Here is a 72,089-nt window from a genome sequence, read left to right as displayed (position 1 = left end):
TATTGATTTCGGATCGAGCCCAAAACCTGTACAACATCATAATATGGTGGGAGGAGTCATTTTGTGAGTTTTGAGTGAAATCCAATCGCCAGAAGTATGGAATACACCAACCACTCCAATTAGGAATGAACTGCCGTTGAACTTGAATTGTCCACTTTCTCACACCTATTGATTTCGGATCGAGCCCCAAACTTGGGCAACATCATAGTATGGTAGGAGGAGTCATTTAGTTAGTTTTGAGTGAAATCCAATCGCTAGAAGTATGGAATACACCAACCACTCCAATTAGGAACGAACTGCCGTTGAACTCTAATTGTCAAATTTGGAAGACCTATTGATTTCGGATCGAGCCCAAAACTTGGGCAACATCATCATATGGTGGGAGGAGTCATTTGGTGAGTTTTGAGTGAAATCCAATCGCTTGAAGTCTGGAATACCCCAACCACTCCAATTAGGAATGAACTTCCGTTGAACTTGAATTGTCCAATTTCTCACACCTATTGATTTCGGATCGAGCCCAAAACTTGGGCAACATCATAATATGGTGCGAGGAGTCAATTGGTGAGTTTTGAGTGAAATCCAATCGCTGGACGTATGGAATACACCAACCACTCCAATTAGGAACGAACTGCCGTTGAACTCTAATTGTCCAATTTGGAACACCTATTGATTTCGGATCGAGCCCAAAACTTGGGCAACAACATAATATGGTGGGAGGAGTCATTTCATGGGTTTTGAGTGAAATCCAATCGCTAGAAGTATGGAATACACCAACCACTCCAATTAGGAACGAACTGCCGTTGAACTTGAATTGTCCTATTTGGAACACCTATTGATTTCGGATCGAGCCCAAAACTTGGGCAACATCATAATATGGTGGGAGGAGTCATTTGGTGAGTTTTGAGTGAAATCCATTCGGAAGAAGTATGGAATACAACAACCACTCCAGTTAGGAACGAACTGCCGTTGAACTTGAATTGTCCAATTTGGAACACCTATTGATTTCGGATCGAGCCCGAAACGTGGGCAACATCATAATATGGTGGGAGGAGTCATTCGGAGGGTTTTGAGTGAAATCTAATCGCTAGAAGTATGTAAAACACCAACCACTCCGATTAGGAACGAACTGCCGTTGAACTTGAATTGTCCAATTTGGAACACCTATTGATTTCGGATCGAGCCCAAAACTTGGGCAACATCATAATATGGTGGGAGGAGTCATTTGGTGAGTTTTGGGTGAAATCCAATCGCTAGACGTATGGAATACACCAACCACCTATTGATTTTGGATCGAGCCCAAAACTTGGGCAACATCATAATAGGGTGGGAGTAGTCATTTGGTTAGTTTTGAGTGAAATCCAATCGCTAGAAGTATGGAATACACCAACCACTCCAATTAGGAATGAACTGCCGTTGAACTTGAATTGTCCAATTTCTCACACCTATTGATTTCGGATCAAGCCCCAAACTTGGGCAACATCATAATATGGTGGGAGGAGTCATTTGGTGAGTTTTGAGTGAAATCCATTCGGAAGAAGTATGGAATACAACAACCACTCCAGTTAGGAACGAACTGCCGTTGAACTTGAATTGTCCAATTTGGAACACCTATTGATTTCGGATCGAGCCCAAAACTTGGGCAACATCATAATATGGTGGGAGGAGTCATTTGGTGAGTTTTGGGTGAAATCCAATCGCTAGACGTATGGAATACACCAACCACCTATTGATTTTGGATCGAGCCCAAAACTTGGGCAACATCATAATAGGGTGGGAGTAGTCATTTGGTTAGTTTTGAGTGAAATCCAATCGCTAGAAGTATGGAATACACCAACCACTCCAATTAGGAATGAACTGCCGTTGAACTTGAATTGTCCACTTTCTCACACCTATTGATTTCGGATCGAGCCCCAAACTTGGACAACATCATAATATGGTAGGAGGAGTCATTTAGTTAGTTTTGAGTGAAATCCAATCGCTAGAAGTATGGAATACACCAACCACTCCAATTAGGAACGAACTGCCGTTGAACTCTAATTGTCAAATTTGGAAGACCTATTGATTTCGGATCGAGCCCAAAACTTGGGCAACATCATAATATGGTGGGAGGAGTCATTTGGTGAGTTTTGAGTGAAATCCAATCGCTTGAAGTCTGGAATACCCCAACCACTCCAATTAGGAACGAACTGCCGTTGAACTTGAATTGTCCAATTTCTCACACCTATTGATTTCGGATCGAGCCCAAAACTTGGGCAACATCATAATATGGTGGGAGGAGTCATTTTGTGAGTTCTGAGTGAAATCCAATCGCTAGAAGTATGGAATACACCAACCACTCCAATTAGGAACGAACTGCCGTTGAACTTGAATTGTCCAATTTCTCACACCTATTGATTTCGGATCGATCCCCAAACTTGGGCAACATCATGATATGGTGGGAGGAGTCATTTGGTGAGTTTTGAGTGAAATCCAATCGCTAGAAGTATGGAACCACTCCAGTTAGGAACGAATTGCCCTTGAACTTGAATTGTCCAATTTCTCACACCTATTGATTTCGGATCGAGCCCCAAACTTGGGCAACATCATAATATGGTGGGAGGAGTCATTTGGTGAGTTTTGAGTGAAATCCAATCGCAAGAAGTATGGAATAAACCAACCACTCCAATTAGGAACGAACTTCCGTTGAACTTGAATTGTCCAATTTCTCACACCTATTGATTTCGGATCGAGCCCAAAACTTGGGCAACATCATAATATGGTGGGAGGAGTCAATTGGTGAGTTTTGAGTGAAATCCAATCGCTGGACGTATGGAATACACCAACCACTCCAATTAGGAACGAACTGTAGTTCTAATTGAATTGACCAATTTCTCAGACCTATTGATTTCGGATCGAGCCCAACACTTGGGCAATAGCATAATGTGGTGGAAGGAGTCATTTGGTGAGTTTTGAGTGAAATCCAATCGCTAGAAGTATGGAATACACCAACCACTCCAATTAGGAACGAACTGCCGTTGAACTTGAATTGTCCAATTTGGAACACCTATTGATTTCGGATCGAGCCCAAGACTTGGGCAACATCATAATATGGTGGGAGGAGTCATTTGGTGAGTTTTGAGAGAAATCCAATCGCTAGAAGTATGGAATACACCAACCACTCCAATTAGGAACGAACTGCCGTTGAACTTGAATTGTCCTATTTGGAACACCAATTGATTTCGGATCGAGCCCAAAACTTGGGCAACATCACAATATGGTGGGAGGAGTCATTTGGTGAGTTTTGAGTGAAATCCATTCGGAAGAAGTATGGAATACAACAACCACTCCAGTTAGGAACGAACTGCCGTTGAACTTGAATTGTCCAATTTGGAACACCTATTGATTTCGGATCGAGCCCGAAACTTGGGCAACATCATAATATGGTGGGAGGAGTCATTCGGTGGGTTTTGAGTGAAATCTAATCGCTAGAAGTATGTAATACACCAACCACTCCGATTAGGAACGAACTGCCGTTGAACTTGAGTTGTCCAATTTGGAACACCTATTGATTTCGGATCGAGCCCAAAACTTGGGCAACATCATAATATGGTGGGAGGAGTCATTTGGTGAGTTTTGGGTGAAATCCAATCGCTAGACGTATGGAATACACCAACCACCTATTGATTTTGGATCGAGCCCAAAACTTGGGAAACATCATAATAGGGTGGGAGTAGTCATTTGGTTAGTTTGGAGTGAAATCCAATCGCTAGAAGTACGGAATACACCAACCACTCCAATTAGGAACGAATTGTCGTTGAACTTGAATTGTCCAGTTTGGAACACCTATTGATTTCGGATCGAGCCCAAAACTTGGGCAACCACATAATATGGTCGGTGGAGTCATTTCGTGGGTTTTGAGTGAAATCCAATCCCTAGAAGTATGGAATACACCAACCACTCCAGTTAGGAACGAACTGCCGTTGAACTTGAATTGTCCAATTTGGAACACCTATTGATTTCGGATCGAGGCCAAAACTTGGGTAACAACATAATATGGTGGGAGGAGTCAGTTGGTGAGTTTTGAGTGAAATCCAATCGCTAGAAGTATGGAATACACCAACCACTCCAATTAGGAACGAACTGCCGTGGAATTTGAATTGTCCAATTTGGAACACCCATTGATTTCGGATCGAGCCCAAAACTTGGGCAACATTATAATATGGTGGGAGGAGTCATTTGGTTAGTTTTGAGTGAAATCCAATCGCTAGAAGTATAGAATACACGAACCACTCCAATTAGGAACGAACTGCCGTTGAACTTGAATTCTCCAATTTCTCACACCTATTGATTTCGGATCGAGCCCAAAACCTGGGCAACATAATAAAATGGTGGGAGGGGTCATTTGGTGAGTTTTGGGTGAAATCCAATCGCTAGAAGTATGGAATACACCAACCACTCCAATTAGGAACGAACTGCCGATGAACTTGAATTGTCCAATTTGGAACACCTATTGATTTTGGACCGAGCCCAAAACTTGGGCAACCTCATAATATGGTGGGAAGAGTCATTTGGTGAGTTTTGAGTGAAATCCAATCGCTGGACGTATGGAATACACCAACCACTCCAATTACGAACGAATTGCCGTTGAACTTGAATTGTCCAATTTGGAACACCTATTGATTTTGGATCGAGCCCAAAACTTGGGCAACATCGTAATATGGTGGGATGAGTCATTTGGCGAGTTTTGAGTGAAACCAAATCGCTAGAAGTACGGAATACACCAACCACTCCAGTTAGGAACGAACTGCCGTTGAACTTGAATTGTCCAATTCGGAACACCTGTTGATTTCGGATCGAGCCCAAAACTTGGGCAACATCATAATATGGTGGGAGGAGTCATTTGGTGAGTAATGAGTGAAATCCAATCGCTAGAAGTATGGAATTTACCAACCACTCCAGTTAGGAACGAACTGCCGTTGAAGTTGAATTGTCCAATTCGGAACACCTATTGATTTCGGATCGAGCCCATAACTTGGCCAACATCATAATATGGTGGGAGGAGTCATTTGGTGAGTATTGAGTGAAATCCAATCGCTAGAAGTATGGAATACACCAACCACTCCAGTTAGGAACGAACTGCCGTTGAACTTGAATTGTCCAATTTGGAACACCTATTGATTTCGGATCGAGCCCAAAACTTGGGCAACATCATAATATGGTGGGAGGAGTCATTTGGTGAGTTTTGAGTGAAATCTAATCGCTAGAAGTATGGAATACACCAACCACTCCAATTAGGAACGACCTGCCGTTGAATTTGAATTGTCCAATTTCTCACGCCTATTGATTTCGGATCGAGCCCCAAACTTGGGCAACATCATAATATGGTGGGAGGAGTCGTTTGGTGAGTTTTGAGTGAAATCCAATCGCTAGAAGTATGGAATACACCAACCACTCCAATGAGGAACGAACTGCCGTTGAACTTGAATTGTCCAATTTCTCACACCTATTGATTTCGGATCGAGCCCAAAACTTGGGCAACATCATAATATGGTGGGAGGAGTCATTTGGTGAGTTTTGAGTGAAATCCATTCGCTAGAAGTATGGAATACACCAACCACTCCAATTTGGAACGAACTGCCGTTGAACTTGAGTTGTCCAATTTCTCACACCTATTGATTTCGGATCGAGCGCCAAACTTGGGCAACATCATAGTATGGTGGGAGGAGTCATTTGGTGAGTTTTGAGTGAAATCCAATCGCTAGAAGTATGGAATATACCAACCACTCCAATTAGGAACGAACTGCCGTTGAACTTGAATTGTCCAATTTGGAACACCTATTGATTTCGGATCGAGCCCAAAACTTGGGCAAGATCATAATGTGGTGGGAGGAGTCATTTGGTGAGTTTTGAGTGAAATCCAATCGCTAGAAGTATGGAATACACCAACCACTCCAATTAGGAACGAACTGTCGTTGAACTTGAATTGTCCAATTTGGAACACCTATTGATTTCGGATCGAGCCCAAAACTTGGGCAACAACATAATATGGTGGGAGGAGTCCTTTGGTGAGTTTTGAGTGAAATCCAATCGCTAGAAGTATGGAATACACCAACCACTCCAATTAGGAACGAACTGTCGTTGAACTTGAATTGTCCAATTTCTCACACCTATTGATTTCGGATCGAGCCCAAAACTTGGGCAACAACATAATATGGTGGGAGGAGTCCTTTGGTGAGTTTTGAGTGAAATCCAATCGCTTGAAGTATGGAATACACCAACCACTCCAATTAGGAACGAACTGCCGTTGAACTTGAATTGTCCAATTTGGAACACCTATTGATTTCGGATCGAGCCCAAAACTTGGGCAACATCATAATATGGTGGGAGGAGTCATTTGGTGAGTTTTGAGTGAAATCCATTCGCTAGAAGTATGGAATACACCAACCACTCCAATTAGGAACGATCTGCGGTTGAACTTGAATTGTCCAATTTCTCACACCTATTGATTTCGGATCGATCCCCAAACTTGGGCAACATCATAATATGGTGGGAGGAGTCATTTGGTGAGTTTTGAGTGAAATCCAATCCCTAGAAGTATGGAATACAACAAGCACTCCAATTAGGAACGAACTGCCTTTGAACTTGAATTGTCCAATTTCTCACACCTATTGATTTCGGATCGAGCCCCAAACTTGGGCAACATCATAATATGGTGGGAGGAGTCATTTGGTGAGTTTTGAGTGAAATCCAATCCCTAGAAGTATGGAATACACCAACCACTCCAGTTAGGAATGAACTGCCGTTGAACTTGAATTGTCCAATTTGGAAAACCTATTGATTTCGGATCTAGCCAAAAACTTGGGCAACATCATAATATGGTGGGAGGAGTCATTTTGTGAGTTTTGAGTGAAATCCAATCGCTAGAAGTATGGAATATACCAACCACTCCAATTAGGAACGAACTGCCGTTGAACTTGAATTGTACAATTTCTCACACCTATTGATTTCGGATCGAGCCCAAAATTTGGGGAACATCATAATATGGTGGGAGGAGTCATTTGGTGAGTTTTGAGTGAAATCCAATCGCTAGAAGTGTGGAATACACCAACCACTCCAATTAGGAACGAACTGCCGTTGAACTTGAATTGTCGAATTTGGAACACCTATTGATTTCGGATCGAGCCCAAAACTTGGGCAACATCATAATGTGGTGGGAGGAGTCATTTGGTTTGTTTTGAGTGAAATCCAATCGCTAGAAGTGTGGAATACACCAACCACCCCAATTAGGAACGAAATGCCGTTGAACTTGAATTGTCAAATTTGGAACACCTACTGATTTCGTATCGAGCCCAAAACTTGGGCAACACCATAATATGGTGGGAGGAGTCATTTGGTGAGTTTTGAGTGAAATCCAATCGCTAGAAGTATGGAATACACCAACCACTCCAATTAGGAACGAACTGTCGTTGAACTTGAATTGTCCAATTTGGAACACCTATTGATTTCGGATCGAGCCCAAAAGTTGGGCAACATCATAATATGGTGGGAGGACTCAATTGGTGAGTTTTGAGTGAAATCCAATCGCTAGAAATTTGGAATACACCGACCACTCCAATTAGGAACGAACTGCCGTTGAACTTGAATTGTCCAATTTCTCACACCTATTGATTTCGGATCGAGCCCAAAACTTGGGCAACATCATAATGTGGTGGGAGGAGTCATTTGGTTTGTTTTGAGAGAAATCCAATCGCTAGAAGTATGGAATACACCAACCACTCCAATTAGGAACGAACTGCCGTTCAACTTGAATTGTCCAATTTGGAACACCTATTGATTTCGGATCGAGCCCAAAACTTGGGCAACATCATAATGTGGTGGGAGGAGTCATTTGGTTTGTTTTGAGAGAAATCCAATCGCTAGAAGTATGGAATACACCAACCACTCCAATTAGGAACGAACTGCCGTTGAACTCTAATTGTCCAATTTGGGAGACCTATTGCTTTCAGATCGAGCCCAAAACTTGGGCAACATAATAATATGGTGGGAGGAGTCATTTGGTGAGTTTTGAGGGAAATCCAATCGCTTGAAGTATGGAATACACCAACCACTCCAATTAGGAACGATCTGCGGCTGAACTTGAATTGTCCAATTTCTCACACCTATTGATTTCGGATCGATCCCCAAACTTGGGCAACATCATAATATGGTGGGAGGAGTCATTTGGTGAGTTTTGAGTGAAATCCAATCCCTAGAAGTATGGAATACACCAACCACTCCAGTTAGGAATGAACTGCCGTTGAACTTGAATTGTCCAATTTGGAACACCTATTGATTTCGGATCGAGCCAAAAACTTGGGCAACATCATAATATGGTGGGAGGAGTGAATTGGTGAGTTTTGAGTGAAATCCAATCGCTAGAAGTAGGGAATATACCAACCACTCCAATTAGGAACGAACTGCCGTTGAACTTGAATTGTCCAATTTCTCACACCTATTGATTTCGGATCGAGCCCAAAATTTGGGAAACATCATAATATGGTGGGAGGAGTCATTTGGTGAGTTTTGAGTGAAATCCAATCGCTAGAAGTGTGGAATACACCAACCACACCAATTAGGAACGAACTGCCGTTCAACTTGAATTGTCAAATTTGGAACACCTATTGATTTCGGATCGAGCCCAAAACTTGGGCAACATCATAATATGGTGGGAGGAGTCAATTGGTGAGTTTTGAGTGAAATCCAATCGCTAGAAGTATGGAATACACCGACCACTCCAATTAGGAACGAACTGCCGTTGAAATTTAATTGTCCAATTTCTCACACCTATTGAATTCGGATCAAGCCCAAAACTTGGGCAACATCATAATATGGTGGGAGGAGTCATTTGGTGTGTTTTGAGTGAAATCCAATCCCTAGAAGTATGGAATACACCAACCACTCCAATTAGGAACGAACTGCCGTTGTACTTGAATTGTCCAATTTCTCACACCTATTGAATCCGGATCGAGCCCAAAACTTGGGCTACATCATAATATGGTGGTAGGATTCATTTGGTTAGTTTTGAGTGAAATCCAATCGCTAGAAGTATGGAATACACCAACCACTCCCATTAGGAACGAACTGCCGTTGAACTTGAATTGTCCAATTTCTAACACCTATTGATTTCGGATCGAGCCCAAAACTTGGGCAACATCATAATATGGTGGGAGGAGTCTTTTGGTGAGTTTTGAGTGAAATCCAATCGCTAGAAGTATGGAATACACCAACCACTCCAATTTAGAACGAACTGCCGTTGAACTTGAATTGTCCAATTTCTCACACCTATTGATTTCGGATCGAGCCCAAAACTTGGGCAACATCATAATATGGTGGGAGGAGTCATTTGGTTAGTTTTGAGTGTAATCCAATCGCTAGAAGTATGGAATACACCAACCACTCCAATTTGGAACGAACTGCCGTTGAACTTGAATTGTCAAATTTTTCACACCTATTGATTTCGGATCGAGCCCAAAACTTGGGCAACATCATAATATGGTGGGAGGAGTCATTTGGTTAGTTTTGAGTGAAATCCAATCGCTAGAAGTATGGAATATGCCAACCACTCCAATTAGGAACGAACTGCCGTTGAACTTGAATTGTCCAATTTCTAACACCTATTGATTTCGGATCGAGCCCAAAACTTGGGCAACATCATAATATGGTGGGAGGAGTCTTTTGGTGAGTTTTGAGTGAAATCCAATCGCTAGAAGTATGGAATACACCAACCACTCCAATTTAGAACGAACTGCCGTTGAACTTGAATTGTCCAATTTCTCACACCTATTGATTTCGGATCGAGCCCAAAACTTGGGCAACATCATAATATGGTGGGAGGAGTCATTTGGTTAGTTTTGAGTGTAATCCAATCGCTAGAAGTATGGAATACACCAACCACTCCAATTTGGAACGAACTGCCGTTGAACTTGAATTGTCAAATTTTTCACACCTATTGATTTCGGATCGAGCCCAAAACTTGGGCAACATCATAATATGGTGGGAGGAGTCATTTGGTTAGTTTTGAGTGAAATCCAATCGCTAGAAGTATGGAATATGCCAACCACTCCAATTAGGAACAAACTGCCGTTGAACTCTAATTGTCAAATTTGGAAAACCTATAGATTTCGGATCGAGCCCAAAACTTGGGCAACATCCTAATATGGTGGGAGGAGTCAATTGGTGAGTTTTGAGTGAAATCCAATCGCTAGAAGTATGGAATACACCAACCACTCCAATTAGGAACGAACTTCCGTTGAATTTGAATTGTCCAATTTCTCAAACCTATTGATTTCGGATCGAGCCCAAAACTTGGGCAACATCATAATATGGTGGGTGGAGTCAATTGGTGAGGTTTGAGTGAAATCCAATCGCTAGAAGTATGGAACCACAACAATTAGGAACGAACTGCCGTTGAACTTGAATTGTCCAATTTGGAACACCTATTGATTTCGGATCGAGCCCAAAACTTGGGCAACATCCTAATATGGTGGGAGGAGTCAATTGGTGAGTTTTGAGTGAAATCCAATCGCTAGAAGTATGGAATACACCAACCACTCCAATTAGGAACGAACTGCCGTTGAACTTTAATTGTCCAATTTCTCACACCTTTTGAATTCGGATCGAGCCCAAAACTTGGGCAACAACATAATATGGTGGGAGGAGTCATCTGGTGTGTTTTGAGTGAAATCGAATCCCTAGAAGTATGGAATACACCAACCACTCCAATTAGGAATGAACTGCCGTTGAACTTGAATTGTCCAATTTCTCACACCTATTGATTTTGGATCGAGCCCAAAACTTGGGCAACATCATAATATGGTGGGAGGAGTCATTTTGTGAATTTTGAGTGAAATCCAATCTTTAGAAGTATGGAATACACCAACCGCTCCAATTAGGAACGAAGTGCCGTTGAACTTGAATTGTCCAATTTGGAACACCTATTGATTTCGGATCGAGCCCAAAACTTGGGCAACATCCTAATATGGTGGGAGGAGTCAATTGGTGAGTTTTGAGTGAAATCCAATCGCTAGAAGTATGGAATACACCAACCTCTCCAATTAGGAACGAACTTCCGTTGAATTTGAATTGTCCAATTTCTCAAACCTATTGATTTCGGATCGAGCCCAAAACTTGGGCAACATCATAATATGGTGGGTGGAGTCAATTGGTGAGGTTTGAGTGAAATCCAATCGCTAGAAGTATGGAACCACTCCAATTAGGAACGAACTACCGTTGAACTTGAATTGTCCAATTTGGAACACCTATTGATTTCGGATCGAGCCCAAAACTTGGGCAACATCCTAATATGGTGGGAGGAGTCAATTGGTGAGTTTTGAGTGAAATCCAATCGCTAGAAGTATGGAATACACCAACCACTCCAATTAGGAACGAACTGCCGTTGAACTTTAATTGTCCAATTTCTCACACCTATTGAATTCGGATCGAGCCCAAAACTTGGGAAACATCATAATATGGTGGGAGGAGTCATCTGGTGAGTTTTGAGTGAAATCCAATCCCTAGAAGTGTGGAATACACCAACCACTCCAATTAGGAATGAACTGCCGTTGAACTTGAATTGTCCAATTTCTCACACCTATTGATTTTGGATCGAGCCCAAAACTTGGGCAACATCATAATATGGCGGGAGGAGTCATTTTGTGAATTTTGAGTGAAATCCAATCTTTAGAAGTATGGAATACACCAACCACTCCAATTAGGAACGAACAGCCGTTGAACTTAAATTGTCCAATTTCTCACACCTATTGATTTCGGATCGAGCCCAAAACTTGGGCAACATCATAATACGGTGGGAGGAGTCATTTGGTGAGTTTTGAGTGAAATCCGATCCCTAGAAGTATGGAATACACCAACCACCGCAATTAGGAACGAACTGCCGTTGAACTTGAATTGTCCAATTTGGAACACCTATTGATTTCGTAACGAGCCCAAAACTTGGGCAACATCATAATATGGTGGGAGGAGTCGTTTGGTTAGTTTTGAGTGAAATCCAATCGCTTGAAGTATGGAATACACCAACCACAGCAATTAGGAACGAACTGCCGTTGAACTTGAATTGTCCAATTTGGAACACCTATTGATGTCGGATCGAGCCCAAAACTTGGGCAACATCCAAATATGGTGGGAGGAGTCATTTGGTGAGTTTTGAGTGAAATCCAATCGCTTGAAGTATGGAATACACCAACCACTCCAATTAGGAACGAACTGCCGTTGAACTTGAATTGTCCAATTTGGAACACCTATTGATTTCGGATCGAGCCCAAAACTTGGGCAACACCATAATATGGTGGGAGGAATCATTTGGTGAGTTTTGGGTGAAATCCAATCGCTAGAAGTATGGAATACACCAACCACTCCAATTAGGAATGAACTGCCGTTGAACTTGAATTGTCCAATTTCTCACACCTATTGATTTCGGATCAAGCCCCAAACTTGGGCAACATCATAATATGGTGGGAGGAGTCATTTGGTGAGTTTTGAGTGAAATCCAATCGCAAGAAGTATGGAATACACCAACCACTCCAATTAGGAACGAACTTCCGTTGAATTTGAATTGTCCAATTTCTCAAACCTATTGATTTCGGATCGAGCCCAAAACTTGGGCAACATCATAATATGGTGGGAGCCATTTGGTGAGTTTTGAGCGAAATCCAATCGCTAGAAGTATGGAACCACTCCAATTAGGAACGAACTGCCGTTGAACTTGAATGGTCCAATTTCTCACACCTATTGATTTCTTATCGAGCCCCAAACTTGGGCAACATCATAATATGGTGGGAGGAGTCATTGGGTGAGTTTTGAGTGAAATCCAATCGCAAGAAGTATGGAATAAACCAACCACTCCAATTAGGAACGAACTTCCGTTGAACTTGAATTGTCCAATTTCTCACACCTATTGATTTCGGATCGAGCCCAAAACTTGGGCAACATCATAATATGGTGGGAGGAGTCATTTGGTGAGTTTTGAGTGAAATCCAATCGTTAGAAGTATGGAATACACCAACCACTCCAATTAGGTACGAACTGCCGTTGAACTTGAATTGTCCAATTTGGAACACCTATTGATTTCGGATCGGGCCCAAAACATGGGCAACATCGTAATATGGTGCGATGAGTCATTTGGTGAGTTTTGAGTTAAATCCAATCGCTAGAAGTATGGAATACACCAACCACTCCAATTTGGAACGAACTGCCGTTGAACTCTAGTTGTCAAATTTAGAAGACCTATTGATTTCAGATCGAGCCCAAAACTTGGGCAACATCATAATATGGTGGGAGGAGTCATTTGGTGAGTTTTGAGTGAAATCCAATCGCTAGAAGTATGGAATACACCAACCACTCCAATTAGGAACGAACTGCCGTTGAACTTGAATTGTCCAATTTCTCACACCTATTGATTTCGGATCGAGCCCAAAACTTGGGCAACATCATAATATGGTGGGAGGAGTCATTTTGTGAGTTCTGAGTGAAATCCAATCGCTAGAAGTATGGAATACACCAAGCACTCCAATTGGGAATGAACTGCCGTTGAACTTGAATTGTCCAATTTGGAACACCTATTGATTTCAGATCGAGCCCAAAACTTGGGCAACATCATAATATGGTGGGAGGAGTCATTTGGTGAGTTTTGAGTGAAATCCAATTGCTAGAAGTATGGAATACACCAACCACACCAATTAGGAACGAACACCCGTCGAACTTGAATTGTCCAATTTGGAACACCTATTGATTTCGGATCGAGCCCAAAACTTGGGCAACATCATAATATGGTGGGAGGAGTCATTTAGTGAGTTTTGAGTGAAATCCAATCGCTAGAATTATGGAATACACCAACCACTCCAATTAGGAACGAACTGCCGTTGAACTTGAATTGTCCAATTTCTCACACCTATTGATTTCGGAACGAGCCCCAAACTTGGGCAACATCATAATATGGTGGGAGGAGTCATTTGGTGAGTTTTGAGTGAAATCCAATCGCTAGAATTATGGAATACACCAACCACTCCAATTAGGAACGAATTGCCGTTGAACTTGAATTGTCCAATTTGGAACACCTATTGATTTCGGATCGAGCCCAAAACTTGGGCAACATCATAATATGGTGGGAGGAGTCATTTGGTGAGTTTTCAGTGAAATCCAATCGTTAGAATTATGGAATACACCAACCACTCCAATTAGGAACGAACTGCCGTTGAACTTGAATTGTCTAATTTGGAACACCTATTCATTTCGGATCGAGCCCAAAACTTGGGCAACATCATACTATGGTGGGAGGAGTCATTTGGTGAGTTTTCAGTCAAATCCAATCGCTAGAAGTATGGAATACACCAACCACTCCAATTAGGAACGAACTGCCGTTGAACTTGAATTGTCCAATTTCTCACACCTATTGATTTCGGATCGAGCCCAAAACTTGGGCAACATCATAATATGGTGGGAGGAGTCATTTTGTGAGTTCTGAGTGAAATCCAATCGCTAGAAGTATGGAATACACCAAGCACTCCAATTGGGAACGAACTGCCGTTGAACTTGAATTGTCCAATTTGGAACACCTATTGATTTCAGATCGAGCCCAAAACTTGGGCAACATCATAATATGGTGGGAGGAGTCATTTGGTGAGTTTTGAGTGAAATCCAATTGCTAGAAGTATGGAATACACCAACCACACCAATTAGGAACGAACACCCGTCGAACTTGAATTGTCCAATTTGGAACACCTATTGATTTCGGATCGAGCCCAAAACTTGGGCAACATCATAATATGGTGGGAGGAGTCATTTAGTGAGTTTTTAGTGAAATCCAATCGCTAGAATTATGGAATACACCAACCACTCCAATTAGGAACGAACTGCCGTTGAACTTGAATTGTCCAATTTCTCACACCTATTGATTTCGGAACGAGCCCCAAACTTGGGCAACATCATAATATGGTGGGAGGAGTCATTTGGTGAGTTTTGAGTGAAATCCAATCGCTAGAATTATGGAATACACCAACCACTCCAATTAGGAACGAATTGCCGTTGAACTTGAATTGTCCAATTTGGAACACCTATTGATTTCGGATCGAGCCCAAAACTTGGGCAACATCATAATATGGTGGGAGGAGTCATTTGGTGAGTTTTCAGTGAAATCCAATCGTTAGAATTATGGAATACACCAACCACTCCAATTAGGAACGAACTGCCGTTGAACTTGAATTGTCTAATTTGGAACACCTATTCATTTCGGATCGAGCCCAAAACTTGGGCAACATCATACTATGGTGGGAGGAGTCATTTGGTGAGTTTTCAGTCAAATCCAATCGCTAGAAGTATGGAATACACCAACCACTCCAATTAGGAACGAACTGCCGTTGAACTTGAATTGTCCAATTTCTCACACCTATTGATTTCGGATCGAGCCCAAAACTTGGGCAACATCATAATATGGTGGGAGGAGTCATTTGGTTAGTTTTGAGTGAAATCCAATCGCTAGAAGTGTGGAATACACCAACCACTCCAATTAGGAACGAACTGCCGTTGAACTTGGATTGTCCAATTTCCCACACCTATTGATTTCAGATCGAGCCCAAAACATGGGCAACATCATAATAAGGTGGGAGGAGTTTTGAGTGAAATCCAATCGCTAGAAGTATGGAATACACCAACCACTCCAATTAGGAACGAACTGCCGTTGAACTTGAATTGTCCAATTTCCCACACCTATTGATTTCGGATCGAGCCCAAAATTTGGGCAACATCATAATATGGTGGGAGGAGTCATTTGGTTAGTTTTGAGTGAAATCCAATCGCTAGAAGTGTGGAATACACCAACCACTCCAATTAGGAACGAACTGCCGTTGAACTTGAATTGTCCAATTTCTCACACCTATTGATTTCGGATGGAGCCCAAAGGTTGGGCAACATCATAATGTGGTGGGAGGAGTCATTTGGTTTGTTTTGAGTGAAATCCAAAAGCTAGAAGTATGGAATACACTAACCACTACAATTAGGAACGAACTGCCGTTGAACTTGAATTCTCCAATTTCTCACACCTATTGATTTCGGATCGAGCCCAAAACTTGGGCAACATCATAATATGGTGGGAGGAGTCATTTAGTGAGTTTTGAGTGAAATCCAATCGCTAGAATTATGGAATACATGTTGCGTCGATACAGCTGCACCAAAATGGATTCAGTTGCATCCTCAACTTGTGATACTCGCAAGTGCACGAACCGTTGGTAGTTTAGCGTATGTAAGTGCGAGGTCGATTCCACAGGGATTGGTGATTGAATGATCCAATTTAGTTTCCCTACACAAAATAGAAACAAAAACAAAGACCATGAAAGAAGGAAGAAAATAAGAAAGTAACTCAAGCAAATAAATTCCCAAGTTCAATTAGATTAATGGATTGGTTCTAGCTAAAGTATGATTAAGCCATGGTGTGTGGTCATAACCTTGTGTTCCTAATTCCCTAATTTGATCATTTGTTGTCTAACCTAAAATTAAGCATTAGGAACCCATTAAGCATAGAAGAACAATTTAAACAACCAAGCATGTATCTAATCCCTGTTGTCGAATGTCCATACATACTCTTCCTATTCATAGTTCAATTCGAATTAAAGCATGGTGTCTACTCTTAATTCAAACCAAGATAGCTAACATGCAAGCCTAAATGGTGATCAATCATTCAAACTAGCATATCAACTTATAAGCATAATGAATAAGAACAAAAACCATAATTGAAACTTGGAAACTAATTCAACTTGAAAACTTAAGAAAGAATGTACATTACAAGAAAAATAAATTACAACTAAGAAAACATTAAAGAAAGCTAGAATTGAGAACTAGAAAGGAAAACTAAGAGAATTTGAGGGAGAGAAGGGAAGGGAGCTCTAGAGAAGTGTTTGAGAGCTCCCCCCCTTGGGGTGTGTTTACAAGCTTGGGAAACCTCACTATATATAGGCCTAAGGAAGCTGAAAATCTGAATTAAGTATGGCTAATGCATACAACACTTGTTTTATAAAATCTGAAATGGTTGATGCACTTCACTAATGCATACAACACTTCCATTATAAAATCTGAAATGGTTGATGCACTTCACTAATAAATCCCACCAGCAGCCCTAGCTCATCTTCATGTCACCATGACCAAGCTTCCAACCAGAAATAATAGCTCATCCTGAGGTCAGCATGACCAGCAACTTCAAGGGCTTACGAATTGGGATTCCCTTAAGCAAATTAAGACTTTAATCACTCAAACTTGAAGTTCAGAATGTCTTCTTTCCAGCCATATATCATTTGGGCCAATCCAAGGTCGGAGGAGGAAGTTAAGGCCAAAACAAATTTCTAACTCATTTTGCGCGCTGATAAAATCCATCCTGAGCATGGCTCTGTGTTTGCTAGGTAACAGACTCCATATTTATCCAATGGGGCTGAATTTTGGATATGTTATATTACACACCCATTGGAACAACTTTCATGAAGAATGTGGCCTCATCCGAGCTATGTAGGTTGCTGAAACAAAGCTTGCAATATGACCTACGAAACTGGGCTGGCAGGGGACTGTAGCCAAAATTGAGTTTGTCTTTAAGCTCTTCATCCATTCATCCAAATTAGGCCCTAACATGCTTGAATTGCATGAATTATGCTATCTAAAGCCATCATTATTACCTAAAGCTCAATGAACTGAAAGATAAACACAAAAAGGATTAAAAGCACAAGTTTAACTCAAAAACATAACCAAATCATAAGCTAGAAGGGTACAAAATGATATACAATTATGAACCGATCAAATACCCCCAAACCTAGATTTTGCTAGTCCTCGAGCAAAACAACACAAAACAAAACAAGAAGTTAACTAGACCACTTTCGTAGGTAACTCGATTGCATTGAGCGAATGCAACAAGCCTTTAAACCTCTAGGCATCCCTAGTAGGAGGAGTTGTGTCTCCTGAGGGTTTAACAGATACGATACCCACAAACGTTTTACTGACTCTGTAAAACAAGGTAATTAGAAAACTTAAAAGATTGTTAGTCCTTAAGCAAAATAAAAAACAAAAACAAAAAAAAAATTACATTAACAAAAACAAAACAAAACAAAACAAAAAAAATTACAAAAATAAAAAGAACTCAAAACAATCTTTCCGAACATTTTCTGAAGAGAAATGACTCATGCACATGACTCAAAAGTTTTAACAATAAAAGCTCAATTTTAAACATTATTCACAAAGCGGAAAAGTTCAAAACATAATATGCTCAAAGTGTGGTAGTGTGATAGCCAAATGCAACAAATTCCCCAATCTTAGTTTTCACACAATTTCAAAAATCATACAAAGCACAAGTTCAACTTCAAATCTCACCAAAGTTGTCCTCTCACAAATGAATCACTCGGAAGAGGGCTATAATGCAACACTCAGTTATAAACATGAGATTAGAGTTAAACCATAAAGACTTAACTCGAAATAGAAAGATGAAGAACTTGCATTAATATGATCTCAAGAAGGATGCCAAACACTTAAAAGTAGAAAAATGAATGCAATTCAACCACATGACATTTAAGATCAATTTAGGTCTTTAACATAGGTTGTAATGGGGCCAAGGGTGTAAGGTGAGTAAGAAATGAAAGGTATGGATAAAACAAAGTCCAAGGAACTCAAAATATAAGAGCATAAAACAATTGTTTGCAAGACTTCGAATCATCACGATTAGATTTTTTCTTTTACACGATCAAAACTCCTTATACCTTCATTTACAATTATTCATACTCCTTTCCTTGAATTGAACAAACACCAATTTATTTAGAAGGCCCAAAAATGAAACCCAAAAATGAAATTTCATTCAACCACCACTTAATCACAATTTTTCTCTTTTCTTTTCTTTTCTTTCACCAATTGAGTGAATTTTATTTTATTTTTTATTTTTTTATGTAATATCCCTTCCCAAACTTAGCATGAAAAACACATCCGAATTAGAGCTCATGAATTCCTTAGAAAGGTAAATATTTGTTTTTCGGGCTAAGGCGAGGAAATATAATTGGTAAAATGAAAGAAAAGGTTTACATGTAGGCTCAAAATGGTAAACAATGGAAAATCATGCTTAAGCATGCATAAGGTTAGCTTGAAAGGCACAAACGATCCAAAGAAGGCCTTAATATCACTTCTTAAAATGTCATGAAGTCAAATTGCATAAGAATGAATGACTTTTAAGTGTTCAACCAAATCAATGAATAATGAGATCAAACAACAACTTTGATGACAAGAAAATAAGAGTATGTGTATAACACTCATGAAATGAAGCACAAGGCTCAAAAGCTCACATTATATGGTTATATAAGTCTAATTTATGCTTGATACAATTCTTTAGATCATGCAAATCCTTTAATTGGAAAATTATGAAACAAATGGCAAGTGCAAAGAAGGTTTCGAACATGTCATGCTAGAACGATGCCAAATTAATTAATTAATTAATTATTATTTTTTACAATAAAAATTTACAAGGAAAAAAATAAATAATAAATAAAATTCAATTTTTTATTTAAGTCATGCAACATTTATCACAATCCCATCAAATGTGTTCAGAAAGTGACTAAACAAAACAAGATTCAAAACAAGAAAGAAATTTAAATTTTTTTAAATTTTTTTTTTAAGAAAAACCAAGTTTACTTGCTAAACTCCAATACCCCCAAACCTAGAAATGAGCATTGTCCTCAATGTTTAAAAATTAGCCACAAACAATGTCATAACAACAAATGAAAGGTATTAAAGCAAATAAATAAAAAATCACAAAATCACAAAAGAAAACAAAAACAAAATAATTATAAAATAAAAATTACAACACAAACAAACAAACAAACAAAAAAAATGAAACAGTAAACCCTAATCACACAATTCCGAAACCCAAAAAAATTTTGAAGCCCAAAGCCCACAATTTCGAAACACAAACCACGGTGAATTTAACCCACTTTGAAACCCAAACTAAAGTGAAACCCGACCCACAATTTGTTTTCATTTCCAGCTTTTTATTATTATTTAGTTTTGTAAAAACAAACTATCGAACCATGAATAGCAACACAAAGAGCGGGATTTTAACATGGGTCATGATGTCTCGGTTCAGTGTAAGGGACCAACAGACAGGGTGAGACACGTGTCGACACATAGAGGCGCCGCAGACTCCACAAGCAAAAATTACGGGCTCATGGAAAGGCGCGAAGACTTTACTGAACGCGTTCGTTCAGAAAAGACACGTCGTGATAAATGAGTTGGGTATGGTTGGAAGGCGAGAAGGTTGTGGGACTCAAGGAATGCTGGAGATTCAGAAAATGCTCAGATGCTGCAATGGCTAGGGTTTGTCAAAGACTAAGTCTATAAGAAAGGGTGAAAAAAAAAACGCAAACTCAGAAACACACAAAAGAGAAAAGAAAGAAAGAAAGAAAAGAGAGTGAGAAATCAAATGGCCTCTAACTACCCATTTTCGTTGGATCTCAACCTAGCTCCACCGACTCAGACACGAGGCCAAGCAGCGGCACCAGTATGGATGCCCTACTTTGCTTCCGCACGGGGGCCTGTGACAGTAACTGACTCAATACTCCTGGACAACGATGTTGCCATTGGAGTGGGCAGAAATCTGGTGACTCCTAAAGATATACGTGTTCTGGGGACAAGGGATGACAACCGGGTCGTGAGCGATGCCCTGGCACTGAGCGTGCAGAGTACGGCAACAGTCGCAAGTTTGGGTCATCGCCTACTTGCGAAGTCCCATGAGGTAGAGGTGCTGAAAGGTCAGTTGGCGGCGGAGCGAAGTATGGTTGAGGAGTGTCAGACTGCTATAAAAAGCTTGAAAAGGGAGAGGTCAAGGATAGTGGAGGTGAATCGACACCAGCTAGAAGTATTGCGGGACGAGAATAGAAACCTATCAAAGATGGTAGAGTTGTACTCTCGCGACATGCGAAAACAGCTGGAAGACCTAGACAGACCGGGTAAACGCAAACAAGCAGATCGCGAGAGTAGTTACGCTCAAGCTAAGATTGCGATCTTTGGGAGCTCAAGTGATGAGCCCCAAGAAGCTGTGCGTGAAGCCCCGGAAGAGGACAGCCAGAGGGCCAAACTCAAAGCTCCAATGGTCGAGACACCAAGCACCGAGAAGAAATGATTTCCTACTGCATTATTGTTGTTTTTATTTTATTTTGTTGTTTTTGTATTTTCGTTATTTTGTTTTGAAAATAAAATAGTAAAGTTGCAGAAGAAAAAAAAAAACGGAAAAGAAAGCACACTTCCCAAACTTAAATCAAATAAAGACGACAAACGGAAAAGAAAGCACAGTTCCTTAACTAAAATAAAATAAAGATGACAGCCGAAAGGAAAAAGCAAAAACACAAAGCTCTAGAAAATGAAAGTAACGGGCAAAAACATAAAACACCAGAAAACACGGAAAAAAAGAAAAGTAAAGTGAAAGTAAAGGTGCTCCCCCTTGAAGCGATTAGGTCGAGCATGCCCGGGAAATCCGAAATGGTGTTGGCTTTCTCTCATCAGTGTATGTCTATTTAAACCACACCTCTGCAAGCGGATGATACCCAGCATTTCTTCCTGCAAACTCAAGGAAAAACATCAAAAAATTCAGAAGCAAAACAAATGGCATCCTCATGCACTCACCTTGATGATCTCAACCTTGAGCTCTCACTTGCACCACCGAATGCCCAGACAAGGGCTCCTCCAAACACTGTCTTTCCAAACTCTTCATATCATCACGGCACGGCCTCAAACTTTGCTGAGGCAATACCGAACTTTTCTGAGGCACTGTCGAACAGAGCAGTGCTGCTAGGAGGCATGATTAGCAGCAAGCTCACTCCGACAGATCATCTGCATGTGGCACAGAGGTCTGATAAGGCAGCGGTAGAGGAGTCCCACAATTTAACTGTGCTCCACGCGGTCTCCGCTACCAATTTGGGCATGCGCCTACTAGCGAGGACAAGGGAGTGTGCCGCGATGAGCGAGGAAATAGCTTCCTTGAAGGCTATGGTGGCGGACTTGCAGAAGCGGCTCTACTGTGCCAATCAGCACGTGGAAGCACTGCAGAGAAAAAATGAGGACCATGTGGAGCTGCTGCAGATTCTACAAGTGCGAGAAAATAGAGGCAAGCCATGATGATGATGGAGATGAAGAAGATGAAGAAGATGATGATGAAGATGATGATGATGATGTTTTTTTTTTTTTTTTTAATGTTTTTTTTTTAAAATTTTTTTTTTTTGTTTTTGTTTTTGTTTTTATGCAATGTTTGAAATAAAAATGTGTTTTAACACTCAGAAATAAACTAACTAACCATACCACGTAAATAAATAAATAAACTAACATAACAACACAAAAACAGAAACAAAACAAAAACAAAGACTCAACAGAAAAGAAAACAAAGAAAATAAAATAAAATAAAATAAAAACTTAATTTAAAAACACACAATATACAAGCAACTCACGGATGACCAGTTAAGGGCCTCAGAAAACACAGCCAGGGGATCCGGGAAGGTTGGAGGGGTCACAATGGTCCCGCTTAAAACCCAAACTTCTTAGACACCGAAGGTGTCGCCTAAAGAACTCCTAGACACTGTATTAACGGAAGTGCTCACTGGGGTTACCATAAGTCGGCTCATATGAAAATTTTATTTTATTTTATTTTTAAAATTTTAAGATAAGAAACAAAAATAAATTAAGATAAAATGAAACAACAAACCATAAACGTAAATGAACTAAGTACTGTAAACAAATTCAAACAAACAACATAAATTGTTGTACTAAAAGAAACAAACCAAGAAACCAAAGAAAAAAAAAACAAACAAACAAACAAACAGCACTTTCTATCACCCGTTTATCACCATTTGGACAGATTCGTTTCTATGTTTTTCAGCTTCGACCTCTGTTCCGTTTTTAGGCTATAACTTTCCAACCGTAAGTCCAAATTTTACGTTCTTTATATGGTTGGATTCAGCATAGAAAAACAAAGAACTCAACGCGGACCAAAAGGCAAAAACAACTACGGAAATAAACAGAATTCAAAGAAGAGAAAGGATTGAAATGCTCCCCCTTGAAGCGATTAGGTCGAGCGTGATGCATTTGGAGGTCGCGACTTCTCCCACTACTCCACACTTCCTATCTTTGAAGTTGCCATCTCTCTCCATTTTTATTGAGCTATTTACATTGCTAAAACAAACACATACAAAAACTTGAAACGGAATTAAAGGATTACGAAATATATATAAAAAAACTAAAAATGAAAGGGAAAATCAACACAAGTCCAATTCCATGCTTCAAAGCAACAAGCACCAATGGGTTGTGTAAGCTGGGACTTAAACCCAGTTCTCTTGCTTGTTGGGCAATTGTCCTTTTCTGTTGGACTACAAACACAACTTGTCCATTAACGTCATTAACTTTAAAACTTGAAATTGTCTAGTTAAGAAAAAAAAATAAAGTAGGAAAGCCAAATAGAATCAAACAATGTTACCGATCCCCGGCAACGGCGCCAAAAACTTGTTGCGTCGATACAGCTGCACCAAAATGGATTCAGTTGCATCCTCAACTTGTGATACTCGCAAGTGCACGAACCGTTGGTAGTTTAGCGTATGTAAGTGCGAGGTCGATTCCACAGGGATTGGTGATTGAATGATCCAATTTAGTTTCCCTACACAAAATAGAAACAAAAACAAAGAACATGAAAGAAGGAAGAAAATAAGAAAGTAACTCAAGCAAATAAATTCCCAAGTTCAATTAGATTAATGGATTGGTTCTAGCTAAAGTATGATTAAGCCATGGTGTGTGGTCATAACCTTGTGTTCCTAATTCCCTAATTTGATCATTTGTTGTCTAACCTAAAATTAAGCATTAGGAACCCATTAAGCATAGAAGAACAATTTAAACAACCAAGCATGTATCTAATCCCTGTTGTCGAATGTCCATACATACTCTTCCTATTCATAGTTCAATTCGAATTAAAGCATGGTGTCTACTCTTAATTCAAACCAAGATAGCTAACATGCAAGCCTAAATGGTGATCAATCATTCAAACTAGCATATCAACTTATAAGCATAATGAATAAGAACAAAAACCATAATTGAAACTTGGAAACTAATTCAACTTGAAAACTTAAGAAAGAATGTACATTACAAGAAAAATAAATTACAACTAAGAAAACATTAAAGAAAGCTAGAATTGAGAACTAGAAAGGAAAACTAAGAGAATTTGAGGGAGAGAAGGGAAGGGAGCTCTAGAGAAGTGTTTGAGAGCTCCCCCCCTTGGGGTGTGTTTACAAGCTTGGGAAACCTCACTATATATAGGCCTAAGGAAGCTGAAAATCTGAATTAAGTATGGCTAATGCATACAACACTTGTTTTATAAAATCTGAAATGGTTGATGCACTTCACTAATGCATACAACACTTCCATTATAAAATCTGAAATGGTTGATGCACTTCACTAATAAATCCCACCAGCAGCCCTAGCTCATCTTCATGTCACCATGACCAAGCTTCCAACCAGAAATAATAGCTCATCCTGAGGTCAGCATGACCAGCAACTTCAAGGGCTTACGAATTGGGCTTCCCTTAAGCAAATTAAGACTTTAAGCACTCAAACTTGAAGTTCAGAATGTCTTCTTTCCAGCCATATATCATTTGGGCCAATCCAAGGTCGGAGGAGGAAGTTAAGGCCAAAACAAATTTCTAACTCATTTTGCGCGCTGATAAAATCCATCCTGAGCATGGCTCTGTGTTTGCTAGGTAACAGACTCCATATTTATCCAATGGGGCTGAATTTTGGATATGTTATATTACACACCCATTGGAACAACTTTCATGAAGAATGTGGCCTCATCCGAGCTATGTAGGTTGCTGAAACAAAGCTTGCAATATGACCTACGAAACTGGGCTGGCAGGGGACTGTAGCCAAAATTGAGTTTGTCTTTAAGCTCTTCATCCATTCATCCAAATTAGGCCCTAACATGCTTGAATTGCATGAATTATGCTCTCTAAAGCCATCATTATTACCTAAAGCTCAATGAACTGAAAGATAAACACAAAAAGGATTAAAAGCACAAGTTTAACTCAAAAACATAACCAAATCATAAGCTAGAAGGGTACAAAATGATATACAATTATGAACCGATCAATACACCAACCAGTCCAATTAGGAACGAACTGCCGTTGAACTTGAATTGTCCAATTTCCCACACCTATTGATTTCGGAACGAGCCCAAAACTTGGGCAACATCATAATATGGTGCGAGGAGTCATTTGGTGAGTTTTGAGTGAAATCCAATCGCTAGAAGTATGGAATACACCAACCACTCCAATTAGGAACGAACTGCCGTTCAACTTGAATTGTCCAATTTCGAACACCTATTGATTTCGGATCGAGCCCAAAACTTGGGCAACATCATACTATGGTGGGAGGAGTCATTTGGTGAGTTTTCAGTCAAATCCAATCACTAGAAGTATGGAATACACCAACCACTCCAATTAGGAACGAACTGCCGTTGAACTTGAATTGTCCAATTTCTCACACCTATTGATTTCGGATCGAGCCCAAAACTTGGGCAACATCATAATATGGTGGGAGGAGTCATTTGGTTAGTTTTGAGTGAAATCCAATCGCTAGAAGTGTGGAATACACCAACCACTCCAGTTAGGAACGAACTGCCGTTGAACTTGGATTGTCCAATTTCCCACACCTATTGATTTCAGATCGAGCCCAAAACATGGGCAACATCATAATAAGGTGGGAGGAGTTTTGAGTGAAATCCAATCGTTAGAAGTATGGAATACACCAACCACTCCAATTAGGAACGAACTGCCGTTGAACTTGAATTGTCCAATTTCCCACACCTATTGATTTCGGATCCAGCCCAAAATTTGGGCAACATCATAATATGGTGGGAGGAGTCAATTGGTGAGTTTTGAGTGAAATCCAATCTCTAGAAGTATGGAATACACCAACCACTCCAATTAGGAACGAACTGCCGTTGAACTTGAATTGTCCAATTTCTCACACATATTGATTTCGGTTCAAGCCCCAAACTTGGGCAACATCATAATATGGTGGGAGGAGTCATTTGGTGAGTTTTGAGTGAAATCCAATCGCAAGAAGTATGGAATACACCAACCACTCCAATTAGGAACGAACTTCCGTTGAATTTGAATTGTCCAATTTCTCAAACCCATTGATTTCGGATCGAGCCCAAAACTTGGGCAACATCATAATGTGGTGGGAGGAGTCAATTGGTGAGTTTTGAGTGAAATCCAATCGCTAGAAGTACGGAATACACCAACCACTCCAATTAGGAACGAACTGCCGTTGAACTTGAATTGTCCAATTTCTCACACCTATTGATTTCGGATCGAGCTCAAAACTTGGGCAACATCATAATATGGTGGGAGGAGTCATTTGGTGCGTTTTGAGTGAAATCCAATCGCTAGAAGTATGGAATACACCAACCACTCCAATTAGGAACGAACTGCCGTTGAACTTGAATTGTCCAATTTCGAACACCTATTGATTTCGGATCGAGCCCAAAACTTGGGCAACATCATAATAAGGTGGGAGGAGTTTTGAGTGAAATCCAATCGCTAGAAGTATGAAATACACCAACCACTCCAATTAGGAACGAACTGCCGTTGAACTTGAATTGTCCAATTTCCCACACCTATTGATTTCGGAACGAGCCCAAAACTTGGGCAACATCATAATATGGTGCGAGGAGTCATTTGGTGAGTTTTGAGTGAAATCCAATCGCTTGAAGCATGGAATACACCAACCACTCCAATTAGGAACGAACTGCCGTTCAACTTGAATTGTCCAATTTCGAACACCTATTGATTTCGGATCGAGCCCAAAACTTGGGCAACATCATACTATGGTGGGAGGAGTCATTTGGTGAGTTTTCAGTCAAATCCAATCGCTAGAAGTATGGAATACACCAACCACTCCAATTAGGAACGAACTGCCGTTGAACTTGAATTGTCCAATTTCTCACACCTATTGATTTCGGATCGAGCCCAAAACTTGGGCAACATTATAATATGGTGGGAGGAGTCATTTGGTTAGTTTCGAGTGAAATTCAATCGCTAGAAGTGTGGAATACACCAACCACTCCAATTAGGAACGAACTGCCGTTGAACTTGGATTGTCCAATTTCCCACACCTATTGATTTCAGATCGAGCCCAAAACATGGGCAACATCATAATAAGGTGGGAGGAGTTTTGAGTGAAATCCAATCGCTAGAAGTATGGAATACACCAACCACTCCAATTAAGAACGAACTGCCGTTGAACTTGAATTGTCCAATTTCCCACACCTATTGATTTCGCATCCAGCCCAAAATTTGGGCAACATCATAATATGGTGGGAGGAGTCAATTGGTGAGTTTTGAGTGAAATCCAATCTCTAGAAGTATGGAATACACCAACCACTCCGATTAGGAACGAACTGCCGTTGAACTTGAATTGTCCAATTTCTCACACATATTGATTTCGGTTCAAGCCCCAAACTTGGGCAACATCATAATATGGTGGGAGGAGTCATTTGGTGAGTTTTGAGTGAAATCCAATCGCAAGAAGTATGGAATACACCAACCACTCCAATTAGGAACGAACTTCCGTTGAATTTGAATTGTCCAATTTCTCAAACCCATTGATTTCGGATCGAGCCCAAAACTTGGGCAACATCATAATGTGGTGGGAGGAGTCAATTGGTGAGTTTTGAGTGAAATCCAATCGCTAGAAGTACGGAATACACCAACCACTCCAATTAGGAACGAACTGCCGTTGAACTTGAATTGTCCGATTTGGAACACCTATTGATTTCGGATCGAGCCCAAAAGTTGGGCAACATCATAATAAGTGTTGTTAATATTATGTTAACTCACAATTGTACGGGGCAATTAGTAGTATAGCAAGACAAGTACGAGGTCGTACCCACGAAGACTGAGAAGTTAAAACTAGTTATGTACTTAGATTACCAAATTCAAGAAAGTAGGAGGTTATGTCTAAAACAGAATTTAAAACAAGAGTGGTTGTGATTGTTGAACAAAAGAAGCAAAATGAAATTGCAAACAAAAACAAGTAAACAAATGTAACAAAGAGTGGTTTTAAGAGTTGGAAAACAGATTTTGAGACTAGGGCATTCGAATCACCATAACAATTCAATTCTGGGTTATAAAGATTCAAGTAACAAGTCTAATTCAGATTCAAAGATTGATTCTAGCTAAAGTATGATTAGGCCATGGTGTTTGGTCCTAACCTTGTGTTCCTAATTCCCTAATTTGATCATTTGTTGTCTAACCTAAAATTAAGCATTAGGAACCCATTAAGCATAGAAGAACATTTTAAACAACCAAGTATGTATCTAATCCCTGTTGTCGAATGTCCATACATACTCTTCCTATTCAAAGTTCAATTCGAATTAAAGCATGGTGTATACTCTTAATTCAAACCAAGATAGTTAACAAACAAGTTCTAATGGTGATCAATCATTCAAACAAGCATGTTAACTTATAAGCATAATGAATAAGAACATGAATCATGAATCAAACTTGAAACTCCAAACTTATAAACCCAGAATATTCATGTTAGGTTACATCAAAGCCCTAGTTATGGATTTAGCTACTCATAATGGAAAAGAGACTTGAACAGAAATGAGAAAACATAATGAATGCAATAAGAGTAGAAGAACCCTTTTTCTGAAGTTCTTGTGGTGTCCAAGGCTTCTCCAAGTGCTTCTCCACTTCTAATGCTTCTCCAAGAGCTTCCCCACTTCTAGAAAGATGTATGAAGGATATGGAGGTGATTTGGGATGAGTTTGAGTGAGTGGTGATGGCTAAGGAAGATGAAATTCGTAGGGAAATGGAAGAGAAGAAAGCTGGAGTTGTTTTGGTAATTGTTGGAGTGTTTGGGATTGTGAGAGTGTTTGAGGATGGTTGGAGTGAATTGTGGGGTTGTGAATCCCAGGATTTGTTGTGTCTTGAATGTGGAATGGATGTGGTATTTATAGGGAGAGGGGAGTGATAAATCTGAATTCAATATGGCTAATACATACAACACTTGCATTATAAAAGATGAATTGGTTGATGCACTTCACTAATGCATACAACACTTGCATTATAAAATCTGTCCATTGTGAAGTTCAGAATGTGTATGATCCAACCACACAAGTATTGGCCCAATCCAAGCTCGGAGGAGGAAGTTAAGGCCGAAACAAATTGCTAACTCGTTTTGCTCGCTGACAAAAATCCATCCTGAGCATGGTTCAGTGTTTGCTAGGTTACGGCCTCCAGAGTTATTCAATGGGGCTGAAATTTGGATATGTTATAGTACACACCCATTGGAACAACTTTCATGAAGAATGCGGCCTCATCAGAGCTGTGTAGATTGCTGAAACAGATCTTGCAATGTGACCCACGAAACTGGACTGTAGGAAAAATGAGTTTGTCTTTAAGCTCTTCTTCCATTCATCCAAATTAGGCCTTAACATGCTTGAATTGCATGAATTATGCTCTCTTGCTCTATTGGCCTACAAAACACACAAATAGAGGCAAATAACTCAGAATTATAGGAAACTAAGCAAAAGAAGTAAGTAAATTGGGCATGTATATGTATGAAATTATGAGCTTAACACACCCCCAAACCTAGATTTTGCTAGTCCTCGAGCAAAACAAAAGAAAAACAAAGGTAAAAACAAAACAAGAAGTTAACTAGACCACTTTCGTAGGTAACTCGATTGCATTGAGCGTATGCAACAAGCCTTTAAACCTCTAGGCATCCCTAGTAGGAGGAGTTGTGTCTCCTGAGGGTTTAACAGATACGATACCCACAAACGTTTTTCTAACTCTACAAAACAAAATGGTTAGAAAAACAACTTTGAAATCAACTAATGAAAATAAAAGAAAGTTTTAGTCATACCTCCAACACCATAGAGTTGCCAAGATAGGTCATCAATCAGTGTGTACAAGTGGAAGCTATAGCTCAAAGGCACACAGTTTCAAAGCAAGCACACTCAAACCTTGAATAGAGAACATGCTTCGACTCTAATTCTCACAGATAACACTCAATCACTCAGAACCTATGTTTTAATTCTCTCAAGAAAGCATAAGTGAGTGTATGAAATAGAAGCACAAATTTGGTTAGGTCTCATGAAAGGAATTAAATACTAAGAATAGAGATACACACAAACTTACCAGCACCCATGAATACATCCTCAAAGATCAGCTAGGTCTTTCACAATGTTGTAATGAAAGGCTAAGGTTTAGGGGAAATGGAAGAATTGGAAGGAAAAACAAATAACTTAAGAACATACCAAGGTTGCATGCTTCATTAATCTGCAAGGCATCATTGATTTAGATTGGCATGGCAGCAAACTTCATGGTATCACCTGGCATAGACTTTATTTTTCACACTTAGATCATATTGAAACACTTTCATCTTTGCTGATTTGATCTGCATCTTCTTTACTTTATTGCACAGATTCACACAAAAATTTTATTTAGGTACATGGCTGCAACTTCCTTGCTTCAAACTTTATGTTGGCAAACCTTGGTATATTTCTAAGTTACTAGGGTATGGCTACAATAGGTCAAGTATCTCAGATTGAGATACAAAGGTAGGGAAATGATGAGGGTGATAGAAGAAAAAGGCTTTAAGTGTTTGGCTTCAAGAGGGCTAATGGAACACACATATGGGTAGGGTGAAAAGAAAGCACATAGAATAGTTATACGCACATAGCCTAGCATCACTTCAATGAGTTCATTCATGAATGAGAGCAAGCACATGATATCTGTAAAAGAGAATCATCCTTAGTATTCAATCAAAATGAAATGATGAGATCAATTAGAGTGAATTGAAGAAAATAAGTATGGATGAGAAATAGAACACTTTAAACCCTCTCAAGAAAGCAATTAGGCTCGATATAGCTCACTAGGGTAGTCTCCACTATTTTCCTTCAAGAATTTGAGCATGGTACTTTAGCCACCAGAATTCTAAGAGCAAAAGCTTTGTGAAGTGCAAAATTCTGATATGAAAACCTCAAATAGCAGCTCCATAGCATTGATTGTATGACATTCTTTAATAAAAATAAAAAAATAAAAAAAATAAAAATAAAAAAATAAAAAAAATAGTGACAAGAGAACGAAAATTGAAAACACAAATGGATAAGAAAATTGAAATTGAAAACCTTCCCCCCAGACCTGAATTAAACATTGTCCTCAATGTGAAAGCATACAAAAGATGATTGAGAACAAACAAATGATAAAGGGAAAAGTTTAGAAGAAGGTTTAGGAAAAATAAAAAAATAAAAAAAAATGAATAAATAAGCAACTCATGGATGACCAGTTAAGGGCCTCAGAAAACACAGCCAGGGGATCCGGGAAGGTTGGAGGGGTCACAATGGTCCTGCTTAAAACCCAAACTTCTTAGACACCGAAGGTGTCGCCTAAAGAACTCCTAGACACTGTATTGACGGAGGTGCTCACTGGGGTTACCAAAAGTTAGCTTATATGAAATTTTTTTATTTTATTTTTATATTTATTTATTTATAAAAAGGAACAGAAACTTAAAATGACTAAAATAAAAACAAAACAAGTAAAGAGAAAGGATAGAAATGCTCCCCCTTGATGCGATTAGGTCGATTGCTACCAAGCACCTTCTTCTTGAACACATGGGTTGCCTCCCAAGAAGCGCCTTAGTTACTGTCTTGGCAAGACATTGTGCAATCAGCTAAGTTGATGGTACGAAGGGAAGTTGATCTACCACATGGCCAGTTTGGATGCCAGCTGAAACTCCCTCATAGAATGGCTTTAAACGTTGTCCATTTACTTTGAAAGTCGAGCCATCTTTAGGGTTTTGAATCTCCACAGCTCCATAGGGAGAAACATTGACCACGGTGAATGGGCCTTGCCATCTAGACTTCAATTTTCCTGGAAAGAGACGCAAACGTGAGTTAAACAAAAGAACTGACATACCTTTGGAGAACTCTTTCCGTTGAATGTTTCTGTCATGGTAACTCTTGGTTCGTTCTTTGTAAAGCTTTGCATTCTCATAAGACTCATGTCTAATTTCTTCCAATTCATTGAGCTGAAACTTTCTTGCATGGCCTGCCTTGTCTAGATCAAAATTTAACTTCTTGATGGCCCAAAAAGCATTGTGTTCAAGCTCCATTGGCAGGTGACAAGCTTTCCCAAACACAAGACGATAAGGGCTCATTCCAATGGGAGTCTTATATGCAGTCCTATAAGCCCATAATGAATCATTGAGCTTGGCTGCCCAATCTTTCCTTGTATTGTTCACCACCTTCTCCAGGATGTGCTTAATTTCTCTATTGCTTATTTCCACTTGACCAGAAGTTTGCGGATGATATGGTGTAGAGACTCGATGGGTGATGTTGTACTTTTTCATGAGTGCTTCGAATGGCTTGTTACAGAAGTGGCTGCCTCCATCACTAATGACAGCCCTTGGAGTACCAAACCTTGTGAAAATATTATCCTTCAAGAACTTCAGCACCACCTTATAATCATTGGTTTTGGTGGCTATGGCTTCCACCCATTTAGACACATAATCAACAGCAACAAGTATGTAAGTATAACCAAAGGAAGATGGGAATGGTCCCATGAAATCAATACCCCACACATCGAAGAGCTCCACAACAAGTATGTTATTCAATGGCATTTCATTCCTGCGACTTATGTTCCCCATCCTTTGGCACCTATCACACTTAACACAAAAATTAAACGCATCTTTGAATAGAGTGGGCCAAAAGAAACCAGATTGCAGAATTTTAAGTGCTGTTTTCTTAGCTCCAAAGTGACCTCCACAAGCCAATTCGTGGCTATGCCTAAGTATGCTTTCTTGCTCTTCTTCTGGAACACATCTTCTGATGAGTTGATCCGGGCAATGCTTGAATAAGAAAGGTTCATCCCAGACATAATGTTTCACCATGGAAAAGAACTTCTTCTTGTCCTGAGAAGTTAGATCATTTCTAAGAACACCACAAGTAAGATAATTAACAAAATCAGCATACCATGGCTCTTTGACTTGGGCAGCATATAGTTGTTCATCAGGGAAAGTCTCATTCAAGGGTAGCATAGCTGCTCCTTTTTCTTCAACCACAATTCTGCTCAAATGATCAGCTACCACATTCTCACATCCCTTCTTATCTCGAATCTCCAAATCGAATTCTTGCAGCAAGAGAATCCATCTAATCAAGCGTGGTTTGGCATCCTTCTTAGTGAGCAAGTATCTAAGAGCTGCATGGTCAGAATAAACAATTACTTTAGAACCAACAAGGTAAGAACGAAATTTTTCTAAAGCAAAAACCACAGCAAGCAACTCCTTCTCTGTTGTGGAGTAGTTGATTTGAGCATCATTTAAGGTCCGGCTAGCATAATGAATCACATGGGGCAGCTTGTTCTTCTTTTGACCTAAAACTGCACCAATAGCAAAGTCAGAGGCATCACACATTATTTCAAATGGTAAAGACCAATCCGGAGCTATGATAATAGGGGCTGAAGTTAGCTCCCTCTTCAAGGTAGTAAAAGCTTCCATGCAAGCTTCATTAAACTCAAAAACAGCATCCTTAGCAAGGAGATCACACAATGGCCTTGTAATGCTTGAGAAATTTTTGATGAACCTTCTATAGAATCCAGCATGACCTAGAAAGCTTCTAATTCCTTTAACAGAGGTAGGGGGTGGAAGATTTGAGATGAGGTCGATCTTGGCTTTATCCACTTCGATTCCCTTGCTTGAAATCACATGGCCTAGCACAATGCCTTGTCTCACCATGAAGTGACACTTCTCCCAATTCAAAATCAGATTTGTTTCCTGGCATCTTTTAAGCACTAGAGACAAGTGGTGAAGACAATTATCAAAAGAGGAACCAAAAACTGAAAAATCATCCATAAATACCTCAATGAATCGTTCCACCATATCTGAAAAGATTGACATCATGCATCTTTGGAAAGTTGCTGGGGCATTGCACAAACCGAATGGCATCCTTCTATAAGCAAACGTACCAAATGGGCATGTGAATGTGGTTTTCTCTTGGTCTTCCGGAGCAATGAGAATTTGATTATAACCTGAAAAACCATCAAGAAAACAATAGTAAGCATGGCCAGATAAACGTTCAAGCATTTGATCAATAAAAGGCAAGGGGAAATGATCTTTTCTAGTGGATGTGTTCAACTTCCTGTAATCAATGCAATCTCTCCAACCAGTGACAGTTCGTGTAGGAACTAGCTCATTCTTCTCATTCTTCACAACGGTGATTCCGGACTTCTTTGGAACAACTTGCACAGGGCTCACCCACTTAGAATCTGAAATTGGGTAGATGATTCCTACATCGAGTAGCTTTAAAACTTCAGCTCTAACCACCTCTTTCATGTTGGGATTTAGCCTCCTTTGGGCATCACGAGATGGTTTGCTGTCTTCTTCCATTAAAATCCGGTGCATGCACAAGCTTGGACTAATTCCTTTGATGTCTGCTATGGTCCACCCAATGGCTGTTTTATGCTCTTTTAGAACTTTAATTAAGCTCTCTTCTTCATGTGAGGAGAGACCTGCAGCAATTATAACAGGGAGAGTTTCGTTAGCACCCAAATATGTATATTTAAGATTATTGGGAAGAGGTTTAAGTTCTAGCTTTGGTGGGATGACAATGGATGGCTCCAATTTCGTGGATGATGGTCCAAGAGGCTCGATTGGTGGCCTAAAGGATGGTGGGTATGGCGGAAACACTTCTAAGGCAGCCACCACTTCTTGGAACTCCGGTTCACAAAGATCTTCCTCTTCTTGTGTTAAGACAGCTTCTAGAGCATCATTAGACTTTCTCTGCAAAATTATGGAAGAAACCTCATGATCCACAACATCAATTGAAAAGCAAGAATCAAGAGAGATAGAAGGTTGAGATAGAGCATTAAGCATTTTAAATTCAACAGTTTCACCCAAAACAGTCATGGAGAGGGTGCTATCTTTCACTTTGATGATTGTGTCTGCAGTGGCCATGAATGGCCTGCCTAGGAGAATGGGATCAACACGATCTCCATTTGGATTGTCTTCCATGTCCATCACTACAAAATCAGCAGGGAGAACTAGTGTATTAACTTGAACTAGAATATCTTCTACAATACCTTTTGGATATTTTATAGAATGATCAGCTAGTTCAAGTCGCATTGAAGTGTTCTTCATCCCTTCTAAGCCAAGCTCTTGATAAACTGAATATGGCAAAACATTGATGCTTGCTCCCAAGTCCAACATGGCTCTTCCAACCTTCTTGCCTCCAATGTTAATGGGAATGTCAAAGCTGCCAGGATCATCTAGTTTTGGTGGAAGCTTCCTTTGCAACACAGCACTTACATTCTGGTCGAGCTTTACTCCTTCATTTGGAGCGAAATTGAGCTTGTGAGTTTTCAAGTCCTTGATGAATTTTCCATATGCAGGAATCTGTTCAATAAGATCAAGCAAAGGCAAATTGATATTAACTTTACTCAAAATATCATAAATCTCTTTAAAAGCCTTATCTTGCTTTGCTTTCTTAAGACGGCCTGGAAATGGAATCTGTGGAACATATGGAGCGGGTGGCACGTATCTATCTTCTTGAAGATGTGGTGGCACAAATTTGTCATCCCTTTTATGCAATTGGAATTGATCGGATTTCTGAGAATCTGATTTGGCCTTAGGAGCAGATTGAGAAGTTTTGAGTTGTTCTCCTTCCGTGGCCATGGTCTCCTCGTCTTTATCTTCTACAATCACAACATCATTTGAAAGATTAGAATTATCTTTATTATCAATGATCTTACCTGATCTGAGCACATGAATGGCCTTGGCTTCTGGGTTCTTTGGATTGATCTCAGTTTGGCTTGGCCATTTCCCAGGCACTCTTTGAGTTATTTCAGCAGCTATTTGGCCTAATTGGACTTCCAATTTGGAGATGGCAGCTTGTGTAGTTTGCTGAAAATTGGATTGGTTGATTGCCATCTGCTTCACTATATCTTCCAATGATGATGATGATTGTTGTGGCCTTTGGAATGAAGGGGGATTTGCTTGATTCTGGGTATTTCTCCATGAAAAGTTTGGATGATTCCTCCAACCTGGATTATAACTTTGAGAGTATGGATCATTTCTTGGACCTTGGTTGTAGGAATTTACCAACTTAGCTTGTTCTTGCACAAATTCTGGATATCCAGCCCCAAGTGGACAAGCTGTGGTAGCATGGTCATGAGATTCACAAATGCTACACACTTCCTTCGGAGGGCTTCTTGAGTTTAATGCAAGAAGAGCATCTAGCTTTTGTTCCAGTTTTGAAATCTGCATACTAGAAGCATCATTAGAACCACTAATAACACGTTTACCTCTTGTATCCGTATGTTGGGTCTCCATTGCTATCTCCTCAAAGAGTTCGTACGTTTCTTCTGGAGTTTTGGTTTTAAAAGAACCACCTGCAAAATTGGTGACTATATTATGACTAGAAGGGGTTAGTCCTTTATAAAACATACGCATTTGAAGCTTCAATGGAATCCCATGATGAGGACATTGGTTGAGCAACCCATTGAATTTCTCCCATGCTTCACAAAACGATTCATCATCTTGCTGTGCAAATAACAAGATCTTGTCCCTAAGCATGTCGGTCTTTTGCGTGGAGAAGTATTTTTCCAGGAACTTCTTTTGAATGGCAGACCATGTAGTGAGTGAACCAGGCTTCAAAGAATTCAACCAATACTTCGCCTTATCCTTTAAAGTGTATGGAAACACTCTCATTCGAAGTTGATCTTCTGTCACACCTGTCAAGGGAAAAGAACTCACAACATTAAAAATATCCTTTATATGAGTCAATGGATCTTCATTAGGTAAACCATAAAAGGAAGGCAGCATATTAAGATGAGAAGATTTAAGCTCATAATTTCGAGCTACAGTGGGCAGCAAAATGCTTGAAGGAGATGCTGGAATTGTTGGGATATCAAGTTCTCCCATGAACTCAATGGCAGCCATCATTTCTTCTTCTTCTTGGTCTGAACTTGCTTCCGAATTTGAAAGTGAAGAACCAGGAAGTTTAGTGTGGAGAGCAAGACTTGTAAATGTAGCAAGAGCTTGCTCTTTTGCAGTTGACAACTCCCTTTCTAGACGATTCTGAATTTCAGAGGTCACTCGTCTGGGTTGCAATGATGGTCCTGCGTTCAAAGATCTAGAACGTTGGAACGAAGACCTCACTTGTTCAAGTAATGGCTTTTTAGACATAAACTACCTGAAACAGAAAATTAGATTAATTAGAAACACTAAAAAGAATAGGGTAACCTTGGGCACATAACCAGGGAAGAACTTTCGTTCAGTCCCCGGCAACGGCGCCAAAATTTGTTGTTAATATTATGTTAACTCGCAATTGTACGGGGCAATTAGTAGTATAGCAAGACAAGTACGAGGTCGTACCCACGAAGACTGAGAAGTTAAAACTAGTTATGTACTTAGATTACCAAATTCAAGAAAGTAGGAGGTTATGTCTAAAACAGAATTTAAAACAAGAGTGGTTGTGATTGTTGAACAAAAGAAGCAAAATGAAATTGCAAACAAAAACAAGTAAACAAATGTAACAAAGAGTGGTTTTAAGAGTTGGAAAACAGATTTTGAGACTAGGGCATTCGAATCACCATAACAATTCAATTCTGGGTTATAAAGATTCAAGTAACAAGTCTAATTCAGATTCAAAGATTGATTCTAGCTAAAGTATGATTAGGCCATGGTGTTTGGTCCTAACCTTGTGTTCCTAATTCCCTAATTTGATCATTTGTTGTCTAACCTAAAATTAAGCATTAGGAACCCATTAAGCATAGAAGAACATTTTAAACAACCAAGTATGTATCTAATCCCTGTTGTCGAATGTCCATACATACTCTTCCTATTCAAAGTTCAATTCGAATTAAAGCATGGTGTATACTCTTAATTCAAACCAAGATAGTTAACAAACAAGTTCTAATGGTGATCAATCATTCAAACAAGCATGTTAACTTATAAGCATAATGAATAAGAACATGAATCATGAATCAAACTTGAAACTCCAAACTTATAAACCCAGAATATTCATGTTAGGTTACATCAAAGCCCTAGTTATGGATTTAGCTACTCATAATGGAAAAGAGACTTGAACAGAAATGAGAAAACATAATGAATGCAATAAGAGTAGAAGAACCCTTTTTCTGAAGTTCTTGTGGTGTCCAAGGCTTCTCCAAGTGCTTCTCCACTTCTAATGCTTCTCCAAGAGCTTCCCCACTTCTAGAAAGATGTATGAAGGATATGGAGGTGATTTGGGATGAGTTTGAGTGAGTGGTGATGGCTAAGGAAGATGAAATTCGTAGGGAAATGGAAGAGAAGAAAGCTGGAGTTGTTTTGGTAATTGTTGGAGTGTTTGGGATTGTGAGAGTGTTTGAGGATGGTTGGAGTGAATTGTGGGGTTGTGAATCCCAGGATTTGTTGTGTCTTGAATGTGGAATGGATGTGGTATTTATAGGGAGAGGGGAGTGATAAATCTGAATTCAATATGGCTAATACATACAACACTTGCATTATAAAAGATGAATTGGTTGATGCACTTCACTAATGCATACAACACTTGCATTATAAAATCTGAATTGGTTGATGCACTTCACCAATAAATCCCACCAGCAGCCCTAGCTCATCTTCATGTCACCATGACCAAGCTTCCAACTAGCTACAATAGCTCATGCCTAGCTCACCATGACCAAGCTTCCAACCAGCTCATCCTCATGTCAGCATGACCAGCAACTTCAAGGGCTTACAACTTGGGCTTCTCTTAAGCAAATGATGACTTTAAGATGTCCATTGTGAAGTTCAGAATGTGTATGATCCAACCACACAAGTATTGGCCCAATCCAAGCTCGGAGGAGGAAGTTAAGGCCGAAACAAATTGCTAACTCGTTTTGCTCGCTGACAAAAATCCATCCTGAGCATGGTTCAGTGTTTGCTAGGTTACGGCCTCCAGAGTTATTCAATGGGGCTGAAATTTGGATATGTTATAGTACCCACCCATTGGAACAACTTTCATGAAGAATGCGGCCTCATCCGAGCTGTGTAGATTGCTGAAACAGATCTTGCAATGTGACCCACGAAACTGGACTGTAGGAAAAATGAGTTTGTCTTTAAGCTCTTCTTCCATTCATCCAAATTAGGCCTTAACATGCTTGAATTGCATGAATTATGCTCTCTTGCTCTATTGGCCTACAAAACACACAAATAGAGGCAAATAACTCAGAATTATAGGAAACTAAGCAAAAGAAGTAAGTAAATTGGGCATGTATATGTATGAAATTATGAGCTTAACAATAAGGTGGGAGGAGTTTTGAGTGAAATCCAATCGCTAGAAGTATGGAATACACCAACCACTCCAATTAGGAACGAACTGCCGTTGAACATGAATTGTCCAATTTCTCACACCTATTGATTTCGGATCGAGCTCAAAACTTGGGCAACATCATAATATGGTGGGAGGAGTCATTTGGTGCGTTTTGAGTGAAATCCAATCGCTAGAAGTATGGAATACACCAACCACTCCAATTAGGAACGAACTGCCGTTGAACTTGAATTGTCCAATTTCGAACACCTATTGATTTCGGATCGAGCCCAAAACTTGGGCAACATCATAATAAGGTGGGAGGATTTTTGAGTGAAATCCAATCGCTAGAAGTATGGAATACACCAACCACTCCAATTAGGAACGAACTGCCGTTGAACTTGAATTGTCCAATTTCGAACACCTATTGATTTCGGATCGAGCCCAAAACTTGGGCAACATCATAATATGGTGGGAGGAGTCATTTGGTTAGTTTTGAGTTAAATCCAATCGCTAGGAGTGTGGAATACACCAACCACTCCAATTAGGAACGAACTGCCGTTGAACTTGGATTGTCCAATTTCCCACACCTATTGATTTCAGATCGAGCCCAAAACATGGGCAACATCATAATAAGGTGGGAGGAGTTTTGAGTGAAATCCAATCGCTAGAAGTATGGAATACACCAACCACTCCAATTAGGAACGAACTGCCGTTGAACTTGAATTGTCCAATTTGCAACACCTATTGATTTCGGATCGAGCCCAAAACTTGGGCAACATCATAATATGGTGGGAGGAGTCATTTGGTTAGTTTTGAGTTAAATCCAACCGCTAGAAGTGCGGAATACACCAACCACTCCAATTAGGAACGAACTGCTGTTGAACTTGAATTGTCCAATTTGCAACACCTATTGATTTCGGATCGAGCCCAAAACTTGGGGAACATCATAATATGGTGGGAGAAGTCATTTGGTGAGTTTTGAGTGAAATCCAATCGCTAGAAGTATGGAATACACCAACCACTCCAATTAGGAACGAACTGCCGTTGAACTTGAATTGTCCAATTTCGAACACCTATTGATTTGGGATTGAGCCCAAAACTTGGGCAACATCATAATATGGTGGGAGGAGTCATTTGGTGAGTTTTGAGTGAAATCCAATCCCTAGAAGTATGGAATACAGCAACCACTCCAATTAGGAACGAACTGCCGTTGAACTTGAATTGTCCAATTTCTCACACCTATTGATTTCGGATCGAGCCCAAACCTTGGGCAACATCATAATATGGTGGGAGGAGTCATTTGGTGAGTTTTGAGTGAAATCCAGTCGCTAGAAGTATGGAATACACCAACCACTCCAATTAGAAACGAACTGCCATTGAACTTGAATTGTCCAATTTCTCACACCTATTGATTTCGGATCGAGCCCAAAACTTGGGCAACATCATAATATGGTGGGAGGAGTCATTTGGTTAGTTTTGAGTTAAATCCAATCGCTAGAAGTGTGGAATACACCAACCACTCCAATTAGGAACGAACTGCCGTTGAACTTGGATTGTCCAATTTCCCACACCTATTGATTTCAGATCGAGCCCAAAACATGGGCAACATCATAATAAGGTGGGAGGAGTTTTGAGTGAAATCCAATCGCTAGAAGTATGGAATACACCAACCACTCCAATTAGGAACGAACTGCCGTTGAACTTGAATTGTCCAATTTGCAACATCTATTGATTTCGGATCGAGTCCAAAACTTGGGCAACATCATAATATGGTGGGAGAAGTCATTTGGTGAGTTTTGAGTGAAATCCAATCGCTAGAAGTATGGAATACACCAACCACTCCAATTAGGAACGAACTGCCGTTGAACTTGAATTGTCCAATTTCGAACACCTATTGATTTCGAATCGAGGCCAAAACATAGGCAACATCATAATATGGTGGGAGGAGTCACTTGGTGAGTTTTGAGAGAAATCCAGTCGCTAGAATTATGGAATACACCAACCACTCCAATTAGGAACGAACTGCCGTTGAACTTGAATTGTCCAATTTGGAACACCTATTGATTTCGGATCGAGCCCAAAACTTGGGCAACATCATAATGTGGTGGGAGGAGTCATTCGGTGAGTTTTGAGTGAAATCCAATCGCTTGAAGTATGGAATACACCAACCACTCCAATTAGGAACGATCTGCCGTTGAACTTGAATTGTCCAATTTCTCACACCTATTGATTTCGGATCGTACCCCAAACTTGGGCAACATCATAATATGGTGGGAGGAGTCATTTGGTGAGTTTTGAGTGAAATCCAATCCCTAGAAGTATGGAATACAGCAACCATTCCAATTAGGAACGAACTGCCGTTGAACTTGAATTGTCCAATTTCTCACACCTATTGATTTCGGTTCGAGCCCAAAACATGGGCAACATCATAACATGGTGGGAGGAGTCATTTGGTGAGTTTTGAGTGAAATCCAATCTCTAGAAGTATGGAATACACCAATCACTCCAATTAGGAACTATCTGCCGTTGAACTTGAATTGTCCAATTTCTCACACCTATTGATTTGGGATCGAGCCCAAAACTTGGGCAACATCATAATATGGTGGGAGGAGTCATTTGGTGAGTTTTGAGTGAAATCCAATCCCTAGAAGTATGGAATACAGCAACCACTCCAATTAGGAACGAACTGCCGTTGAACTTGAATTGTCCAATTTCTCACACCTATTGATTTCGGATCGAGCCCAAACCTTGGGCAACATCATAATATGGTGGGAGGAGTCATTTGGTGAGTTTTGAGTAAAATCCAGTCGCTAGAAGTATGGAATACACCAACCACTCCAATTAGAAACGAACTGCCGTTGAACTTGAATTGTCCAATTTCTCACACCTATTGATTTCGGATCGAGCCCAAAACTTGGGCAACATCATAATATGGTGGGAGGAGTCATTTGGTTAGTTTTGAGTTAAATCCAATCGCTAGAAGTGTGGAATACACCAACCACTCCAATTAGGAACGAACTGCCGTTGAACTTGGATTGTCCAATTTCCCACACCTATTGATTTCAGATCGAGCCCAAAACATGGGCAACATCATAATAAGGTGGGAGGAGTTTTGAGTGAAATCCAATCGCTAGAAGTATGGAATACACCAACCACTCCAATTAGGAACGAACTGCCGTTGAACTTGAATTGTCCAATTTGCAACATCTATTGATTTCGGATCGAGTCCAAAACTTGGGCAACATCATAATATGGTGGGAGAAGTCATTTGGTGAGTTTTGAGTGAAATCCAATCGCTAGAAGTATGGAATACACCAACCACTCCAATTAGGAACGAACTGCCGTTGAACTTGAATTGTCCAATTTCGAACACCTATTGATTTCGAATCGAGGCCAAAACATAGGCAACATCATAATATGGTGGGAGGAGTCACTTGGTGAGTTTTGAGAGAAATCCAGTCGCTAGAATTATGGAATACACCAACCACTCCAATTAGGAACGAACTGCCGTTGAACTTGAATTGTCCAATTTGGAACACCTATTGATTTCGGATCGAGCCCAAAACTTGGGCAACATCATAATGTGGTGGGAGGAGTCATTCGGTGAGTTTTGAGTGAAATCCAATCGCTTGAAGTATGGAATACACCAACCACTCCAATTAGGAACGATCTGCCGTTGAACTTGAATTGTCCAATTTCTCACACCTATTGATTTCGGATCGTACCCCAAACTTGGGCAACATCATAATATGGTGGGAGGAGTCATTTGGTGAGTTTTGAGTGAAATCCAATCCCTAGAAGTATGGAATACAGCAACCATTCCAATTAGGAACGAACTGCCGTTGAACTTGAATTGTCCAATTTCTCACACCTATTGATTTCGGTTCGAGCCCAAAACATGGGCAACATCATAACATGGTGGGAGGAGTCATTTGGTGAGTTTTGAGTGAAATCCAATCTCTAGAAGTATGGAATACACCAATCACTCCAATTAGGAACTATCTGCCGTTGAACTTGAATTGTCCAATTTCTCACACCTATTGATTTGGGATCGAGCCCAAAACTTGGGCAACATCATAATATGGTGGGAGGAGTCATTTGGTGAGTTTTGAGTGAAATCCAATCCCTAGAAGTATGGAATACAGCAACCACTCCAATTAGGAACGAACTGCCGTTGAACTTGAATTGTCCAATTTCTCACACCTATTGATTTCGGATCGAGCCCAAACCTTGGGCAACATCATAATATGGTGGGAGGAGTCATTTGGTGAGTTTTGAGTAAAATCCAGTCGCTAGAAGTATGGAATACACCAACCACTCCAATTAGAAACGAACTGCCGTTGAACTTGAATTGTCCAATTTCTCACACCTATTGATTTCGGATCGAGCCCAAAACTTGGGCAACATCATAATATGGTGGGAGGAGTCATTTGGTTAGTTTTGAGTTAAATCCAATCGCTAGAAGTGTGGAATACACCAACCACTCCAATTAGGAACGAACTGCCGTTGAACTTGGATTGTCCAATTTCCCACACCTATTGATTTCAGATCGAGCCCAAAACATGGGCAACATCATAATAAGGTGGGAGGAGTTTTGAGTGAAATCCAATCGCTAGAAGTATGGAATACACCAACCACTCCAATTAGGAACGAACTGCCGTTGAACTTGAATTGTCCAATTTGCAACACCTATTGATTTCGGATCGAGCCCAAAACTTGGGCAACATCATAATATGGTGGGAGAAGTCATTTGGTGAGTTTTGAGTGAAATCCAATCGCTAGAAGTATGGAATACACCAACCACTCCAATTAGGAACGAACTGCCGTTGAACTTGAATTGTCCAATTTCGAACACCTATTGATTTCGAATCGAGCCCAAAACATAGGTAACATCATAATATGGTGGGAGGAGTCATTCGGTGAGTTTTGAGTGAAATCCAATCGCTTGAAGTATGGAATACACCACCCACTCCAATTAGGAACGATCTGCCGTTGAACTTGAATTGTCCAATTTCTCACACCTATTGATTTCGGATCGTACCCCAAACTTGGGCAACATCATAATATGGTGGGAGGAGTCATTTGGTGAGTTTTGAGTGAAATCCAATCCCTAGAAGTATGGAATACAGCAACCATTCCAATTAGGAACGAACTGCCGTTGAACTTGAATTGTCCAATTTCTCACACCTATTGATTTCGGTTTGAGCCCAAAACATGGCCAACATCATAACATGGTGGGAGGAGTCATTTGGTGAGTTTTGAGTGAAATCCAATCTCTAGAAGTATGGAATACACCAATCACTCCAATTAGGAACTATCTGCCGTTGAACTTGAATTGTCCAATTTCTCACACCTATTGATTTCGGATCGAGCTCAAAAGTTGGGCAACATCATAATACGGTGGGAGGAGTCAATTGGTGAGTTTTGAGTGAAATCCAATCGCTAGAAGTATGGAATACACCAACCATTCCAATTAGGAACGAACTGCCGTTGAACATGAATTGTCCAATTTGGAACACCTATTGATTTCGGATCGAGCCCAAAACTTGGGCAACATCCTAGTACGGTGAGAGGTGTCATTTTGTGAGTTTTGAGTGAAATCCAATCGCTAGAAGTGTGGAATACACCAACCACTCCAATTAGGAACGAAATGCCGTTGAAATTGAATTGACCAATTTCTCACACCTATTAATTTCGGATCGAGCCCAAAACTTGGGCAACATCATAATATGGTGGGAGGAGTCATTTGGTGAGTTTTGAGTGAAATCCAATCGCTAGAAGTATGGAATACACCAACCACTCCAATGAGGAACGAACTGCCGTTGAACTTGAATTGTCCAATTTCGAACACCTATTGATTTCGGATTGAGCCCAAAACTTGGGCAACATCATAATATGGTGGGAGGAGTCAGTTGGTTAGTTTTGAGTGAAATCCAATCGCTAGAAGTATGGAATACACCAACCACTCCAATTAGGAACGAACTGCCGTTGAACATGAATTGTCCAATTTGGAACACCTATTGATTTCGGATCGAGCCCAAAACTTGGGCAGCATCATAATATGGTGGGAGGAGTCATTTGGTGAGTTTTGAGTGAAATCCAATCGCTAGACGTATGGAATACACCAACCACTCCAATTAGGAACGAACTGCTGTTGAACTTGAAGTGCCCAATTTGGAACACCTATTGATTTCGGATCGAGCCCAAAACTTGGGCAACATCATAATATGGTGGGAGGAGTCATTTGGTGAGTTTTGAGTGAAATCCAATCGCTAGAAGTATGGAATACACCAACCACTACAATTAGGAACGAACTGCCGTTGATCTTGAATTGCCCAATTTCTCACACCTATTGATTTCGGATCGAGCCCAAAACTTGGGCAACATCATAATATGGTGGGAGGAGTCATTTGGTGAGTTTTGAGTGAAATCCAATCGCTAGACGTATGTAATACACCAACCACTCCAATTAGGAACGAACTGCCGTTGAACTTGAATTGTCCAATTTCTCCCACCTATTGATTTCGGATCGAGCCCCAAACTTGGGCAACATCATAATATGGTGGGACGAGTCATTTGGTTAGTTTTGAGTGAAATCCAATCGCTAGAAGTATGGAATACACCAACCACTCCAATTAGGAACGAACTTCCGTTGAACTTGAATTGTCCAATTTCTCACACCTATTGATTTCGGATCGAGCCCAAAACTTGGGGAACATCATAATATGGTGGGAGGAGACATTTGGTGAGTTTTGAGTGAAATCCAATCGCTAGAAGTGTGGAATACACCAACCACTCCAGTTAGGAACGAACTGCCGTTGAACTTGAATTGTCCAATTTCTCACACCTATTGATTTTGGATCGAGCTCAAAAGTTGGGCAACATCATAATACGGTGGGAGGAGTCAATTGGTGAGTTTTGAGTGAAATCCAATCGCTAGAAGTATGGAATACACCAACCACTCCAATTTGGAACGAACTGCCGTTGAACTTGAATTCTCCAATTTCTCACACCTATGGATTTCGGATCGAGCCCCAAACTTGGGCAACATCATAATATGGTGGGAGGAGTCAATTGGTGAGTTTTTGAGTGAAATCCAATCGCAAGAAGTATGGAATACACCAACCACTCCAATTAGGAACGAACTTCCGTTGAACTTGAATTGTCCAATTTCTCACACCTATTGATTTCGGATCGAGCCCAAAACTTGGGCAACATCATAATATGGTGGGAGGAGTCATTTGGTTAGTTTTGAGTGAAATCCAATCGCTAGAAGTATGGAATACACCAACCACTCCAATTAGGAACGAACTTCCGTTGAACTTGAATTGTCCAATTTCTCACACCTGTTGATTACGGATCGAGCCCCAAACTTGGGCAACATTATAATATGGTAGGAGGAGTCATTTGGGGAGTTTTAAGTGAAATCCAATCGCTAGAAGTATGGAATACTTATCGGTTCATAATTGTATATCATTTTGTACCCTTCTAGCTTATGATTTGGTTATGTTTTTGAGTTAAACTTGTGCTTTTAATCCTTTTTGTGTTTATCTTTCAGTTAATTGACATTTAGGTAACAATGATGACTTTGGATAGGAAATGATGCAATCCATGCATGTTAAGGCTTGATTTGGGTGAATGGAAGAAGGGCTTAAAGACAAACACATTTTGGCTACAACTCCTTTCCAGCCCAATTTCGTAGGTCAGCTTCTTGGCCTTGGATCAGCATCCTATGGGGCTTGGATGAGGTGAAGATCTTCATGAAACTTGTTCCAATGGGTGTCTAGTACAACATATCCAAATTTCAGCCCAATTGGACATTTGTGGAGTGCTCAGCCTGCCCAACACTCAACCCTGCTCAGGAGGATTTGCAGCTGCCAGCTTTGTCATGTGCCTCCATGTGCCTCACCCATGCTGCAACTGACTTTGGATCCAACATAATGAGTGAAGTGGGGAGGCATTCCAGCTATGAAAGTCTAAAGGATCAATTTGGTACATGCTGGAGTTATTATAGAGAAAGTATGTGCATGCATGTAAAGCATAAATGAAATGAAGTCAACTCCAGTCTCTGTTCGGCAGCCAAATTGTATGGCCCAAAACGCATATTTCTACTGCTCCGATGGGAATACTTTCTTCATAGACGTTGTTCCAATGGGTGTCTACTATAACATATCCAAATTTGAGCCCCATTGGATAAGTTTTGAAACCTCTGGCCTTCCTACACCAAGTCTGGTTCAGAAGACTCGTTTTTGTTCAACAACCAAAAGAAGACCACATGGGTTGGCAGCAAAAGGCAGCCACAATTGATCACCTTTGATCCCATGTGAAGAAAGCTTGAGGTGCAGCAAAAGAAGTATGGGATGGGATTGATTCCAACCACACTAACATAGACAAGATGAAGTGGGAGTTATGGGTTGTATTAAATGAGGAATGGTGGTGTTGGATTTCATCATGATGTTCCTCCCTCTTAGCCCTATAAATAGAGGAGTCTTCAAGCTACAAAATTCACTTCAGCCATCCTCCACACTTCCATCATCCAGAAATCATCCTCATACATTCCCACAACCCCAAACACTCAAGCAATCAACCCAATACTCTAAACTGCCCCAAAATCACCAAAACAGCTCCAGAAAACCTCCCTTCCATTTCCCTACGAATTTCCTCTTTCTCAGCCATCACCACTCACTCAAGCTCATCTCAAATCACCTCCATATCCTTCATACATCCTTCTAGACGTGGAGAAGCTCTTGGAGAAGCATTGGACACTACAAGAACTTCAGAAAAGGGTTTTTCTACTCTTATGGCATTCATTATGTTTTCCCATTTCTATTTTAGTTTCTTTTCCATTATGAGTAGCTAAATCCATAACTAGGGCTTTGATGTAACCTAACATGAATATTCTGGGTTTATAAGTTTGGAGTTTCAAGTTTGATTCATGATTCATGTTCTTATTCATTATGCTTATAAGTTAACATGCTTGTTTGAATGATTGATCACCATTAGAACTTGTTTGTTAACTATCTTGGTTTGAATTAAGAGTAGACACCATGCTTTAATTCGAATTGAACTATGAATAGGAAGAGTATGTATGGACATTCGACAACAGGGATTAGATACATGCTTGGTTGTTTAAATTGTTCTTCTATGCTTAATGGGTTCCTAATGCTTAATTTTAGGTTAGACAACAAATGATCAAATTAGGGAATTAGGAACACAAGGTTAGGACCAAACACCATGGCCTAATCATACTTTAGCTAGAATCAATCTTTGAATCTGAATTAGACTTGTTACTTGACTCCATATAACCCAGAATTGAATTGTTATGGTGATTCGAATGCCCTAGTCTCCAAATCTGTTTTCCAACTCTTAAAACCACTCTTTGTTACACTTGTTTATTTGCTTTCATTTGCAATTTCAGTTTGCTCACTTCCTTTCACAATCACAATCACTCTCACTTTAATTTCTGTTTTAGACTTAACTTCCTAACTTCTTGAATTCGGTAATCTACGTACATAACTAATTTGAACTTCTCAGTCTTCGTGGGTACGACCTCGTACTTGTCTTGCTATATTACTAATTGCCCCGTACAATTGCGAGTTAACATAATAATTAACAACAAATACACCAACCACTCCAATTAGGAACGAACTGTCGTTGAACTCTAATTGTCATATTTGGAAGACCTATTGATTTCGGATCGAGCCCAAAACTTGGGCAACATCATAATACGGTGGGAGGAGTCAATTGGTGAGTTTTGAGTGAAATCATATCGCTAGAAATATGGAATACACCAACCACTCCAATTAGGAACGAACTGCCGTTGAACTTGAATTGCCCAATTTCTCACACCTATTCATTTTGGATCGAGCCCCAAACTTGGGCAACATCATAATATGGTGGCAGGAGTCATTTGGTGAGTTTTGAGTGAAATCCAATCGCTAGAAGTATGGAATACACCAACCACTCCAATTAGGAACGAACTGCCGTTGAACTTGAATTGTCCAATTTTTCACACCTATTGATTTCGGATCGAGCCCAAAACTTGGGCAACATCATAATATGGTGGGAGGAGTCAATTGGTGAGTTTTGAGTGAAATCCAATCGCTAGAAGTATGAAATACACCAACCACTCCAATTAGGAACGAACTGCCGTTGAACTTGAATTGTCCAATTTTTCACACCTATTGATTTCGGATCGACCCCAAAACTTGGGTAACATCATAATATGGTGGGAGGAGTCCTTTCGTGAGTTTTGAGTGAAATCCAATCGCTAGAAGTATGGAATACACCAACCACTCCAATTAGGAACGAACTGCCGTTGAACTTGAATTGTCCAATTTCTCACACCTATTGATTTCGGATCGAGCCCAAAGCTTGGGCAACATCATAATGTGGTGGGAGGAGTCATTTGGTTTGTTTTAAGTGAAATCCAATCGCTAGAAGTATGGAATACACCAACGACCCCAATTAGGAACGAACTGCCGTTGAACTTGAATTGTCCAATTTGGAACACCTATTGATTTCGTATCGAGCCCAAAACTTGGGCAACATCATAATATGGTGGGAGGAGTCATTTGGAGAGTTTTGAGTGAAATCCAATCTCTAGAAGTATGGAATACACCAACCACTCCAATCAGGAACGAACTGCCGTTGAACTTGAATTGTCCAATTTGGAACACCTATTGATTTCGGATCGAGCCCAAAACTTGGGCAACATCATAATATGGTGGGAGGAGTCATTTGGGGAGTTTTGAGTGAAATCCAATCTCTAGAAGTATGGAATACACCAACCACTCCAATTAGGAAAGAACTGCCGTTGAACATGAATTGTCCAATTTCTCACACCTATTGATTTCGGATCGAGCCCAAAACTTGGGCAACATCGTAATATGGTGGGAGGAGTCATTTGGTTTGTTTTGAGTGAAATCCAATCTCTAGAAGTATGGAATACTCCAACCACTCCAATTAGGAACGAACTGCCGTTGAACTTGAATTGTCCAATTTCTCACACCTATTGATTTCGGATCGAGCCCAAAACTTAGGCAAGATCATAATATGGTGGGAGGAGTCATTTGGTTAGTTTTGAGTGAAATCCAATCCCTAGAAGTATGGAATACACCAACCACTCCAATTAGGAATGAACTGCCGTTGAACTTGAATTGTCCAATTTCTCACACCTATGGATTTCGGATCGAGCCCAAAACTTGGGCAACATCATAACATGGTGGGAGGAGTCATTTTGTGAGTTTTGAGTGAAATCCAATCGCTAGAAGTATGGAATACACCAACCACCCCAATTAGGAACGAACTGCCGCTGAACTTGAATTGTCCAATTTCTCACACCTATTGATTTCGGATCGAGCCCAAAGCTTGGGCAACATCATAATGCTGTGGGAGGAGTCATTTGGTTTGTTTTGAGTGAAATCCAATCGCTAGAAGTATGGAATACACCAACGACCCCAATTAGGAACGAACTGCCGTTGAACTTGAATTGTCCAATTTGGAACACCTATTGATTTCGTATCGAGCCCAAAACTTGGGCAACATCATAATATGGTGGGAGGAGTCATTTGGCGAGTTTTGAGTGAAATCCAGTCGCTAGAAGTATGGAATACACCAACCAGTCCAATCAGGAACGAACTGCCGTTGAACTTGAATTGTCCAATTTCTCACACCTATTGATTTCGGATCGAGCCCAAAACTTAGGCAACATCATAATGTGGTGGGAGGAGTCATTTGGTTTGTTTTGAGTGAAATCCAATCGCTAGAAGTATGGAATACACCAACCACCCCAATTAGGAACGAACTGCCGTTGAACTTTAATTGTCCAATTTGGAACACCTATTGATTTCGTATCGAGCCCAAAACTTGGGCAACATCATAATATGGTGGGAGGAGTCATTTGGGGAGTTTTGAGTGAAATCCAATCTCTAGAAGTATGGAATACACCAACCACTCCAATTAGGAACGAACTGCCGTTGAACATGAATTGTCCAATATCTCACACCTATTGATTTCGGATCGAGCCCAAAACTTGGGCAACATCGTAATATGGTGGGAGGAGTCATTTGGTTTGTTTTGAGTGAAATCCAATCTCTAGAAGTATGGAATACTCCAACCACTCCAATTAGGAACGAACTACCGTTGAACTTGAATTGTCCAATTTCTCACACCTATTGATTTCGGATCGAGCCCAAAACTTAGGCAAGATCATAATATGGTGGGAGGAGTCATTTGGTTAGTTTTGAGTGAAATCCAATCCCTAGAAGTATGGAATACACCAACCACTCCAATTAGGAATGAACTGCCGTTGAACTTGAATTGTCCAATTTCTCACACCTATGGATTTCGGATCGAGCCCAAAACTTGGGCAACATCATAACATGGTGGGAGGAGTCATTTTGTGAGTTTTGAGTGAAATCCAATCGCTAGAAGTATGGAATACACCAACCACTCCAATTAGGCACGAACTGCCACTGAACTTGAATTGTCCAATTTCTCACACCTATTGATTTCGGATCGAGCCCAAAGCTTGGGCAACATCATAATGCGGTGGGAGGAGTCATTTGGTTTGTTTTGAGTGAAATCCAATCGCTAGAAGTATGGAATACACCAACGACCCCAATTAGGAACGAACTGCCGTTGAACTTGAATTGTCCAATTTGGAACACCTATTGATTTCGTATCGAGCCCAAAACTTGGGCAACATCATAATATGGTGGGAGGAGTCATTTGGCGAGTTTTGAGTGAAATCCAGTCGCTAGAAGTATGGAATACACCAACCACTCCAATCAGGAACGAACTGCCGTTGAACTTGAATTGTCCAATTTCTCACACCTATTGATTTCGGATCGAGCCCAAAACTTAGGCAACATCATAATGTGGTGGGAGGAGTCATTTGGTTTGTTTTGAGTGAAATCCAATCGCTAGAAGTATGGAATACACCAACCACCCCAATTAGGAACGAACTGCCGTTGAAATTGAATTGTCCAATTTGGAACACCTATTGATTTCGTATCGAGCCCAAAACTTGGGCAACATCATAATATGGTGGGAGGAGTCATTTGGTGAGTTTTAAGAGAAATCCAGTCGCTAGAAGTATGGAATACACCAACGACTCCAATTTGGAACGAACTGCTGTAGAACTTGAATTGTCCAATTTGGAACACCTATTGATTTCAGATCGAGCCCAAAACTTGGGCAACATCATAATATGGTGGGAGGAGTCATTTGGTGAGTTTTGAGTGAAATCCAATCGCTAGAAGTATGGAATACACCAACCACTCCAATTAGGAACGAACTGCCGTTGAACTTGAATTGTCCAATTTCGAACAACAATTTATTTCGGATCAAGCCCAAAACTTGGGCAACATCATAATATGGTGGGAGGAGTCATTGGGTGAGTTTTGAGTGAAATCCAATCGCTTGAAGTATTGAATACACCAACCACTGCAATTAGGAACGAACTGCTGTTGAACTTGAATTGTCCAATTTGGAACACCTATTGATTTCGTATCGAGCCCAAAACTTGGGCAACATCAAAATATGGTGGGAGGAGTCAATTGGTGAGTTTTGAGTGAAATCCAATCGCTAGAAGTATGGAATACACCAACCACTCCAATTAGGAACGAACTGCCGTTGAACTTGAATTGTCCAATTTCTCACATCTATTGATTTCGGATCGAGCCCAAAACTTGGGCAACATCATAATATGGTGGGAGGAGTCATTTTGAAAGTTTTGAGTGAAATACAATCGCTAGAAGTATGGAATACACCAACCACTCCAATTAGGAACGAACTGCCGTTGAACTTGAATTGTCCAATTTCTCACACCTATTGATTTCGGATCGAGCCCAAAACTTGGGCAACATCATAATATGGTGGGAGGAGTCATTTGGTTAGTTTTGAGTGAAATCCAATCGCTAGAAGTATGGAATACACCAACCACCCCAATTATGAACGAACTGCCGTTGAACTTGAATTGTCCAATTTGGAACACCTATTGATTTCGGATCCAGCTCCAAACTTGGGCAACATCATAATATGGTGGGAGGAGTCATTTAGTGAGTTTTGGGCGGAATCCAATCGCAAGAAGAATACACCAACCACTCCAACTGGGAACGAACTGCCGTTGAACTTGAGTTGTCCAATTTGGAAGACCTATTGATTTCGGATCGAGCCCAAAACTTGGGCAACATCATAATATGGTGGGAGGAGTCAATTGGTGAGTTTTGAGTGAAATCCAATCGCTAGAAGTTTGGAATACACCGACCACTCCAATTAGGAACGAACTGCCGTTGAAATTTAATTGTCCAATTTCTCACACCTATTGAATTCGGATCAGCCCAAAACTTGGGCAACATCATAATATGGTGGGAGGAGTCATTTGGTGTGTTTTGAGTGAAATCCAATCCCTAGAAGTATGGAATACACCAACCACTCCAATTAGGAATGAACTGCCGTTGAACTTGAGTTGTCCAATTTCTCACACCTATTGATTTCGGATCGAGCCCAAAACTTGAGCAACATCATAATACGGTGGGAGGAGTCATTTGGTGAGTTTTTAGTGAAATCCAATCGCTAGAAGTATGGAATACACCAACCACTCCCATTAGGAACGAACTGCCGTTGAACTTGAATTGTCCAATTTCTAACACCTATTGATTTCGGATCGAGCCCAAAACTTGGGCAACATCATAATATGGTGGGAGGAGTCATTTGGTGAGTTTTGAGTGAAATCCAATCGCTAGAAGTATGGAATACACCAACCACCCCAATTATGAACGAACTGCCGTTGAACTTGAATTGTCCAATTTGGAACACCTATTGATTTCGTATCGAGCCCAAAACTTGGGCAACATCATAATATGGTGGGAGGAGTCATTTGGTGAGTTTTGAGTGAAATCCAATCGCTAGAAGTATGGAATACACCAACCACCCCAATTATGAACGAACTGCCGTTGAACTTGAATTGTCCAATTTGGAACACCTATTGATTTCGTATCGAGCCCAAAACTTGGGCAACATCAAAATATGGTGGGAGGAGTCATTTGGTGAGTTTTGAGTGAAATCCAATCGCTAGAAGTATGGAATACACCAACCACTCCAATTAGGAACGAACTGCCGTTGAACTTGAATTGTCCAATTTCTCACACCTACTGATTTCGGATCAAGCCCAAAACTTGGGCAACATCATAATATGGTGGGAGGAGTCAATTGGTGAGTTTTGAGTGAAATCCAATCGCTAGAAGTATGGAATACACCAACCACTCCAATTAGGAACGAACTGCCGTTGAACTTGAATTGTCCAATTTCTCACACCTATTGATTTCGGATCGAGCCCAAAACTTGGGCAACATCATAATATGGTGGGAGGAGTCAATTGGTGAGTTTTGAGTGAAATCCAATCGCTAGAAGTATGGAATACACCAACCACTCCAATTAGGAACGAACTGCCATTGAACTTGAATTGTCCAATTTCTCACACCTATTGATTTCGGATCGTGCCCCAAACTTGGGCAACATCATAATATGGTGGGAGGAGTCATTTGGTGAGTTTTTAGTGAAATCCAATCGCTAGAAGTATGGAATACACCAACCACTCCAATTAGGAACGAACTGACGTTGAACTTGAATTGTCCAATTTCTCACACCTATTGATTTCGGATCGAGTCCAAAATTTGGGAAACATCATAATATGGTGGGAGGAGTCATTTGGTGAGTTTTGAGTGAAATCCAATCGCTAGAAGTGTGTAATACACCAACCACTCCAATTAGGAACGAACTGCCGTTCAACTTGAATTGTCAAATTTGGAACACCTATTGATTTCGGATCGAGCCCAAAACTTGGGCAACATCATAATATGGTGGGAGGAGTCATTTGGCTAAATTTGAGTGAAATCCAATCGCTAGAAGTATGGAATACACCAACTAGTCCAATTAGGAACGAACTGCCGTTGAACTTGAATTGTCCAATTTGGAACACCTATTGATTTCGGATTGATCCCAAAACTTGGGCAACATCATAATATGGTGGGAGGAGTCATTTGGTGAGTTTTGAGTGAAATCCAATTGCTAGAAGTATGGAATACACCAACCACTCCAATTTGGAACGAACTGCCGTTGAACTTGAATTGTCCAATTTGGAACACCTATTGATTTCGGATCCAGCTCCAAACTTGGGCAACATCATAATATGGTGGGAGGAGTCATTTAGTGAGTTTTGGGCGGAATCCAATCGCAAGAAGAATACACCAACCACTCCAATTGGGAACGAACTGCCGCTGAACTTGAGTTGTCCAATTTCTCACACCTATTGATTTCGGATCGATCCCAAAACTTGGGCAACATCATAATATGGTGGGAGGAGTCAATTGGTGAGTTTTGAGTGAAATCCAATCGCTAGAAGTATGGAATACACCGACCACTCCAATTAGAAACGAACTGCCGTTGAAATTTAATTGTCCAATTTCTCACACCTATTGAATTCGGATCAAGCCCAAAACTTGGGCAACATCATAATATGGTGGGAGGAGTCATTTGGTGTGTTTTGAGTGAAATCCAATCCCTAGAAGTATGGAATACACCAACCACTCCGATTAGGAATGAACTGCCGTTGAACTTGAGTTGTCCAATTTCTCACACCTATTGATTTCGGATCGAGCCCAAAACTTGAGCAACATCATAATACGGTGGGAGGAGTTATTTGGTGAGTTTTGAGTGAAATCCAATCGCTAGAAGTATGGAATACACCAACCACTCCCATTAGGAACGAACTGCCGTTGAACTTGAATTGTCCAATTTCTAACACCTATTGATTTCGGATCGAGCCCAAAACTTGGGCAACATCATAATATGGTGGGAGGAGTCATTTGGTGAGTTTTGAGTGAAATCCAATCCCTAGAAGTATGGAATACAGCAACCACTCCAATTAGGAACGAACTGCCGTTGAACTTGAATTGTCCAATTTCTCACACCTATTGATTTCGGATCGAGCCCAAAACTTGGGCAACATCATAATATGGTGGGAGGAGTCAATTGGTGAGTTTTGAGTGAAATCCAATCCCTAGAAGTATGGAATACACCAACCACTCCAATTAGGAACGAACTGCCGTTCAACTTGAATTGTCAAATTTGGAACACCTATTGATTTCGGATCGAGCCCAAAACTTGGGCAACATCATAATATGGTGGGAGGAGTCATTTGGTTAGTTTTGAGTGAAATCCAATCGCTAGAAGTATGGAATACACCAACTAGTCCAATTAGGAACGAACTGCCGTTGAACTTGAATTGTCCAATTTGGAACACCTATTGATTTCGGATCGAGCCCAAAACTTGGGCAACATCATAATATGGTGGGAGGAGTCATTTGGTGAGTTTTGAGTGAAATCCAATCGCTAGAAGTATGGAATACACCAACCACTCCAATTTAGAACGAACTGCCGTTGAACTTGAATTGTCCAATTTCTCACACCTATTGATTTCGGATCGAGCCCAAAACTTGGGCAACATCATAATATGGTGGGAGGAGTCATTTGGTTAGTTTTGAGTGAAATCCAATCGCTAGAAGTATGGAATACACCAACCACTCCAATTAGGAACGAACTGCCGTTGAACTCTAATTGTCAAATTTGGAAGACCTATTGATTTCGGATCTAGCCCAGAACTTGGGCAACATCATAATATGGTGGGAGGAGTCATTTGGTGAGTTTTGAGTGAAATCCAATCGCTTGAAGTATGAAATACACCAACCACTGCAATTAGGAACGAACTGCCGTTGAACTTGAATTGTCCAATTTGGAACACCTATTGATTTCGGATCGAGCCCAAAACTTGGGCAACATCCTAATATGGTGGGAGGAGTCAATTGGTGAGTTTTGAGTGAAATCCAATCGCTAGAAGTATGGAATACACCAACCACTCCAATTAGGAACGAACTGCCGTTGAACTTTACTTGTCCAATTTCTCACACCTATTGAATTCGGATCGAGCCCAAAACTTGGGCAACATCATAATATGGTGGGAGGAGTCATTTGGTGAGTTTTGAGTGAAATCCAATCCCTAGAAGTATGGAATACACCAACCACTCCAATTAGGAATGAACTGCCGTTGAACTTGAATTGTCCAATTTCTCACACCTATTGATTTCGGATCGAGCCCAAAACTTGGGCAACATCATAATATGGTGGGAGGAGTCATTTTGTGAGTTTTGAGTGAAATCCAATCTTTAGAAGTATGGAATACACCAACCACTCCAATTAGGAATGAACTGCCGTTGAACTTGAATTGTCCAGTTTGGAACACCTATTGATTTCGGATCGAGCCCAAAACTTGGGCAACATCATAATATGGTGGGAGGAGTCATTTGTGAGTTTTGAGTGAAATCCAATCGTTAGAAGTATGGAATACACCAACCACTCCCCTTAGGAACGAACTGCCGTTGAACTTGAATTGTCCAATTTCTAACACCTATTGATTTCGGATCGAACCCCAAACTTGGGCAACATCATAATATGGTGGGTGGAGTCATTTGGTGAGTTTTGAGTGAAATCCAATCGCTAGAAGTATGGAATACACCAACCACTCCCATTAGGAACGAACTACCGTTTAACTTGAATTGTCCAATTTGGAACACCTATTGATTTCGGATCGAGCCCAAAACTTGGGCAACATCATAATATGGTGGGAGGAGTCATTTGGTGTGTTTTGAGTGAAATCCAATCGCTAGAAGTGTGGAATACACCAACCACTCCAATTAGGAACGAACTGCCGTTGAACTTGAATTGTCCAATTTCTAACACCTATTGATTTCGGATCGAGCCCAAAACTTGGGCAACATCATAATATGGTGGGAGGAGTCATTTGGTTAGTTTTGAGTGAAATCCAATCGCTAGAAGTATGGAATACACCAACCACTCCAATTACGAACGAACTGCCGTGAAACTTGACTTGTCCAATTTGGAACACCTATTGATTTCGGATCGAGCCCAAAACTTGGGCAACATCATAATACGGTGGGAGGAGTCATTTGGTGAGTTTTGAGTGAAATCCAATCGCTAGAAGTATGGAATACACCAACCACTCCAATTTGGAACGAACTGCCGTTGAACTTGAATTGTCCAATTTTTCACACCTATTGATTTCGGATCGAGCCCAAAACTTGGGCAACATCATAATATGGTGGGAGGAGTCATTTGGTTAGTTTTGAGTGAAATCCAATCGCTAGAAGTATGGAATATGCCAACCACTCCAATTAGGAACGAACTGCCGTTGAACTCTAATTGTCAAATTTGGAAAACCTATTGATTTCGGATCGAGCCCAAAACTTGGGCAACATCCTAATATGGTGGGAGGAGTCAATTGGTGAGTTTTGAGTGAAATCCAATCGCTAGAAGTATGGAATACACCAACCACTCCAATTAGGAACGAACTTCCGTTGAATTTGAATTGTCCAATTTCTCAAACCTATTGATTTCGGATCGAGCCCAAAACTTGGGCAACCTCATAATATGGTGGGTGGAGTCAATTGGTGAGGTTTGAGTGAAATCCAATCGCTAGAAGTATGGAACCACTCCAATTAGGAACGAACTGCCGTTGAACTTGAATTGTCCAATTTGGAACACCTATTGATTTCGGATCGAGCCCAAAACTTGGGCAACATCATAATATGGTGGGCGGAGTCATTTGTGAGTTTTGAGTGAAATCCAATCGTTAGAAGTATGGAATACACCAACCACTCCCCTTAGGAACGAACTGCCGTTGAACTTGAATTGTCCAATTTCTAACACCTATTGATTTCGGATCGAACCCCAAACTTGGGCAACATCATAATATGGTGGGTGGAGTCATTTGGTGAGTTTTGAGTGAAATCCAATCGCTAGAAGTATGGAATACACCAACCACTCCCATTAGGAACGAACTACCGTTTAACTCGAATTGTCCAATTTGGAACACCTATTGATTTTGGATCGAGCCCAAAACTTGGGCAACATCATAATATGGTGGGAGGAGTCATTTGGTGTGTTTTGAGTGAAATCCAATCGCTAGAAGTATGGAACCACTCCAATTAGGAACGAACTGCCGTTGAACTTGAATTGTCCAATTTGGAACACCTATTGATTTCGGATCGAGCCCAAAACTTGGGCAACATCCTAATATGGTGGGAGGAGTCAATTGGTGAGTTTTGAGTGAAATCCAATCGCTAGAAGTATGGAATACACCAACCACTCCAATTAGGAACGAACTGCCGTTGAACTTTAATTGTCCAATTTCTCACACCTTTTGAATTCGGATCGAGCCCAAAACTTGGGCAACATCATAATATGGTGGGAGGAGTCATCTGGTGAGTTTTGAGTGAAATCCAATCCCTAGAAGTATGGAATACACCAACCACTCCAATTAGGAATGAACTGCCGTTGAACTTGAATTGTCCAATTTCTCACACCTATTGATTTCGGATCGAGCCCAAAACTTGGGCAACATCATAATATGGTGGGAGGAGTCTTTTTGTGAATTTTGAGTGAAATCCAATCTTTAGAAGTATGGAATACACCAACCACTCCAATTAGGAACGAACTGCCGTTGAACTTGAATTGTCCAATTTGGAACACCTATTGATTTCAGATCGAGCCCAAAACTTGGGCAACATCCTAATATGGTGGGAGGAGTCAATTGGTGAGTTTTGAGTGAAATCCAATCGCTAGAAGTATGGAACACACCAACCACTCCAATTAGGAACGAACTTCCGTTGAATTTGAATTGTCCAATTTCTCAAACCTATTGATTTCGGATCGAGCCCAAAACTTGGGCAACATCATAATATGGTGGGTGGAGTCAATTGGTGAGGTTTGAGTGAAATCCAATCGCTAGAAGTATGGAACCACTCCAATTAGGAACGAACTGCCGTTGAACTTGAATTATCCAATTTGGAACACCTATTGTTTTCGGATCGAGCCCAAAACTTGGGCAACACCATAATATGGTGGGAGGAATCATTCGGTGAGTTTTGGGTGAAATCCAATCGCTAGAAGTATGGAATACACCAACCACTCCAATTAGGAATGAACTGCCGTTGAACTTGAATTGTCCAATTTCTCACACCTATTGATTTCGGATCAAGCCCCAAACTTGGGCAACATCATAATATGGTGGGAGGAGTCATTTGGTGAGTTTTGAGTGAAATCCAATCGCAAGAAGTATGGAATACACCAACCACTCCAATTAGGAACGAACTTCCGTTGAATTTGAATTGTCCAATTTCTCAAACCTATTGATTTCGGATCGAGCCCAAAACTTGGGCAACATCATAATATGGTGGGTGGAGTCAATTGGTGAGGTTTGAGTGAAATCCAATCGCAAGAAGTATGGAACCACTCCAATTAGGAACGAACTGCCGTTGAACTTGAATTGTCCAATTTCTCACACCTATTGATTTCGGATCGAGCCCCAAACTTGGGCAACATCATAATATGGTGGGAGGAGTCATTGGGTGAGTTTTGAGTGAAATCCAATCGCTAGAAGTGTGGAATACACCAACCACTCCAATTAGGAACGAACTGCCGTTGAACTTGAATTGTCCAATTTCTCACACCTATTGATTTCGAATCGAGCCCAAAACTTGGGCAACATCATAATATGGTGGAAGGAGTCCTTTGGTGAGTTTTGAGTGAAATCCAATCTCTAGAAGTATGGAATACACCAACCACTCCAATTAGGAATGAACTGCCGTTGAACTTGAATTGTCCCATTTCTCACACCTATTGATTTCGAATCGAGCCCAAAACTTGGGCAACACCATAATATGGTGGGAGGAGTCATTTGGTGAGTTTTGAGTGAAATCCAATCGTTAGAAGTATGGAATACACCAACCACTCCAATTAGGTACGAACTGCCGTTGAACTTGAATTGTCCAATTTGGAACACCTATTGATTTCGGATCAGGCCCAAAACATGGGCAACATCGTAATATGGTGCGATGAGTCATTTGGTGAGTTTTGAGTTAAATGCAATCGCTAGAAATTTGGAATACACCGACCACTCCAATTAGGAACGAACTGCCGTTGAACTTGAATTGTACAATTTCTCACACCTATTGATTTCGGATCGAGCCCAAAACTTGGGCAACATCATAATGTGGTGGGAGGAGTCATTTGGTTTGTTTTGAGAGAAATCCAATCGCTAGAAGTATGGAATACACCAACCACTCCAATTAGGTACGAACTGCCGTTGAACTTGAATTGTCCAATTTGGAACACCGATTGATTTCGGATCGGGCCCAAAACATGGGCAACATCGTAATATGGTGCGATGAGTCATTTGGTGAGTTTTGAGTTAAATCCAATCGCTAGAAGTATGGAATACACCAACCACTCCAATTTGGAACGAACTGCCGTTGAACTCTAGTTGTCAAATTTAGAAGACCTATTGATTTCAGATCGAGCCCAAAACTTGGGCAACATCATAATATGGTGGGAGGAGTCATTTGGTGAGTTTTGAGTGAAATCCAATCGCTAGAAGTATGGAATACACCAACCACTCCAATTAGGAACGAACTGCCGTTGAACTTGAATTGTCCAATTTCTCACACCTATTGATTTCGGATCGAGCCCAAAACATGGGCAACATCATAATATGGTGGGAGGAGTCATTTTGTGAGTTCTGAGTGAAATCCAAACGCTAGAAGTATGGAATACACCAAGCACTCCAATTGGGAACGAACTGCCGTTGAACTTGAATTGTCCAATTTGGAACACCTATTGATTTCAGATCTAGCCCAGAACTTGGGCAACATCATAATATGGTGGGAGGAGTCATTTGGTGAGTTTTGAGTGAAATCCAATCACTAGAAGTATGGAATACACTAACCACTACAATTAGGAACGAACTGCCGTTGAACTTGAATTCTCCAATTTCTCACACCTATTGATTTCGGATCGAGCCCAAAACTTGGGCAACATCATAATATGGCGGGAGGAGTCATTTAGTGAGTTTTGAGTGAAATCCAATCGCTAGAATTATGGAATACACCAACCACTCCAATTAGGAACGAACTGCCGTTGAACTTGAATTGTCCAATTTCTCACACCTATTGATTTCGGAACGAGCCCCAAACTTGGGCAACATCATAATATGGTGGGAGGAGGCATTTGGTGAGTTTTGAGTGAAATCCAATCGCTATAATTATGGAATACACCAACCACTCCAATTAGGAACGAATTGCCGTTGAACTTGAATTGTCCAATTTGGAACACCTATTGATTTCGGATCGAAACCAAAACTTGGGCAACATCATAATATGGTGGGAGGAGTCATTTGGTGAGTTTTCAGTGAAATCCAATCGTTAGAATTATGGAATACACCAACCACTCCAATTAGGAACGAACTGCCGTTGAACTTGAATTGTCTAATTTGGAACACCTATTGATTTCGTATCGAGCCCAAAACTTGGGCAACATCATACTATGGTGGGAGGAGTCATTTGGTGAGTTTTCAGTCAAATCCAATCGCTAGAAGTATGGAATACACCAACCACTCCAATTAGGAACGAACTGCCGTTGAACTTGAATTGTCCAATTTCTCACACCTATTGATTTCGGATCGAGCCCAAAACTTGGGCAACATCATAATATGGTGGGAGGAGTCATTTGGTTAGTTTTGAGTGAAATCCAATCGCTAGAAGTGTGGAATACACCAACCACTCCAATTAGGAACGAACTGCCGTTAAACTTGGATTGTCCAATTTCCCACACCTATTGATTTCAGATCGAGCCCAAAACATGGGCAACATCATAATAAGGTGGGAGGAGTTTTGAGTGAAATCCAATCGCTAGAAGTATGGAATACACCAACCACTCCAATTAGGAACGAACTGCCGTTGAACTTGAATTGTCCAATTTCCCACACCTATTGATTTCGGATCGAGCCCAAAATTTGGGCAACATCATAATATGGTGGGAGGAGTCATTTCGTTAGTTTTGAGTGAAATCCAATCGCTAGAAGTGCGGAATACACCAACCACTCCAATTAGGAACGAACTGCCGTTGAACTTGAATTGTCCAATTTCTCACACCTATTGATTTCGGATCGAGCCCAAAGGTTGGGCAACATCATAATGTGGTGGGAGGAGTCATTTGGTTTGTTTTAAGTGAAATCCAATAGCTAGAAGTATGGAATACACTAACCACTACAATTAGGAACGAACTGCCGTTGAACTTGAATTCTCCAATTTCTCACACCTATTGATTTCGGATCGAGCCCAAAACTTGGGCAACATCATAATATGGTGGGAGGAGTCATTTACTGAGTTTTGAGTGAAATCCAATCGCTAGAATTATGGAATACACCAACCACTCCAATTAGGAACGAACTGCCGTTGAACTTGAATTGTCCAATTTCCCACACCTATTGATTTCGGAACGAGCCCAAAACTTGGGCAACATCATAATATGGTGCGAGGAGTCATTTGGTGAGTTTTGAGTGAAATCCAATCGCTAGAAGTATGGAATACACCAACCACTCCAATTAGGAACGAACTGCCGTTCAACTTGAATTGTCCAATTTCGAACACCTATTGATTTCGGATCGAGCCCAAAACTTGGGCAACATCATACTATGGTGGGAGGAGTCATTTGGTGAGTTTTCAGTCAAATCCAATCGCTGGAAGTGTGGAATACACCAACCACTCCAATTAGGAACGAACTGCCGTTGAACTTGAATTGTCCAATTTCTCACACCTATTGATTTCGGATCGAGCCCAAAACTTGGGCAACATCATAATATGGTGGGAGGACTCATTTGGTTAGTTTTGAGTGAAATCCAATCGCTAGAAGTGTGGAATACACCAACCACTCCAATTAGGAACGACCTGCCGTTGAACTTGGATTGTCCAATTTCCCACACCTATTGATTTCAGATCGAGCCCAAAACATGGGCAATATCATAATAAGGTGGGAGGAGTTTTGAGTGAAATCCAATCCCTAGAAGTATGGAGTACACCAACCACTCCAATTAGGAACGAACTGCCGTTGAACTTGAATTGTCCAATTTCCCACACCTATTGATTTCGGATCGAGCCCAAAATTTGGGCAACATCATAATATGGTGGGAGGAGTCAATTGGTGAGTTTTGAGTGAAATCCAATCTCTAGAAGTATGGAATACACCAACCACTCCAATTAGGAACGAACTGCCGTTGAACTTGAATTGTCCAATTTCTCACACATATTGATTTCGGTTCAAGCCCCAAACTTGGGCAACATCATAATATGGTGGGAGGAGTCATTTGGTGAGTTTTGAGTGAAATCCAATCGCAAGAAGTATGGAATACACCAACCACTCCAATTAGGAACGAACTTCCGTTGAATTTGAATTGTCCAATTTCTCAAACCCATTGATTTCGGATCGAGCCCAAAACTTGGGCAACATCATAATGTGGTGGGAGGAGTCAATTGGTGAGTTTTGAGTGAAATCCAATCGCTAGCAGTACGGAATACACCAACCACTCCAATTAGGAACGAACTGCCGTTGAACTTGAATTGTCCGATTTGGAACACCTATTAATTTCGGATCGAGCCCAAAACTTGTTCAACATCATAATAAGGTGGGAGGAGTTTTGAGTGAAATCCAATCGCTAGAAGTATGGAATACACCAACCACTCCAATTTGGAACGAACTGCCGTTGAACTTGAATTGTCCAATTTCTCACACCTATTGATTTCGGATCGAGCTCAAAACTTGGGCAACATCATAATATGGTGGGAGGAGTCATTTGGTGCGTTTTGAGTGAAATCCAATCGCTAGAAGTATGGAATACACCAACCACTCCAATTAGGAACGAACTGCCGTTGAACTTGAATTGTCCAATTTCGAACACCTATTGATTTCGGATCGAGCCCAAAACTTGGGCAACATCATAATAAGGTGGGAGGAGTTTTGAGTGAAATCCAATCGCTAGAAGTATGGAATACACCAACCACTCCAATTAGGAACGAACTGCCGTTGAACTTGAATTGTCCAATTTCGAACACCTATTGATTTCGGATCGAGCCCAAAACTTGGGCAACATCATAATATGGTGGGAGGAGTCATTTGGTTAGTTTTGAGTTAAATCCAATCGCTAGAAGTGTGGAATACACCAACCACTCCAATTAGGAACGAACTTCCGTTGAACTTGGATTGTCCAATTTCCCACACCTATTGATTTCAGATCGAGCCCAAAACATGGGCAACATCATAATAAGGTGGGAGGAGTTTTGAGTGAAATCCAATCGCTAGAAGTATGGAATACACCAACCACTCCAATTAGGAACGAACTGCCGTTGAACTTGAATTGTCCCATTTGCAACACCTATTGATTTCGGATCGAGCCCAAAACTTGGGCAACATCATAATATGGTGGGAGGAGTCATTTGGTTAGTTTTGAGTTAAATCCAATCGCTAGAAGTGTGGAATACACCAACCACTCCAGTTAGGAACGAACTGCCGTTGAACTTGAATTGTCCACTTTGCAACACCTATTGATTTCGGATCGAGCCCAAAACTTGGGCAACATCATAATATGGTGGGAGAAGTCATTTGATGAGTTTTGAGTGAAATCCAATCGCTAGAAGTATGGAATACACCAACCACTCCAATTAGGAACGAACTGCCGTTGAACTTGAATTGTCCAATTTCGAACACCTATTGATTTCGGATCGAGCCCAAAACTTGGGCAACATCATAATATGGTGGGAGGAGTCATTTGGTGAGTTTTGAGTGAAATCCAATCCCTAGAAGTATGGAATACAGCAACCACTCCAATTAGGAACGACCTGCCGTTGAACTTGAATTGTCCAATTTCTCACACCTATTGATTTCGGATCGAGCCCAAACCTTGGGCAACATCATAATATGGTGGGAGGAGTCACTTGGTGAGTTTTGAGTGAAATCCAGTCGCTAGAAGTATAGAATACACCAACCACTCCAATTAGAAATGAACTGCCGTTGAACTTGGATTGTCCAATTTCCCACACCTATTGATTTCAGATCGAGCCCAAAACATGGGCAACATCATAATAAGGTGGGAGGAGTTTTGAGTGAAATCCAATCGCTAGAAGTATGGAATACACCAACCACTCCAATTTGGAACGAACTGCCGTTGAACTTGAATTGTCCAATTTCCAACACCTATTGATTTCGGATCGAGCCCAAAACTTGGGCAACATCATAATATGGTGGGAGAAGTCATCTGGTGAGTTTTGAGTGAAATCCAATCGCTAGAAGTATGGAATACACCAACCACTCCAATTAGGAACGAACTGCCGTTGAACTTGAATTGTCCAATTTCGAACACCTATTGATTTCGAATCGAGCCCAAAACATAGGCAACATCATAATATGGTGGGAGGAGTCACTTGGTGAGTTTTGAGAGAAATCCAGTCGCTAGAATTATGGAATACACCAACCACTCCAATTAGGAACGAACTGCCGTTGAACTTGAATTGTCCAATTTGGAACACCTACTGATTTCAGATCGAGCCCAAAACTTGGGCAACATCATAATATGGTGGGAGGAGTCATTCGGTGAGTTTTGAGTGAAATCCAATCGCTTGAAGTATGGAATACACCAACCACTCCAATTAGGAACGATCTGCCGTTGAACTTGAATTGTCCAATTTCTCACACCTATTGATTTCGGATCGTACCCCAAACTTGGGCAACGTCATAACATGGTGGGAGGAGTCATTTGGTGAGTTTTGAGTGAAATCCAATCTCTAGAAGTATGGAATACACCAATCACTCCAATTAGGAACTATCTGCCGTTGAACTTGAATTGTCCAATTTCTCACACCTATTGATTTCGGATCGAGCCCAAAACTTGGGCAACATCATAATGTGGTGGGAGGAGTCATTTGGTTTGTTTTGAGTGAAATCCAATCGCTAGAAGTATGGAATACACCAACCACCCCAATTAGGAACGAACTGCCGTTGAACTTGAATTGTCCAATTGGGAACACCTATTGATTTCGGATCGAGCCCAAAACTTGGGCAACATCATAATATGGTGGGAGGACTCATTTGGTGAGTTTTGAGTGAAATCCAATGGCTAGAAGTATGGAATACACCAACCACTCCAATTTGGAACGAACTGCCGTTGAACTTGAATTGTCCAATTTCTAACACCTATTGATTTCGGATCGAGCCCAAAACTTGGGCAACATCATAATATGGTGGGAGTAGTCATTTGGTGAGTTTTGAGTGAAATCCAATCGCTAGAAGTAAGGAATACACCATCCACTCCAATTAGGAACGAACTTCCGTTGAACTTGAATTGTCAAATTTCTCACACCTATTGATTTCGGATCGAGCCCAAAACTTGGGCAACATCATAATATGGTGGGAGGAGTCATTTGGTGAGTTTTGAGTGAAATCCAATCGCTAGAAGTATGGAATACACCAACCACTCCAATTAGGAACGAACTGCCGTTGAACTTGAATTGTCCAATTTGGAACACCTATTGATTTCGGATCGAGCCCAAAACTTGGGCAACAACACAATATGGTGGGAGTAGTCATTTGGTTAGTTTTGAGTGAAATCCAATCGCTAGAAGTATGGAATACACCAACCACTCCAATTACGAACGAACTGCCGTTGAACTTGAAGTGTCCAATTTGGAACACCTATTGATTTCGGTTCCAGCCCAAAACTTGGGCAACATCATAATATGGTGGGAGGAGTCAATTGGTGAGTTTTGAGTGAAATCCAATCGCTAGAAGTTTGGAATACACCAACCACTCCAATTAGGAACGAACTGCCGTTGAACTTAAATTGTCCAATTTTTCACACCTATTGATTTCGGATCGAGCCCAAAGCTTGGGCAACATCATAATATGGTGGGAGGAGTCAATTGGTCAGTTTTGAGTGAAATCCAATCGCTAGAAGTATGGAATACACCAACCACTCCAATTAGGAACGAACTGCCGTCGAACTTGAATTGTCCAATTTGGAACACCTATTAATTTCGGATCGAGCCCAAAACTTGGGCAGGATCATAATATGGTGGGAGGAGTCATTTGGTGAGTTTTGAGTGAAATCCAATCGCTAGAAGTATGGAATAGACCAACCACTCCAATGAGGAACGAAATGCCGTTGAACTTGAATTGTCCAATTTCGAACACCTATTGATTTCGGATCGAGCCCAAAACTTGGGCAACATCATAATATGGTGGGAGGAGTCATTTGGTGAGTTTTCAGTGAAATCCAATCGCTAGAAGTATGGAATACACCAACCACTCCAATTAGGAACGAACTGCCGTCGAACTTGAATTGTCCAATTTGGAACACCTATTGATTTCGGATCGAGCCCAAAACTTGGGCAACTTCATAATATGGTGGGAGGAGTCATTTGGTGAGGTTTGAGTGAAATCCAATCGCTAGAAGTATGGAATACACCAACCACTCCAATTAGGAACGAACTGCCGTTGAATTTGAATTGTCAAATTTCTCACACCTATTGATTTCGGATCGAGCCCAAAACTTGGGCAACATCATAAAATGGTGGGAGGAGTCATTTGGTGAGTTTTGAGTGAAATCCAATCGCTAAAAGTGTGGAATACACCAACCACTCCAATTAGGAACGAACTGCCGTTGAACTTGAATTGTTCAATTTCTGACACCTATTGATTTCGGATTGAGCCCAAAACTTGGGCAACATCATAATATGGTGGGAGGAGTCATTTGGTTAGTTTTTAGTGAAATCCAATCGCTAGAAGTATGGAATACACCAACCACTCCAATTAGGAACGAACTGCCGTTGAACATGAATTGTCCAATTTGGAACACCTATTGATTTCGGATCGAGCCCATAACTTGGGCAACATCCTAGTACGGTGAGAGGTGTCATTTTGTGAGTTTTGAGTGAAATCCAATCGCTAGAAGTGTGGAATACACCAACCACTCCAATTAGGAACGAAATGCCGTTGAAATTGAATTGACCAATTTCTCACACCTATTAATTTCGGATCGAGCCCAAAACTTGGGCAGCATCATAATATGGTGGGAGGAGTCATTTGGTGAGTTTTGAGTGAAATCCAATCGCTAGAAGTATGGAATACACCAACCACTCCAATGAGGAACGAACTGCCGTTGAACTTGAATTGTCCAATTTCGAACACCTATTGATTTCGGATTGAGCCCAAAACTTGGGCAACATCATAATATGGTGGGAGGAGTCAGTTGGTTAGTTTTGAGTGAAATCCAATCGCTAGAAGTATGGAATACACCAACCACTCCAATTAGGAACGAACTGCCGTTGAACATGAATTGTCCAATTTGGAACACCTATTGATTTCGGATCGAGCCCAAAACTTGGGCAGCATCATAATATGGTGGGAGGAGTCATTTGGTGAGTTTTGAGTGAAATCCAATCGCTAGACGTATGGAATACACCAACCACTCCAATTAGGAACGAACTGCTGTTGAACTTGAAGTGCCCAATTTGGAACAACTATTGATTTCGGATCGAGCCCAAAACTTGGGCAACATCATAATATGGTGGGAGGAGTCATTTGGTGAGTTTTGAGTGAAATCCAATCGCTAGAAGTATGGAATACACCAACCACTACAATTAGGAACGAACTGCCGTTGATCTTGAAGTGCCCAATTTCTCACACCTATTGATTTCGGATCGAGCCCAAAACTTGGGCAACATCATAATATGGTGGGAGGAGTCATTTGGTGAGTTTTGAGTGAAATCCAATCGCTAGACGTATGTAATACACCAACCACTCCAATTAGGAACGAACTGCCGTTGAACTTGAATTGTCCAATTTCTCCCACCTATTGATTTCGGATCAAGCCCCAAACTTGGGCAACATCATAATATGGTGGGAGGAGTCATTTGGTGAGTTTTGAGTGAAATCCAATCGCTAGAAGTATGGAATACACCAACCACTCCAATTAGGAACGAACTTCCGTTGAACTTGAATTGTCCAATTTCTCACACCTATTGATTTCGGATCGAGCCCAAAACTTGGGGAACATCATAATATGGTGGGAGGAGACATTTGGTGAGTTTTGAGTGAAATCCAATCGCTAGAAGTGTGGAATACACCAACCACTCCAATTAGGAACGAACTGCCGTTGAACTTGAATTGTCCAATTTCTCACACCTATTGATTTCGGATCGAGCCCAAAACTTGGGCAACATCATAATATGGTGGGAGGAGTCATTTGGTTAGTTTTGAGTGAAATCCAATCGCTAGAAGTATGGAATACACCAACCACTCCAATTAGGAACGAACTTCCGTTGAACTTGAATTGTCCAATTTCTCACACCTATTGATTTCGGATCGAGCCCAAAACTTAGCCCTATAAATAGAGGAGTCTTCAAGCTACAAAATTCACTTCAGCCATCCTCCACACTTCCATCATCCAGAAATCATCCTCATACATTCCCACAACCCCAAACACTCAAGCAATCAACCCAATACTCTAAACTGCCCCAAAATCACCAAAACAGCTCCAGAAAACCTCCCTTCCATTTCCCTACGAATTTCCTCTTTCTCAGCCATCACCACTCACTCAAGCTCATCTCAAATCACCTCCATATCCTTCATACATCCTTCTAGACGTGGAGAAGCTCTTGGAGAAGCATTGGACACTACAAGAACTTCAGAAAAGGGTTTTTCTACTCTTATGGCATTCATTATGTTTTCCCATTTCTATTTTAGTTTCTTTTCCATTATGAGTAGCTAAATCCATAACTAGGGCTTCGATGTAACCTAACATGAATATTCTGGGTTTATAAGTTTGGAGTTTCAAGTTTGATTCATGATTCATGTTCTTATTCATTATGCTTATAAGTTAACATGCTTGTTTGAATGATTGATCACCATTAGAACTTGTTTGTTAACTATCTTGGTTTGAATTAAGAGTAGACACCATGCTTTAATTCGAATTGAACTATGAATAGGAAGAGTATGTATGGACATTCGACAACAGGGATTAGATACATGCTTGGTTGTTTAAATTGTTCTTCTATGCTTAATGGGTTCCTAATGCTTAATTTTAGGTTAGACAACAAATGATCAAATTAGGGAATTAGGAACACAAGGTTAGGACCAAACACCATGGCCTAATCATACTTTAGCTAGAATCAATCTTTGAATCTGAATTAGACTTGTTACTTGACTCCATATAACCCAGAATTGAATTGTTATGGTGATTCGAATGCCCTAGTCTCCAAATATGTTTTCCAACTCTTAAAACCACTCTTTGTTACACTTGTTTATTTGCTTTCATTTGCAATTTCAGTTTGCTCACTTCCTTTCACAATCACAATCACTCTCACTTTAATTTCTGTTTTAGACTTAACTTCCTAACTTCTTGAATTCGGTAATCTACGTACATAACTAATTTGAACTTCTCAGTCTTCGTGGGTACGACCTCGTACTTGTCTTGCTATATTACTAATTGCCCCGTACAATTGCGAGTTAACATAATAATTAACAACAAATACACCAACCACTCCAATTAGGAACGAACTGCCGTTGAACTCTAATTGTCATATTTGGAAGACCTATTGATTTCGGATCGAGCCCAAAACTTGGGCAACATCATAATACGGTGGGAGGAGTCAATTGGTGAGTTTTGAGTGAAATCCAATCGCTAGAAATATGGAATACACCAACCACTCCAATTAGGAACGAACTGCCGTTGAACTTGAATTGCCAAATTTCTCAC

At 40.6% G+C, this 72,089-nt stretch overlaps 1 non-coding gene across 1 annotated transcript; it reads left to right on the top strand.

Moving 5' to 3' along the window:
• The first annotated feature begins 36,544 nt into the window (after positions 1-36,544).
• On the top strand, positions 36,545-36,651 carry LOC148293015 (small nucleolar RNA R71). Its single transcript, XR_015825882.1, has one exon. It is a non-coding gene; the product is annotated as a small nucleolar RNA R71 (small nucleolar RNA).
• Positions 36,652-72,089: the final 35,438 nt, after the last annotated feature.

Source organism: Prunus avium, chromosome 7 (genome assembly GCF_965620075.1).
Source record: "Prunus avium chromosome 7, drPruAviu1.hap1.1, whole genome shotgun sequence".
Lineage (NCBI taxonomy): Eukaryota > Viridiplantae > Streptophyta > Magnoliopsida > Rosales > Rosaceae > Prunus > Prunus avium.
The sequence above is the reverse complement of the archived record's forward strand: the minus strand, read 5'-3'. Positions and strand labels throughout refer to the sequence as shown.